The sequence below is a fragment of the Teleopsis dalmanni genome, chromosome 1 (assembly GCF_002237135.1).
Source record: "Teleopsis dalmanni isolate 2A chromosome 1, ASM223713v2, whole genome shotgun sequence".
NCBI lineage: Eukaryota > Metazoa > Arthropoda > Insecta > Diptera > Diopsidae > Teleopsis > Teleopsis dalmanni.
The window spans coordinates 111,426,992-111,499,080 of record NC_051846.1 but is presented as its reverse complement, the minus strand read 5'-3'; the positions used below and the strand labels follow the sequence as shown (position 1 = coordinate 111,499,080).

At 33.1% G+C, this 72,089-nt stretch overlaps 1 protein-coding gene across 2 annotated transcripts; it reads right to left on the bottom strand.

Annotated features, from left to right (window-relative positions):
• Positions 1-29,271: 29,271 nt before the first annotated feature.
• On the bottom strand, positions 29,272-46,294 carry LOC119676386 (protein TIS11-like). Of its 2 annotated transcripts, none has more exons than XM_038087626.1 (3): positions 45,555-46,294; positions 32,065-32,405; positions 29,272-30,676 (listed from the first exon to the last, which is right to left on the bottom strand). In XM_038087626.1, the coding sequence occupies exons 1-3, from the start codon at positions 45,621-45,623 to the stop codon at positions 29,854-29,856; spliced, it is 1,233 nt and encodes a 410-aa protein (XP_037943554.1). In that variant the 5' UTR covers positions 45,624-46,294; the 3' UTR covers positions 29,272-29,853. The 2 variants fall into 2 exon arrangements, with proteins under 2 accessions (XP_037943554.1, XP_037943561.1); XM_038087633.1 differs by lacking the exon at positions 45,555-46,294 and adding an exon at positions 44,478-44,545.
• Between the last annotated feature and the right edge of the window lie 25,795 nt (positions 46,295-72,089).

The window sequence follows — 72,089 nt, the reverse complement described above, 5'->3', positions numbered from 1 at the left end:
AACAATAGGTGACCAAAGAATACTATTGAAAGAATGGAAGCTCCGCCTGTCTTCTTTGCAACGAAGATAATATGCTACGGACAATGTCATGCACAGAACCATCGTCAAGGCAAATATGTAATTGCTTGTGGCAGCACCAAAAAATATAAATAAAAGAACTGTCAACAAGGCACAAAGGAGACAACAATAGCCGCAGTTCCCGCCAGTAGTAGTTTGGAAAAAGAAAAAGCAGCACGTGAATAAGACGTAAAAACATAAATCTTAACTTTAAGAATATTTTATAATAACTAAGTATAAGAAATAAATAAACTTATCCATTACCAATACGGAGTGTTAAATTAACTTATCCATTACCAATACGGAGTGTTAAATTCGAAATAAACCCCAACATAACAAACCACTACATGCTATTATTCTCAATATATATTAATAAATTGAGAATTACACATTCTTTTTAAATTTGGACACGGTAACAAAAGTATCTTCTCGTCACGTTGATCGAAATGACATAAGTTTTAAAATGGTTATAAAATTTAAAAAATTTAACTGTCTGTAGAATGCGAAAATCAGTAAAAGATACGAGCATGAAACACTTGATAAAATTATAGTCATATTTTAAAGCAATGTTTGTAAACTCTAGTAAAGTATCAGAAATTGAAAGCCTTCTTTACTCAGAAAATCGTGAACACAAAAGCATAATTAAGAGTTTTATCACGTGTTTCTGATAAGTTTTATTTAATGTACCTAAATATGTATGTATCATTATCATTTTCAATGATTAAATAGAAAGGGAGGTAGAAAACTTTCTAGAATTACCCTGTCAAATGAGCCTGCTCATACGTCGCATTCGGTTCCAAGAAGTGGTTTCTGAAATAAAGCGTACTAACAATAAAAAAAACACCAGGATCCGACAAAATCGATGGCCTTACTGTAAAGAGCCTTCCGTCAAAATATATTCAATATCTCACACTTGTTAGACTATTTTCTAACTCAATAGAAATGTGTAGAGGTAATAATTATACTAAAGGCAAGCAAACCGGCAATAGTACGTTTCCACTACGTACTTAGTACGCTTCATTTACTGAGTAAATTGCATTAAACATACGAAGAGCTTCCGTGCTATTTCATTTACTATAAAATATAGTAAACAAAATTCGACCAAAAATTATACCAAATATGACGAATGCAACATTGGAAATTATCGAAATTTGACATATTTGATACATGAAACAAAATGTAAATATAAACAATCAAAATTCAAAACAAACAACAGGTAAGAATTTTTTTTAAACATTTGTTTTTTTATAAATAAAATATATAATTAATACATAAAATAAGTTTATTTATCAAAAATTTATTTTTAATATAATTATAAAATTTCATATATTATTTAATAATAAATATTTATTTATAATTATATAAAATGTAATTATATGAAAAATATATAAGTATATATTTATTGTTGTTTTTATTTTTAATTTATATGTTATTAGTGTTATTATTAGCTATTAATGACACTAAAACTTACTGAAAATTTGAACTAAACATCGCGTTATTCCTTTTCTATTTGGATTGTGGTTATTTAGTGTTCAAACTTGTTTTGAAGCTCTCTGTTATCTTCTCAAAACCGACATACGGATTTTATTCTTATCTAAAATAGCAACTCAGTAAAATTTTATTTAATAATATTTACTGCCCGTACTTAGCATAGTCCAGCACTTCCTTTTTTTCTAGTAATCATTGCAGAAAGCACTATCATTTGTTGATTTTGAATTATTTGTAATTTTTTAAAAAGTAGTGTATGTTCTTTTGTACATGTTATGTGAACAACATTACAAACATTATACATCAAATTATTTAAATTTGCTGCGTTTTCTTCCATGCTGATTTATTTACTTTTAACAATACAACATTTAATATCATCTGTTTACAATTAAAATGTAAACACAGAAAAGCTCTAAAACTAGAACTTTTTGACACATAAAAGCTCTTTCCCGTTCTTTAGCTCATGATACTGTAAACGCACAAAGCTGTATGTTACTATATGACTTACTAAGTACGTAGTGGAAACGTAGTATAAATGAGCTCATATCGTACGGATCTATGCTATACAATTGTGGAGCACTGCTAGCGATTCGAATATAGAGATACTTTAACGTTACTAATCTAAAATATTGCCGTCCAACATCAACTCTTCATTTTACATTTCAAAAGCAAATTAACACAAGGATTTTAAAATTCCTTTAGTAAAAGATGATATACGCTTCATAAGTAAAAGATACATTTATAGATTTTACAACCACGTAAATAGTTTAGCCCTTAATCTTGCAGATAATAGTTCAACAATAAAAAGACTTAAAAGAGTCCATGCTCTTTAAATTAAATAATTTCAAATTTAGTTAATATTCTTAAATCTCTTAAAATTTTGTAACTTATTTTTAAATATATAGACAATTATAAAGTGAATTTAATATATTTATTTTATTTATGAACACAACAGTCAAATAAAATGTATTTTATTAAACTTTATATAAAAATATTTCTACCTATATAAGCCCAAATAAATTTAGCAATAATGAATGTGCGCACATGAGTCCCATTGACGAATTCTTCTCAGCTGACCACAAAAAAATGCAGGTGAATTTACAAAATGTAAATCCACTTCCACTAACGGATTTTTCAGTACTGTCCAATAAATATGGACCCGTAAATCAATAAAATGAATTATTTACCATTTGAGGAACACCGTATAAAAAAATGGTAGTAGCTTTGTTCTTTGATTTACGGTATTTAATGATATTATTTTAAAATTATTTTAGAAACAATGTATAATAGTGTTATAATTAATGAATGTATTAATAATTATATAAGGGTATAATTAACAATTTTAATTTTTTTTTTGTTTAGTAAAAAGCAATTCACAAAATTATCGTTCCCATAAAAATTTTGATATCAACATCATATGAATATAGCAATAATAATGAAATTTATTAAATGTGATAAAAATTAGCTTTAATCATATACATATTTCTGATTTTCATTTAACTGCAGTATAATAATCAAAGATTACAATACTACAACAACACTACCTCTTCTACACCGCAAATAAAAGAAAAACACAACAGTCGTGTCATTCACAGGCGATTGCAAACATGAGCATGTGTTTGACATGTGCCAAAGTCAACAGTTGTTGCTGTGTATAAAAAACTAAAATGTGATAAAAATAGTTGTAGTTTAGACGCATCCTCGGGGAAGTCTGAGCCTCCCAGATATGACTGATAGAAGAGAAATGAAATATCTCTCGCGGGCCACACTGGCCGGTGAAGGAATCATCGATTCTTAAAGACTATAAAGAAATAATCGAACTAGCTAAGCGAAATAAAACAGCGCGAAAAGTCACTTTGGTTCAGTATCAAATGGTCACAAGAGGATATAACGAATTAGAAATTTGAATATACTTATATGACGAAACAAGGTATTTGCAGACAAAGTGACAGAAACTAGGCAAGCCCGTTATATTAAGCAGCGAAAAAGTATGGTAAATGGCAACCATGTGGACACTACAGGAAACTTAATTCCATAACACTGTCAGATCGATACCCAATCCGTTACACACAGGAGTTCATCCACATATTACACAATAAAAAAGTGTTTCAACTGTCGACCTAGCAAAACCATATAATGAAATTCTAATCCTCGAAGAAATAGGCCTAAGACAGCAATAATAACCCCATTTGGTTTTGTAATGTATATGCGTTAGTTATATTGGCAATGCATACAATTAATATAATAATAACTGGTTCTATATTTAAATGCGCAGTGTATATAAAAATACACTAATTGTTTCCAAGCGCATTGCGTTGTTTACAAACAAATGCATAATTCCACACAAGGAATTTGATACCACACATATCGGCGGCACTTTGCCTTCGAGTTAACCATATTCTTGCCAGGCATTGACCACATATAAAACAACATCAACAGTAAGCGTACCCGATACAAGTGGAATCGAAGACGCTTACTTAGCAATAAATTATTAAATATTAAAGTACTTACGCTGCGTCGTTTTGTACATAAATAAAAATACATATTAATATAAATAATACTAAAATACATATATAATTGTTAAAATATTTAGTAAATAAGAAAGTACATACGCTGCGTCGTTATGTACCTAGGTTAAGTCGAAAGTGAAAAACTAAATAAAAACCAGAACTAGAAGTGCACTCATAAGAAGCGCACTAGGTTCCGAACAGCAAAACTTTCTTTGATTTTAAATAAATAAAAATTAATGTTAGCAAAAGGATCGCCAAACAATATCGGCGTTTAAATATCCTTTACAAAACTAAACATTATTGCAAAACTAAACATCAGTAATTTGCGATAATTACAGTTTATATGAATTTAACATGATGACTTTTTGTCTATGCAATGCCACACAAATGTTTCAAAGATAATTGAATTTCGTGTTTAAAAACCTAAATTATGTAGTAACGTACATAGACGACATATGCGTGTTATCAGTTTATAAGGAAGAGCATGAAATACACTCAAGAGAGGTGTTCAGGCGATTACGCGTTATTGACCTAAAAATAAATCTGGAAAAGTGTGCGTTTCATAAGAAAGAGATGACCTTCCTGGGGCACGTAGTAAAGGAGAAGAAATTAGTCTCACAGGCGATAAGATCAAAGCAATGAAAATGCTTAAAAAACCAACAGAAACACAAAAAATTAAAAAGCTGTATGGTTTCGTTAAACTTTTACAGCCATTTTTTTTCAAACGCCGTAAAAAATCAGGGTATCCTGTACGCGTTAATAAATGGTAATATTCGAGGAATTAGCCAAAATGTTGGGGTACAAAATGCAGCAGACTACTTCGTATCATCCCAAAAGCACGCTGAAAATTGCACTGAAATGTATACCCAATGTGGAATGAACGAAAGCTTTACCATTAGTGATAATGGAGTTAAGGTTGGCATATTAGAGGACCTGCGAGCAACACTGTTGTAGCTAATTTATGGTACAAACATATGCATACCGGAAGAAAAATTCGATGCAACAGGGAAACAATTACAGCAAACGGATGAACGAAACCGGTAAAAGCCTGGCGAGAAAACATACGGAAGAACGGAATAAGAGCGACTGCATTCAACATATACCGAAAGTAACCTGAACGGGAAAAATGGTGTGATTTGCAACTATCCCATTACAATACCATGCAACAGCACATAAACAAAGTATTTTTGATTCAAGTCTCTGTAATACTGTTATATTAAACAGTTTTAAAATAGCTTTATATAAAACTACTTTATTTTTCAGCGATAACTTTGCTTTTGGCAAAGAAGTCAGAAGTGTATTTTCAGACCCAGACCCAGTTGATCTTCATAAATATGTTGCGTTTTCAGATGAGACTCTGATCAAGAAGAACACTCAGATACTTCGCGTGATCGCATTGTGATAGTACGTTATTATTAAGTATAGCTAGTGGGCAGTAACCATGAAGAAAGGTTAATGGGGTTTGTGCAGATTTGAATTTGTTAGCTATAATGCACCATTTGTTTAGCCCCACTTGGATGTTGTCTAGATGTTATTTGCAACTGACTAGTAGTGACTGTTGGGTCTTTGTTTTTAGCAATGATCACTGTGTCATCAGCAAAGGTAAATTGTGGTAAGTTGATGGATTAATTGGTAAGTTAGCTATGAACAGTGTTTAGGGGGTAAGACGTAGTAAACTCTCTTGAGGTACTCTAGCTTTTATCGGGAAAATTTTCGTATTACAGTCTTAATTTTTAACGATGAAATATCAGTTATTGATATAAGACTTTAATACCCAATAGAAGCAGTATGGTAGATGCGATTTCAGTTTATAGAGCAGTCCGGTGTGCCACACCTTGTCGAATACTTACGTTATGTCTCTGAATACTGCAGTGCAGTACTTAATTCTTACGCTGTTCACCATACGTTCACCATACGCCTTCCAAAAAAGGCGTATGGTAAACCACACGCTGGATCCCATAATACTATAATGATGAAACAATGCAATATAAATGTTTGTCGTTAGGTAATGAAATAAAATGAGAGTAATCTCTCTGATATATATCATACTCTTCTAATTAACTTAAACTTGTGTTTTTTACTATGCATAATATTAATAAGCCTATTTTGATATTTAACTGCTGGTTGAGTTAGGCGGAATTTGATTGTTTTATATAGGGCTTACATTTGTTCTTGTTAAAAGTTCTGTCGTCAATTTTTTACTGTAAATTTATTATAATGTCGTGCCTAAAATGTCTAAGAAATCAGGAACTATTGCATATTATTGACAATTGAACCGAAGATGACACATTAGTGCCAAGTGACACTCCGCTACCTATTGAATAATAATGTTTGCCACCTGATAATGTTGCTGATGAATCGGACAATGAAATGATTGACTTCAGAAGTTGTATACGAATCAAATGCACAAGATTATGGTGGTCTTGTAGAAATGCCTGAGTCGCAACTATTCACATTGTAACTTGTAAAACCAACACGTTTCGGTTATAAGTTATGGACCCTTTCTTTGGATAGTGGGTATATCTTTCAGTATCTGCCATACTCCAGTGCAACTGATAAATACAACAAACAATTAGGAATCGGTGCATTTGTTGTAAAGGAATTATTAGGCCATTGTGAGTATCTATTGCACCATACTGTATGATTCCGTTGAACCCATATTAAATGTGCAACGCTATAGCAGAGAGTAAAAAAAAGGTTGGTCTCCCCTAGCCTTAAGTTATCAACAGCTACTACCGACACATGGGCGGCATCGATTTACATGACAATGGAGTTGCTAACTATTGTATCGGGAATAGAAGCAAAAAGGGGGGTGGCCATTATGGGTATAGTCTTTAGATAGTGCTAAAGACGATGCGTCAGTTAGACTTCAAGAATTTCATTGCCAGAAACCTTCTTGCATCAGTGAACTTAATTTTCATTACAAAAGCTACCGCTTACGATGATTTGAAAAAGGAAAGTCACAGTGGGGCAGAAGATGTTCACCTTCCGGGAAATTTACCACATGTAACCGGTATGCACGCTCCCATAAAAACTTAAAATCGCCACCACTGTATTGTTCGTACACAAAAGCTACAGTTTTTATATATGAAAAGTGCCATTTAAGTGGTCATGTAGAAAATTACTTTAAAATTTTCTTTGATCGTAGACAATGACGCAAGTAAACTTATTTCTTTTTACATAATATAATACATATGTAATAATTCAAACATATTTTTTGATTAATAAATATTTGAAAAGCATAAAACATAAAATTTTATACTTACACGTTTTTTATACAACTTAAAATGATACTTCACCATTAAAGTAACTAAATACCATATTTGCGAAGAAAACACACAAAAAAATGTTTGTACTATCGAAGAGAGAAAAATGTACTATGGGTCCCAACGTGTGGTTGACCACACGGCACTTTTCCGGAAAACTACTTTTCAAAAAAAAATTAAATTTGCAGGGAATATTTTTAACGTAAAATAAGACTTTTCTGAAAATTTTACCATAAAATTCCATGTTTGAACTTGCCTGGTACTTAATGGGTTAAAGAGCAACGTAGCACTCCGGTTTCTAAAAGGTCTTCACTACTCAGGGTAAAAGGATGCTATTAGAGATCGTATTTAAAACCAAAAGACAAGGTTTAAGTGTGATATTAAACAAAATATAAGTAATTGTCAGGTGATGGATGCTAAAAAATACTGTTTTTTGTTCCCTGCTAGAAATGTGGCTTTATCGTTAAATTTTAATTAGCAGTTGGCAGTGTGTCATTTTTTTTCATATCACGTAGCTAATTTAAAGAGTAAACTTAATCATAAGAATTTTTTCACTTTTGTTAACTTATTTGAAACATTTTTCCTATATAAAACATGTGTACTGGGTAAAAACCAAAATAACTTTATTTGTTTCTTTCAAGATTATGTATTGTGCTGAGTGGATGCGGCTAAAATTCATAGTGCTGACAGAACTAGTAATGATTATCTTTATGGATATAAAATATGCTTAGAAAAGGTGTACTCCCTAAAATTTCTTAACTTTGGCGCTAATATTGTGCCATATTCTTAAGTTAACAAATTTGACGGTTTCTTCATACCACGTTAATTAAATGGCACAAAATGGGATGTAGATTTTTCTAAACTGAAACAATTTTTTCATAACTTTGATAAACCCGTTTACGGCGTTGTTGTGAAGGTGTTGAATTTACATATGTAGAACCAAAATGGATCAACTATTATTGATTACTGTATCTGTTTATTACAGTTAATTAGACATATAAACATATATTCTTTTATGTTCTTTGCAAATCACACTCCGATCAAATATGTTACCGTTGGATATTGAGATATTTGAGCATTTCCCGTCAAGTGTAAAAGGTGGTTCGAATAACGTGCAAGTTCCGAAAAAATGCGTTGTTACTTTTTCTTTAATTTTATGTCTTCCTTAAGGAGATTGACATATTATTTTCTGTATTTTGTTTGCTTTTCGCAATTGCCGCAGAATATCTCATCTTACATACCACCTATATCGCCAAAGCTCCATGATGGTTGCGCAAAATTGTCCGTGTCTTCATTTACAGCTACTAAATTGTGTATAGGGTAAGCAGTTTTTTTCAAAAAACGATTGCCTATATTTAAAAGTGCAAAATGCCTATTATAAATTTTCAACTGTTTTTTATACATTTCCAAAGAATTATCACATTTTTCACACCAAATTTGTCCTAATATATTGTCACTTGAGGGAAATTGAAATTATTTTTCATTTCGATTCTTTCGACGACTCTGTATGCAGCACGGAATGGAACGGAAATACTTTTTATTATTTTAAATCAAAAATTCACAGAATATTTTTTATAAAACTTAATATTTTGGTGTGCTCTAATATAACATATATAGTTTGTTTTTGCATTGCTGCATTTATTTAAAACATGTCTTTTTCCATTTATAAATTTTAGAGAAAATTGATCTGTGTACAATTGAAATCCCAAATAGTAAAACACAAACAATCATTTTTTCATTTTGCTTGCCTAATGAAGCGACTATTAAAGTAACAACTATCAAATGCATATTCTGTTGTTGCTCGCTTTAACAGAAATGCAAAAGTTTCTGTTAATATTACACTAACAAAATCTATTGTGTTAGTTGACTGAGGCGAATTGTTGTTGCGAACCTCGAGACTGTCCACGTGACGAATGAGCGGTAGTGATCTGCTTTCTAAACCACATGTATATTACAAAGCTGTTAACAAGGCTTGAATCACATTTTTAATATAATATTTTATTATTAAAATATTTCCAAATTAAAAAATCGTTTTCTTGGCTTTCGGTGAATAAAAGTGTCGTTAAAGCTTTTGTTGTTACCCATTGTTCGAGCCGTAACTATTAAAAGAAGAAGAATTAACAAGTCGTTTTTTATTAAAACTGCTGATTAAAGGAGTCGTCGGTTGGCTGAACCGTAATTTTAAAACGGCTAAATCCCCATAACTTAGTACTATAGCCAGCCAGGGTGTTAACAACGAAACAACACCCGGGCAATGAAAGCGTAAGCTCCATTGGGAATTTAAATTGTACATCGACAAATGTTCCGCCATTCCGACAAAAGCAACCGCAAATTAGTTCGTGACGAAATTGAACACAGTCGTTGCTCAGATCGAGTCCAGCATCACGCCTTATATGACTAACACTTTACTGCACCCGCCACCGACAGGTTTATATTTCAATCTTGAGATTGTTGAACGGTACAGCAAACAGCATAATATACAACAGTTGCTTTTCGAAGTTGAGCAAGCGAGCAAACAATCAACCAAGTTACTGAGCGAGCTGTCCGTGTTAGCGCTAGATAAGGTAAGTGTTGTAACGAATCTTTTTCGCCGAGGTTTCCCTTGTCGGATTCCAGGTTCAGTCCTACAATAAAATTTATTTGGTAGAAACAGTTGAAAGTTTGCAATGTTATATTGTGGTCCTGACGTACGACGCAGAAAAATGTGGATTTGTTTATTTTCTAGTTCCAATTCACAATTCTAGTTGTTTGTTGTGCCATAAATGTGGATTTTTAACGCACTTGAAAATCGCTCTGTTGAAGAAATGTAGATTCTTCGCAGTATAATTGATTTTGTGTTAGAAATGTGGATTTCTAATGTACTTGAAAATCTTTCAGTTGAAGAAATGTAGATTCTTCGCAGTATCACTGATTTTGTTTTAGAAATGTGGATGTCTAATGCATTTGAAAATCGTTCTATTGTAAAAATGTAAATTTCTTCACAGCATAATTGAATTTGTGTTAGAAATGTGGATTACTAAAGCACTTGAAAATCACTTTGTTGAAGAAATGGCCAATCCACACTTTATAAATCTAAATAATAACATTAGTAAATGGAAAGAACATTTAGTTAACTGCGATTCTCAAAATGGCAAATTGTTGACAACCATTAAAGCACTATTTAACCCTCCTCGTCCCAACAACAAGGCGATATCATTTAATTTTCTGATCACAAGCATTGGTTCAGCAATTTTGCCGTCTTTTCGTGCCTAAAGCTTCTACCTCCCCTGATATACGCAGACACAAACGCGTTTTTGAAGCCACATTCCAACCACATCACACTGTTCTCCCCTAATAATGTTTTTAGTGTGATCAGACAAGCCAAAACCTTCAAGGTGCTTGGGCCTGATGGCATCTCGATATTCATGTTCAAAAACTTTGGGATCGTTGATATTTCAGTTCTGACACGTCTTGAACTCCCCTATCTGTTCCTACATCATCCCCAACCTATGGAAGACTGGCAAAACAATCTTTCTGTTGAAATCGGATAAACCGGTTGGCTTAAGAGAATAATATAGGCCGATATCCCTCCTACCTCCAGTAGACAAAATTCTGGAGTCTCTAGTTCTCAAACAGATATCCCCTCATATTCACCTAGCCCCTCATCAACACAGATTTTGCAAACGTCACAAAACCACCTCCACCTTTTGCGAGATCACATCTCAGGGTGCTTGGTGCCCTTAATCTCGCAAAAGCATCTGTCACAGTCTTCCATAATACTCTGCTAAATGACTTGACTGAAATATCTACCCTGACTCAACTAAGAGATGGCTCTGTAACTATCTTATATGCAGATCATCCTTTGTTGACTTTAGAGATAAAATGTCTAAAACCAGGAAATTTTAGCAAGGTGTCCGCCAAGGCAACGTTGTTTCACCGATTCGCTTCAAGTTATACATGTTGAAACTCCCAGACTCGTCTGAGGAAGTCAGAGTTATAACCTATGCAGATGACAGCACAATTCTAACTACGTCCCAGGACCCTTCTACACTGTACAATTAGTTAAGTGTATATTTACCGTCTTTGGCATTATTCCTGTATGATATAAATCTTCACCTATCACCAAATAAATCCTCAGCCGCCCTTTTTACTTCCTGAATTAAAGAGATATCAATAACTCCGCCCATAAATATCGACGAAATCACAATCTTAACCACCACCAAACCTTAAATACGGGGTGTTGTACTGGACAATATGCTGACCTTTCTGCACATACCTCTGCTATGTGTGGCCGGTTAAAGCCTTATAATAATGTGCGAAAAGCGCTCGCAGGTTGTTCTTGCGGTAAAGATAAAGAGACCTACTGAGCACAAGAAGATCACCTGAGTACGGGTAAAGTATCCTTTTCAAGACTTTGGTTGTCTGACAACAAGGTTCTCAATAGGCCTCCACCTAACATCCCTCTGGAAGAACGACATCTCCCCCGTGCAGCAAAAACTGTCCTAGTTCAATTCAAATCAGGACATAGCCGAGTGCTAAGCAGTTATTGACATTTGGACCTACCCCATTGAAGTGGCCACGTTTCTCCGGCTAGATCCAGGCTAATATTCAATTTCAGCCCACCCTTCCCCACTCCATCTCCCCTAACCACTACCTACCTACTTTCCTTGTCTTGTACATCTTTTCATGTTATCTGCTTATAGGTCCCAGCTGGTTACAACAACAACAGTAGTCGCTAGTCTTCTAGAAAACACAACTGATATCATTCACAGCACCAGAATGACCCTGCTCTATATTGGTAATGTTAGATTTGGTGCGAAGGCCAATTATTGTCGGCTGATGTGCAGTTACGCAGCAGGTGGGGTCCAGACAAAAAATAAAGGGCGCTCTCAATTTCGTCATGTCAGTTGGAAAGCAGCTCATCTGTAGCTCGACTTACGGTGCAAAATCCAGTGGCGTCAAATTTTACGCCTATTCTGAGTTTTTTCTGGGAATAAGTTTCTCACAAAATGCACATTTCCCTAGAATAGAATTCCCTTATTCTGAATTGTTTGGGAGACTACTGTTCCGAGAATAACAAAAAATTCGAATTTGTTTTGTTAAACTTTGCAGCATTTGCATTTTTTAATAGCGAAAAGTACCAAAATGTGATTACAGACTATTAAATGGAAAAAAATTGCACATCAGTTAATGTTGATTTAAAGTAAAATTTATGAGTTTCTAAAAATACATTCAATTGCAATAGAAACCAAATACTTTTAAGTAAATAATTAAAAACTTATATTTTATTAACTTTAATTATATATTTTATATTTTTAAATATTTACATAAATTATTTTTTCCTAAAAACCAAAAAAAAAGGAAATATTGAAATTATTAATGTTTTAATTGAGCTTTGAGTTCCTCTATTTCTAAAAGTCGACGATTTTTTCAATTTCGTTCTCAATTTTCAATAACTTTAATTTCTCCATAATTTTATTATTTTAAATATTTCAAACTAAGACTTAAATTTGTGGAAAAAACACGCGTGGATAAAATTTTTTTTTTTTTTTTTTTGCTTCCCTTTATTATACAACTGCCAAAATTTAGCATTTAGTATACATTTTTACATAATGGAACTTCAATTAATAATTCAAAAACAAGATTAAGAATTATATGAGTGAACTATTAATAGTGGATAAAAAGAAAACTTTTCTTTAAATTATATAAACTAAATATAAAATAAATAAAATTAATGGATAGATGATATAATAAATGAGACAATTAAATAGACTGCTATGAATTTACTATGAATATATTAGTTAGTTTGCTAGTTCTGATGGAAATAAGCGTTTCAATCTTCTGTTATGTGTAGCTTCGTCATTAGGTAGCTGCCTCATTGTTGGGTTAGGATGGAAAAGTAATCTGTCTGTGTGCTTTTTACTATTTTTTCGGATAACGTCTGCAACGAAGGGTATCTTTAAATCGCGATGAATGTCATAGTTTGAAATGTACCATTCAGCGTTGATGATAGTCCTAAGTATTTTTGATTATAGTCTTTGCAGTATTTGAATGTTGGATTTACATGCTGTGCCCCATATTTCGGCTCCATATTTCCATATTGGAGCGATTACTGTTTTATATACTAGAAGTTTATTTTCCACTGTTAGTTTTGATTTCGAGCAGAGTAGCCAGTATAATTGTCCAAAGCGACGTTTAATTTCATTGCTTTTAGCTTTAATATGGTCTTTCCAAGTTAATCTGCTATCTATAGTAATGCCAAGGTAATTTGCCTTTGTGTGTGTGAAGACTTCGTCATTGTTAATTTTTATACGTTTTAGGTCATATTTTTTATTCGTGTAGATAACATGAACTGTTTTGCTTGTATTTATTTGAACTCCCCATTTGTCGAACCATTCGAGCGTTGCGTTTAGGTAATTCTGCAAGTTGTCTGTGGATATGTTAAAATTTTTATTAGCTGCAATTAGGGCTGTATCGTCTGCAAAAGTTGCTATCAAACTTTGAGGATCAGAAGGTGTCGGGACATCAGCCGTGTATAGCAAGTAGAGTAATGGACCTAGTACGCTTCCTTGGGGCACACCAGCTTTCATTTGTTTAAGTTCGGAAATTGAGTCTTTATACTTCACATAAAAGTATCTATTTTGTAGATAGCTCTTAAGTAGGAGGTAAAAGTTTGTTGGAAGAAGCTCTGATAGTTTAGTTAGTAGACCTCCATGCCAAACGCTGTCAAAAGCCTTTGCGACATCTAGATATACCGCCGAGGAAAATTGTTTTGTGTCAATATCACTAGTTATTTTATTAACAACTCTGTGAACTTGTTGTATAGTCGAATACTTTTCCGAAAGCCGAATTGATGGTCAGGTATAAGTTTTTCTTTATGAAGAATCGGTTCTAGTCTTGATAAAATTATTTTTTCAAACAATTTTGACATAACTGGTAATAGGCTAATTGGTCTGTATGATTTTGTTACAGATATGTCCTTATTTGGTTTAGGTATAGTGATTACTTCTGCTACTTTCCAAACTTTTGGAAAATACTTAAGGCGAAAAGCGCAAATAAACAGATTTCTCATATATACAAGTGCTTGAAGAGGCAGCTCAGTCAGAATCTTTCCTGTGATACTATCGTATCCCGGTGATTTTTTAGCTTTAATTTTATTTTTAATAGTATTCTTAATCTCTGTTATTGAAACTTTCTTTATTGCAAGATTTTGAGTAGAACTGCTCCGTGTAACGTTGCTATCATGCTGTTTTGGGTTACTAAACGTAGTTTCGAAGTACGTGGCAAAAAGTTCAGCTTTTTCGGTGTTAGTTCTAGCCCAAGTTCCATTTGCTTTCCTTAGTGGTGGTTGATGCATTACTGAGTTGTTGATATTTTTAGTAACTTTCCATAAAGAATAGTTAGTGGTTTTGTCAGCTGTCAAGTACATTATGCGTTTTTGTAGGTTTTTATTTTTCTCGTTAAGTAGCATCATTTTAAGTTCTTTGGTTAGTTTGTTTAAGTCTTTTTTGAGTTCAGGGGACCGATTTATTTGCCATTGTTTTCTCAGTTTTCTTCTGTCCATTATCTTGCTTTTAACTGCCATCGAGATTTTATTTTGAGTGTCGTTTTGTTTAAGAACTGGGGTAGAATTTGTCACGGCAACAGCGATCATTTCGTTTAAGTATACAATCGCGCTTTCAATTTCATCTTCAGATTTTAAGGAAATATTTATTGTCAGGTCGGTATTAAGAATATGTCTGAACGTGTCCCAATATGTTTTGTTATTATATATTAATTTTGTCCTTGTGATGTTAAGTTTTGTGTCGCTTTCATATGATAGCATAATTGGTGAGTGATCAGATGATAAGTCAGGAAGTGTACTTACTGTAAGAAATCGTTTATTTATATTTTTGGTCACAAAGAAGTCAATCACGTCTGGTATTTTGTTCATATCGGTGGGCCAGTACGTAGGTTCACTTGTGCTTAGAATGTCTGCTTTTTTGTCAATGATAGCATTATGTAAATTTTTCCCTTTGCAGTTTGTAATTCTTGAGCCCCACAAAGTATTTTTTGCATTAAAGTCTCCACCAACAATGTACCGATTGCCGAGAGTGTTAAGGTAGCTCAGGTATACATCCTTCGAGTTATTGTGCTTCGGAGGGCAGTAAATAGCTGATACTGTTAACTCGCCTTTTGTATCTTGAATGTGGACACTTGTAGCTTGTATTTGTTCTGTTTGGTATATACTGGCTATTGAGCATTGCATACTTTGCTTAATAATTACTGCTGTTCTACCATGGGCTTTGTTGTCGGGATGATTTATGTGATATATCGAATAGTTAGGGATTTTGATGAAACTTTTATCTGTGAAGTGGGTCTCTGATACCAGTAGTATATCAATGGAATTGATATTTAAATATGTTCTCAGTTCTAGTAGTTGTTTGCTGAGACCGTTTGCATTCCAAGCTAAAATTTTTAATTTATTTCTGTCCATCGAGTTTGGTGATTAGGATGGTTAAAATGTGTATAACGTTGGCAACTTGCGTCATAAGTTGTTTCATCATTTGCTGGAGTTCGGCAAATTCGGAATTGTTAGGTTCATTGTTTATTGGAATGGGTTGAGTTGGATGCGATTTTATTATTTCGGCGTATGTTTTAGCTGGTAGGATTTGTTGGGTTTGTTGGGTGGTAGTTATTAGGTTCGTAACAGGTTTAGTTGGCAGAGATATTTTGTTATTTTGAGATGTGGTTGTTTGTTGTTTTGCGCGAAGAGCTGGGATTCGTTTGATTTGAAGAGTTTTATAAACTGTACAACCTTTGTAGTTTGCAGTGTGATTTTCTTTACAGAGAGCGCATTTAACGACGTTGTTCTTACCTTTCATGGGACAGTCAATTGTTTTATGTCCTTCGGAGCATTTAACACAGATTGGACTTCTTGTACAAAAATTTTTTGTGTGTCCATACTTTTGACAGTTGGTACATTGTGGTATTGTTCTTTTTGGATGGGGAGGTTCAAAATTTATTTTGTAGTGCAGTAGGTCTTTGATATTGTAAATTTCCTTGTTATTTACATCTTGTTTAATTTCGATTGTAAATAGGTTTAATGGAGATTTTGTGCGCGGATGTAATACGTTTTGTATATTGCATACTTCATGTCCTAGTTCAGCTAGCTCTAATATAATTTCATTTTTGTTAGCGGAGTGGTGCATACCGCGTATGAAGATCTTAAACCCCCTTTCTTCTTTTGGCTTATACGTGTAGTATTCTACGCTTTTTTCTTTAAGAAATTTTACTATGCTAGTGTAATCTGTTGATTCGTATGGCTGGATTTTTATTTCATTGTTTTGTAATACACGAATTTCATATTTAGATATTTGTAGTGCATCTAACGTTTTAATTAGGTTGTCTAGCAGCTGTACTTTTTGCACGTAAATGGGTGGTGGTTTTTTATTTTTAGCCGTTTGATTTTGTGTTGTTTTGCTATCTTTAGTGGGTTCTTTATCATTATCAGTTGCTAGAACAGCAAACCTATTTGTAGCTAATAAATACTCGTTTAATGTGTATTGTTTTTTGTTTTGTTTGTGCTTTTTGGCGCTTATTTCATTGATTTGCTTACCAGGGGAGCTACGAATTCTCTTATTCACTACTGGCGTGTTGAAGCCATTGTTTTTATTTGTGTTTGCATCTTCTGTTGTGTTTGCAGTTCTGGTGTTAATATCAGAGTTTTCCAAATTCTGAATGAGTTTTGATAGTGAATTGTGTTGATGATGGTTTGATTGTTGGAGTTTTAGGTGGTACTCCTGATGCATTTGTTGTTTCTCTACTTGCTGGTTCTGTTGTGGTTGTTTTTGTTGGGTTTGCAGTGATTTTTCTTGCAGTTGTAGCTGTTGATTTGATTGTAGAAGTGTTGTTTTATTATTATTATTGGATGCTTTTGAGCATAGGACAGCTTGTTGGTGTGTTTTATGCTGTTGTTGTTGTTCTTGTTGTGATTGTTGCTCGTGATTTGATTCGCGATTATCAAAATAGGATATGAAAATATAGTTTACTATTACGCACAGTTTGAGAAGAACTGATCTTGTGTTATAACACTTTTAAAATAAAGGTTTGTGTACACACTAATCAAAGAATAGGTTGTATATGCTGTCTCAGCTGAATATTTTAATTTTGTTTAATTATTATAAACAGCTTTTTCACTAATAAAAATAAAATATAATAATAATAGCTGTCTCTATCAGCACTTTTTGTTTTGTTCATATATACAAAAAACCGCACTGTTCTTTTGTTTGAATGCTTATTCACTTTTGATTATAAGCTTTTGAAATTAATCTGCTGTCTCTGTCAGCTGTTTGAATTTTTTTAATAAAGTTGTGCAAAAGAAAGAAAGTCAACAAAAATCGAAAAAAGCGCGCGCTATTTTCAAATTAATATTTTATGCACTTAAAAGTTTTACTAATTGTTTTTTGTCCAAAACTGATCTATTTTTGGGAATTTGTAATAATAACAAAAGTGATATTTATAAGAATACCTCTTATTTACTTGTTTTTATACTGTAATTTAAATTTCTTCGAGACCGGTTAAAAAAACACGTCCGCTCACTACGAAACTTTGACTACGTTCGGATGTGTGGATAAAATAAATAAATAAAAATTTAAACATATTCGAAAAACTGATGATTATTGGTTACATTGGTTACATACTTATTAAATTGAATTCTTAATTCTTTTTTAACTAATCTCCCACACAACTTGCTTAAGAATGGTATAATACGAAAATATTCAAAATAAGGGAAATGGGAACAGTGAAAAAAACTCCCCTTTAATTCAGAATAAGAGATATGAGGAAAGAGAAAAAACTCCCATTTCATTCAGAAGAAGAGGGGTATTGAGCGAGTTATTTGCGCCTTTTAAATAAGGTATCATTTAAGAATACTATATAGTAGAAATATTTAACATAATTTCTGTCATATAAAAGAATAAAAGAATGTGCAAAACAAAATTGCTGATTCAATAATTTGTTGACCTTGAGTTATTGTTTAGAAAATGTAACAGTATGTTGTAACAGTACGTTATTGAACATGCATTGATTTGCTAAAAAAAAATAGAAAATTACTTAGTCTTAAGATGAACGTGTTCAAATAAAGTGTTTCAATTTCAACACATAAGTAGCGAGTCCATTGCTCTTGGTTATGAAAAACGACTATGCATGCGGCGATTGCCGAATCTGACAAAAATGCATCTATACCCAATCCCTTTCTACCGAAATGGGATGATAATTCTTCATGAAAAGAGAATTTTTTCAAAGGTGGGTCAGAAGACCCTATCTATTTTGTTAAACTGTCTGAAATTTCACTTAGATATTTCTAGTTCATTTTTGTGTTTGGTTAGACCATTTGCGTTTCATAAAATAAGTTTTAAGCGATTAGTCATAGTCTAAAAACTGCATATTATACTCTAAAGCACCCAACCGCATATCGAATGCTTTGAACACCTCCTGTTGTTCTAGTTTTGACAAGATTTTCGAGAGTACGTCTATGTTTTGTGTGACATCATTTCGAATAGATGCTTTTGATACTTGTGCGTAGGTGGCTACTTTGGGCTTTGTAGGTGGCTCCACTGTAGCAGGCTTATTTTTGTTTGCAGTTGGTTGATAATCACTGAGAGTTTTAGATTTAGCATTAATTTTTTTAGATCTTATTTTTTGTAGTTCTTGCGCGACGAGGCAGATACGATAGTTTATAGGATGCGGTTCTTCGCAATTGCAGTATTTGGGTTTATCTGACACCGGCTTTTGGCACTCAGAAGTTAAGTGTTTGCCTGCGCATTTTACCACCTAGGAGGTTTACCACAGAAATTTTTTTGTATCCAAAAGATTGACACTTTTTGCACTGAGGTATTAAGTTTGATCATTTTACCGGTTCTATTTTTACAATTAAGTTCAAAATGTTTTTAATTTTATAAATTTTTTTTACATCCTCAGATGTTTTGAAAGCCAAAAGAAACATATCAAGTGGTTCCTTTGTCTTCCATTTGAGTTTGTTGGCCGAGCTGATTGCTTTCAGATCCTGATTATTCAGATTGCTTACAATTGATTCTGAGTCGCATGAATGATGAAGGTTTTTTACGATTACTTTAATTGGTCTGTTTTGTTTATCTTCATAGTTGAACCAGGGAAATTTTTCATTGTTCAGCAATTTTATTACAGATCGATAGTCGATAGAATCAAAAGCAGTAACTCTATATGATCCATTATTTATTATTCTCACGAAAAATTTGTTTTTTATGGTTGAGCATGTTGAGCATGCAATTTTTTAAAATCATTTATTCTGTTGATAAGGAGGAGGTCGTGCAATTTTATTATGGACAGCGCTACCTTTTGGGCAAGTATTTGTTTCAGCTCTAGGTCTACTTTGACTAGCTACTTCAGGGGAAGGTTCGGCCTTACGTTTTTTAGTTGCTATTTTCTTTTTGAGGATCCAGTCCGTCTCCCTAGTAAGTTCCTCCTCATCAGTTTCATATTTTGTAATGTTATGAGTTGTTTCCATGATTTCTGGTAAGTTTTTAAAAGTTTTTAATTTTTCATTTTCACTTCTCAGTGCAGTTAACTCATTGGATAATAATGAATATAAATTTTTTTATTTTATTCTGGAGTTCTATATTTTCCCTTTCAAGTTTAATCATTTTTTCTTTATTTTCACCATCCGGAGTTGGGGTATTAACATCAGTCATATTTATTTTAAATTAACACTTCGTTCAATAATGTGTGTGACTGACACATAGATGGCGGCACTAATACTAAATAAATATTTTTTTTCGAAAGTCGCAACCTTTTAAGGCTTATTGTCAAAATCATATGTTAATCCGACCATTTGTTTACAAGTTACAGTGCTTTAAGTGACGCCACTTTTGAGTTTTCAAAAAAAAATGAATTCAAAGCAATTCCGTGTGCTGATTCATCATTGTTTTTTAATGAAAAAAAAATACTGTTCAATGCCAGGAATGGCTTGAAAAACATTATTCGGACTCTGCTCCATCAAAAAGAAGCATTTGTTATTGGTATGCCGAATTCAAACATGGTCGTACAGACACCGATGACATTCCATCTACTGGACGGCCAAATAACGCTGTTATTCCGGAAAACGTTGAAAAAATACTGAAAATCATTATGTCCGACCGTATAGTGAAAGTGAGGGAGATTGCTGACATTCTACAGATATCAGCAGGCAGTGTACACACCATAATACACGAACATTTGGGTATCAAAAAGGTGTTTTTCAAATGGGTGCCACGTTTGCTCACACCGGAGCAAAAACAACAACGAATCGATGATTCAAAGAGCTGTTTGGACATGTTTACGCGCAATAAGTCGGAGTTTTTGCCTCGGTACATCACGATGGATGAAACATGGATCCACCATTTCACTCCAAAGTCAAATCGGCAGCCTGCTGAGTGGCATGCAGCCGGTAAAAGCCACCCAAAGCGACCAAAGACGCAGCAGTTGACTGGCAAGGTTATGGCGTCTGTATTTTGGGATGCGCATGGAATAATATTCATCGACTATCTCCAGAAGAGGAAGACCATCAACAGCGACTATTATATAGCGTTATTGGAGCGTTTGAAAGACGAAATCGCAAAGAAACTGCCTTATATGGCGAAGAAAACAGTTTTGTTCCACCAAGACAATGCACCGTGTCACAAGTCGATGAAAACGATGGCAAAATTGAACGAATTGAGCTACGAATTGCTGCCGCACCCACCGTATTCTCCGTGGTAAGAGATTTGGCTCAAATGATGAAATAAACACGAAACTAACGCCTATTTTGAAGGCAAAGAAAAATCATTTTAAAAGGCGTTATCGAAGGATTGCAAAAGCGTTGGAATAATTGTATCTCCCTAAAAGGGAGATATGTTGATGATATGTTGACTATGTTGATGAATAAAAACGAATTTTGGCAAAAAAATTTGTTTTAATTAGTTAGTCACACACATTATTGAACGAAGTGTTAATACTATTTTTCATTTATGTTTATATTAATAATATAAGTTTAAATTTTTACCTTAGGATTTATAAATGCTTTTAGCGTCCTTTCGCGTATTTATTTATTAGCATTTGTTAAATATTTAACTATATTATTACACAACTGTGGCAACACCACATTTATAATTTATTAATTTCGTTAAGAAAGCATATGCTGTCTGTATCAGCTATTTTTAACAAAACACAAATTTTTGTTTTTGTTTATTTTGCGAAATTAAAATTTTATTTGGTGAAACAAAAAGTGCTTAAATTCACACAAAATAAACCTAACCGCTCAAAATCAGACACCGCTTTTCAAAAGTTCACTTTATTAATTGTAATTCGTCCAGGCGTTCACAACTCCGAAATTAAAAATTCAATATTTCTAACTAAAAACAATAAAAATTAAGCAGTGATCACCGTTCGCGCGCGTTTTTTTGCGATATCTCAGAACTAATTTGTTAAAAGTGTAAAATAACATTAGTTTTAGAAATGCTAAACAGCATTCACTAAAACTATTAACAGGTTTATCCAACACGCACCATCGTCATCACAAGTATCAGAACAAAAAACCTTGGAACGACTAAAGTGGTGACTCCGTTAAAAAATCAAATAAAAACTCTATCAAGTAGTGTATCTTATGCAAGAATACACGCGCAAACTGCGTTCCAGACAAATACATAACAACATGGCGTTGAACGCGGAACAAACTACAAATACACAAGTAGACTCCACAGAAATAAACCTGAAACACAATGTGAGAGTCCCGAACTTTAACAAAGCCAATCCAACGGAATAGTTTGCACAATTGAAACGAGTTTTTCGTCTAAATAATATTCGAGGCGATATAGACAAATTCAATTGGGTTGCAGTAAATTTGGATGAAGATATCGTGATGGTTGGTGAAGATTTAATTACGAATCCTCCAACAAATAATAAATATGAAACACTTAAGACTTAAGACACGTTTGTTGGGAACATTTACAGAATCACCCGAATCTAAGTTGCGGCGCCTACTACAAGGTGGAGATACTACGGGTATGAAGCCGTCGGAAATACTTTCGCACAAGAGACGTCTGGCACCGGATCCCCATAACGAACAAATCATTCGCACGCTTTTCCTCATCGAAATGCCCAAATCGTCCGGTATTGGCAATTTGGAAAGAGGATGATCTGAACAAACTGGCCAAATTAGCTGATAAAATCCTGGAGGCGTCAACAACAAACGCAATGTATATGTGTGAGATATCGCCACACCCTATGCAAGCCGCTGCAACTGTGTGCAGCACGGCACTTAATGATTTGTACACAGCTGTTCAACAACTTACTGACCAAGTTAAAAAGCTGTAGGTTGAAGTTAAACAACTCATGAAAACAACCATGAGTCGCAACGGTTCTCGATCGCGCTCGCCCAAAACTATAAGCGCTGTCAACGGTCAACAGCGCCGTCATGACAATTTGTGTTACTACCACACCAAGTTTGCGGACAGTGCCACCAAGTACAAGCCAAGCTGCTCACGATAGGCATCTTTAAACTAAAAAAGCTGTCGTCCAGCACACTGGTTGACGGCAATAGCAAACAACTTGACAACCACTCATAAATAGTGAACGTCTTTTTGTCGTCGATCGCAGATGATGTATTCGTTTTTTGGTTGATTTGGGCTCAGTTCTATCAGTAGTGCCACGGCATTTGGTGAAATTCAAAACAACACAAGGAGAGCTCCAACTATACGCAGCGAACCAAACTCTCATTACCACGTTTGGCAACAACACAAAGGAATTAGACCTAGGTTTACGAAGATCATTTAGGTGGCAATTTATCATCGCAGATGTCGAAGTTGCTATTATTGGTGCTGATTTCCTAAATAATTTTCATTTATTAGTTGATCTAAACAACATGATGACGCAGCTTAACACACGAGGTGGTCTTTCAGCTTCTCCGCCATCAACCATATCTACAATAGACGAGACAGCCAAGTTCAGCAATCTGCTCATAGAATTCGTTGATATTACACGACCAGTGTTGAAACAGTCATTTCCCGACGCTCAAAAGAATGTGGTGAAACTTGCTGTGGCAAAAGCCAAAACCACTTTATTACTGGACCAATGTATTTGCCGTTTGTCAAAAAGTCCATGGGCAAGTCCTCTACACATGGTGACGAAAAATAATGGTGGCTGGCGTGCTTGTGGCGACTATCAAAAGTTGAACGCACTAACGATACCGGACAGGTATCCTATCGCTCACGTGCATGATTTTGCGAAAAAGTCACACAACAAAACCTTGTTTTCAGCACTCGAGTTGGTGAAAGTATATTACCAAATCCTAATGGCAGAGGACGACATTCAAAATATTGCTGTGAGCACACCTTTTGGCCTGATTGAGTTCCAATACATGCCGTTCGGATTGAAAAACGCGACGCAGACATTTTAACGGTTCATGGACCAAATTTTTCGCGGCCTTGATTTCGTGTATTGCTATATTGACGACATTCTTATAGCTTTAACGTCCATAGAGGAGCTTGAACATCATCTCTGAACAGTGTTTATTATTTTGCGCCAACATAGACTCAGGATAAATGTCAACAAAAGTCAATTTGGTAAATCGGAAATTCTCTTTCTGGGCTACACGTTCAACAAGAATGGCATTAAACCACCACAGGACCACATAGAAACAATAGTGAATTACAAACAACCTGACACAGTCAGTGAGCTAGCACGTTTTCTAGGTTTTCTGAATTACAACCGGCGTTGCATACCAAACTTATTGCAACATCAAGCACAGCTTAGTGATCTGGTACGAAACATTAAAAAGAATGGTAAACGAAAAATCTCTTGGACACCCGAAAGTCTCTGGTTTTTTTCGAGAAAACTATCACCAACTGAAAAAAATTACAGTGCATATAATATAGAATTATTAGCAATCTACAGCGCCATTCGTTTTTTTGAAACACCTCCTAGAGGCACGAATTTTCGTCTTTAAAACGGACCACAAACCGCTGATAAAAGCTTTCAAACAGAAACCAGTGATGGTGTCACCACGGCAGCTCCGCCATCTCGATTATATTTCCCAATTTTCAACAACCATTGTACACCCATCTGCGACTGACAATGCTGTGGCAAATGCTCTTTCACGTATTTCAGCTGTATTGCTGCCAACTGCTGTCAATTTACCAACCGTTGCAGAGGAACAACAAAACAATCAAGACTTAAAAACGCTGTTGCACGGGGAAACATCTTTAAAACTACAAGCAATTGTTTTCAACGACAATAATTCCTCGTTCTGCGATGGGTCTATAGGAATAATTCGACCATACGTGCCAATATATTTGCGGCATAAAATTTTCGCATCAATTTACGGCATGTCACAACCCCGTTGAAGATCCACCCTGCATCAGCTAAATCAAAAATACGTCTGGCCCTCCATGCGAACAGATATAATTGAATGGGCGCGAAATTGTTTACCCTGTCAACGAGCAAAAAAACACAGACACAACACTTTTCGGCCAATTAAAATCGACATGCCAGACAACCACTTCGACCATGTACATATCGACATCATTGTGATGCCAATGGATAAAAGGTATCGCTATTGTTTAACAATGATTGATCGTTTTTCAAGGTGGCCTGAAGCCATACCTTTGAAAGATATTACTGCAAACACCATAGTATCTGCCTGTTGGTTAAACTGGGTGGCGAGATTTAGATGCCCGCAAACCATAACAACGGATCTTGGCTTACAATTCGAATCGGCATTTTTCAAAGCCTTGACAAAAATGATAGCAACAAAACACGTCCACACCACGTCATACCACCCACAAGCAAATGGTATGATTGAACGCTGGCACCGTTCCTTTAAAGCAGCACTAATATGTCACGAAGCAGAATCTTGGATAGAATTACTGCCAACAGTCCTGCTAAGCCTACGAACGTGGTTCAAGGAAGATTTGCAAACTTCAGCTGCTGAGATGCAGTATGGTTCTCCGATTCGACCACCGAACGAGTTTTCTGAGGACGACCAACAATGCACCAGCCCGCAGATTTTCTTAGAGGAGTTTCGCAAACACATGCGATTAGTGCAATCGATCTCTGCAACACATCACCGGAATAATGTTTCATTTGTGTTGAAAAATCTTTACAACTGCTCACACGTCCTGTTTAGGACTGATTCTGTTCGTTGCCCGTTGGAGCCACCGTACACTGGACCTTTTAAGGTACTCAATAGACAAACTGAACGCACTTTCGTTATTGATATGCAGGGAAAGGAGACCACATTTTCAACAGAAAGGCTCAAACCTGCTTTCATTACTAAAGAAGTAGATGTGAAGGAAGTGACGAAAAACGTACGCACGCAGGTAAAAAAAAACCAGGTGAAGTTTTCACAATAGACAATACTGGAAGGGGGGTACTGTGGCAACATTACAACCAACATAGCAACCCGTAAAAATATTCGATTGTCCCTTTTGAAGAAAACAACACATCTGGCAATGCTAAACAAAAAGCATATTGAATTGTTAATTTTCTGTTAGAAAAGTAGTTTTGTATTTGTTATATAATCTTGTGTTCTAAATAAAATAGTCAATGAAAACGACTGAGAAAGCATTGTCACTTTCTTCCCGCAGTTCCCCGCTCACTGCATCAATGTTGAAGACACCCAAGGGTTTCTCACCCCTTCCAAACTCATCGACATGCTTCGGATCAAAACGCCTAAAAAATCACCTGGCACTCACTGCGTGTCTTTCTACGCCATTAGGCGTTTCTCACCATTCTTTTTTAAAAAATGCGCGATGCTCTTCAACTATGCGTACAACACTGGTTCGTCCCCCCAGCCATGGAGGAAGGACATAGTTTGTCCCATTGCCAAAAGTGGCAAACCCTGACCCCTTCAGCTATCGTCCTATTTCTCTTCTCAACTCTGTCAGTAAGCTCTATGAGACTTTCATAGCCAGCAAGCTGAAGTCCTTCTCCTCTGGGAATAATATTATTCCCCCTTTTCAGTTCGGCTTTAGGAGTCAAACCTCCACCGTTCATGCCCTTCATCATCTCCAAAATGAGATATACGTAGGTTTTTTAATAAGCAGCGCACTGTGGCACTAAGTCATGATATTGAAAAGGCCTTTAATACAGTCTGGTTTGAAGGCTTAATTCTTAAGCTTTATAAAGTAAATTTTATTAGAAATTGATTTTATTAAACGTAGATTAGTATAAGTCATATATTGAATTAATTAATGAAGATAATCTTATATTAAAATGGATTTTTATTTATATATTTAAACTAGTTATAAGTTATTTATAGAATAATACCTAAAAAAATATATTCTCTGAATTATAATAAAATGTAATATTTCATCTGCATAAAATTTACATTATATATTCAAGGTCACAAAAACATCAAACGTAAAAACTATTTCATTCATAAAATGAAAACGTGTCAAACGCAGCAGCAAACATTCACACGCACAGCCAGCACAAGTCAAGCTAAGCTCACGGCAGAGCCGTTGCCTCGCGAAGAAATGCATTATTTATTTACGCACACGAAATTACACTTGTGCGGTTGTGAGTACGAATTATAAAGTAAGAATAATTTCATATAAATAGGCGAGAATTCTGTATGAAAAATTACTTAGCGCTGGCACATCGAAGTGAGTAGAGGCCTACTCCAACGCTAAGTCTTTTAAAGCAAATAGTATTTTGATACTATAAGCTAAATAACTTGGTAGTGAATAGAGCTTTGTATAACGCCTCTGATGTTTTGATATCATTGGCTAGAATCTTGAGTAGAACTTTGTATAACGCCTCTGATGTTTTGATATCGTTGGCTAGAATCTTGAGTAGAACTTTGTATAACGCCTCTGATGTTTTGATATCGTTGGCCAGAATCTTGAGAAGAACTTTGTATAACGCCTCTGATGTTTTGATATCGTTGGCTAGAATCTTGAGTAGAACTTTGTATAACTTTGTATAATCAATATTTTCTGTAGCATAATAAGTAATAAGTTAGTTGTGAAGCTCTCTTAATTCAATAAAATTTGGAAAAAAAATTAAACGGTTTTAATTTTCCTCTCCTTGGTTTATCAGATTTCGAACTGCTCAATAAATAAATTTATTGCGACGACCTGGACCGCGACTGAGTGATACCTCAACAAAAATTAAACGACGAATCCGTGTCGTTACGGATTCACCAGTTCGGTTTCTCTCATACTCTCTTAGTTAGCCATTTGAGCGGGAACTTTTTTGCGATTGCACTAACTATAAGCCCAAGCCTAATGGCAAGCACTTCTCTATGTCAATGCCAAGATCACTAGTGTTGACGAGTATCTTCTGTCACTCGCCCGTAGGTATCTCATCCGGTTCCATGACCTCTCTCCCCCAACGTCTCTACTCCTTTCACCCTCCCAGAAGCCTAATGGAAAGCACTTCTCCATATCAACTATGGCAATGCCAAGATCACTAGTGTTGACGAGTATCTTCTATCACTCGCCTGTAGGTATCTCACCCGGCACCATGGCCCTCCCCCCAACGTCTCTACTCCTTTCACCCTCCCAGAAGACTTTGTTCTAGCATTGCTGTGGAAATCGTCTCCTTTCACTCCTCAGAAGTGATTTTAGTGTTTTCTGTCAACAAACAAATCTCCTGAGCGTCTTTGGACCTACGTCACTGTTCACAATTATAAGTTCAAAGTTGTGAAAGACTTTGTTTATTTAGAAACCAGCTTAAACATCAAAAATGACGTCAGCCTAGAGATTCAACGGGCTGAGTAAGCAATTGAGAAATAAAGCCCTCTCTCGACAAACAAAAATCACGCTCTACAAATCTCTTATCACGCCTGTCAGCAAGTATGGTGCAGAAGCTTGGACAATTACCAACAGTGATGAGGAGTTAGGAGCATTCGAGAGAAAAATTATTTGAAAGATCTATAATCCCTTACGTGTTGGCGACGAGTATTGAATTAGATGGAACGATGAGCTGTATGAACTATTCCGCGACATTGACATAGTTAAGCGCATAAAAATTCAGCGGCTACGCTGGCTTGGTCATGTCGTGCGAATGAAAGAAAGTGCTCTGGCTAGAAAAGTATTTGATTCGGTACCCGCAGGTGGAAAACGCGGTAGAGGACGTCCGCATCATCGGTGGAAGGACCAGGTGACCAGCGATTTGGGGGCGCACGGTACTATCAACTGGCGTCAGAAAGCAACTAATCGGGTTGACCGGCGGAGGCTACTCGACGCGGCCAAGGACGACCTACATCTGTAATGGCCAACTAAGTAAGTAAGTAAGCAAATTAAGCAGAGCATTGCACTTTATTAATGCATCATTTGAAGCGCGTCAAATAATGTGATGGAATCTTCATAAAAATGGGAAATTCAGCAAAAGTTTTTACAGTTCGGATGGACCTTCTTTTCTAGAACTGATACCTTTGAATTACCAATCCAAACCACCGTTAATATACAACTTTTAAAAAAAACAAAACCTATCGTCTATTTGAAGACTTCAAAATTAAATTGAAAATGAGTTTTTTGCAAGTATAAATAAGAACCTTTATCGGCGCCGAAAGATACTATCAGAAAAATGTATGAAACAAAATTGAGAATATATAATTTAACAAAATACATATACACTATAAGAATATGACCGTATTTTTCAGTAGTTTATACAATAAAAGTCGAACCCGTTTAATCAATATTTTTATTAACACTCTTCTAAGCATACATTTACTTATTTGTATATATATAAATGGAAGCATAATTTTGCGCAAAATTTCAAAATCTTTATTGTTTTATATAATAACGGAAGACAAATACGTACAAAATTCTTATATAATATTGTAAACCAATTTAATAAAAATAATTTAAAAATAAAAATATTCAAAATGTAAATCAATCCTACAAACTAAGTAAAATGTTTTTGTTTTTAATTGATGTAAGGCACTTGGAGAATTATTAATCGTATCGTATCAACTTTTTTTTTTATCAAATTTGTAAATAAATACATTTATCTCTTATATTTATTTGTAAAATAAAGTAACATTGTTATATATTTATATTATAACTGCACATAATTACTTTTTAAAGTTTGATGTCTTTTCACATTATTTTATTTTTTATATATATATGTATATCAAATACGAAAATAAACTATTCACTTCTACATCGGGAGGTATTTTATTCTTTCATTACATTTGTTCACTTTAAAAAATATTTTTAAGTTATAATTTTTTCTGAATAACATAAATTATATATATAAATGCAATAATAACAATGATTATATAAACTTTAATTTTTCTATAAATAACAATCCCGTCTTTTCCCATTTATTACTGATGAGATATTTAATAAATATAATGATTATCTAAAAATATATAAATATGTTTTTATAAATAAAAAATAATTAAATAATTTACGCATTCAGTTTTCTGTAATATAATAATATGTATATAATATAGCATGTCGTTAGCATGTGTATGTAATGTGCAACAAAGTTACTTTACATATGTATATGTAAATAGTACATATATAAATATCCATAAGTATACATTTGAGATTTGTTCAAATTTAGAGCTACAATATATTTGTAAAATTATCAATAGTTGCACTTAATTGATTGAAAACTGGAAGACGTGCATCATCAGTTACATTCACCGATGAAATGGAGCTTACTTCAGTTGGAGTTCCACATACATTTCTGATGATAGCAATAGGTGAGCTAGAACTTTTTTGCAAAAGTTGTTTTCCTTGAATAGTAACGGGTTTAATAAAATTCTGTTTTTGCATAACGTGAAATTCTGCTGCTTGAGTTTGTAATGAACCAATATTCACAAAGCATTTTGGCGAAGTATTTACTGGTGATATAGGAGCACTTGGACTATCCGGCGGCGTGTTAATATTAGAAAAAGTTGTTTGAAGCACTGAATTTGTTGAACTAATTTGTTCGTTAAAAGGAAAATTAGTTATGGAGCTGGTAGGACTTAGTGAAAGCGAACCCGTTGGTGATTCCCGGTCGGAACCTGTTGACATGCTCAATGGTGGACTTAGTGGGAGTGCAGCCGCTGAGTTGTTGGTGCCCAATTTCTGTTCTTGAGTAAAACTAGATGAGAAGCAGTTATTAAAACTGGAGGAGTTTGTTTGGTTTGATTGTTGAAATTGTTGTTTTTGCTGCTGTTGCTGCTGTAGTGCTCTGACTTCATCTGCATTATGTACAAAATGACATCGAGGACCATATGGGCAAAATCCAACGCTGTGAAATGTCCGACAATATTCTGTTTTATATTTTGGGTGACGTTGTAAATTTCGTAACTCATGATAACCATGAGCAAATTGACATTTTTCTCCGTATTTACATTCACCTGCTTCTTCAAATGGACGACATAATTCAGTTTTATACCTAAAAATACGATAAACATAAAATTTTTAGTTACAAATGTATATTCTATATGTTACTTCCAAAGTATTTTTTAAAATGTACGTTTCTTGAGAACACAAAATTACGATTAAGTTTAACGCCTACAAAAAATGTGTTATACGAGGCCTGTTTGATAAGTCAGTGATAAATGAAAGGAATTGAATTTGCTGCAATTGAATTTGAAATTTGTAATTTTGGAAAATAATACACGACTCTAAAAAAAATATAGTTACAAAGTTCAGTAATCCATTTTCTCCAATTTAGATGTAAATAATAATTTGATATATCCAAATCGAGTCGATGTCGATGTAGACTTTCAACTTATATAAGGTAGAAACGTACAACCTTATAAAATAACTTGTTAAATTTTGCTGTTGCAATTACTGATAAACGAACTGTCGCGCTGCAGTTTCTTCTTCATTTCAAGACAAATTGTCAAACAGTATTGGGTATATTGTCAGTAGTACACATTTTCCAAATAGTCAATAAGAATTATGACATGTATCTGAAAAGCAGAAGCTGTAATATTTTCCGAAGACGGCGTCCAGTCTTCGCTTATCTTGGAATATGATCACAACAGAATTTGCGTTTCTACAGTAGATGAGTGGTAATTCATTTATAAATGTAAGTAAAAATTTTTGGATTACGCTAAAAAAGTTGCAAACATCATTTGAAAAATGTACTTTTTTTATAAACAGTGAGTAAACTTGGCGTCAATTTTGCTCTTTCATCCCAAATGATCCTGCAGTTTTCATATTTCTTCTCAAATTATTTCTAAGAAGTGTTTTTTTATGAGAGGATTCTTATTTCCTGGACAACATATTTAGCTCAGTATTTTAGTATTCTTAGTATTTTTTTCGTGTTCCATATGTGGATAAATTTAGCAGATATCGGGTTGTAAATTTATACATATATATCTTAGAGTCATCGGGCATGTCTACTTGTTGTAATCATTGGTTGAACAGTCAATGTAAAAATAGTATAAACTAGTTGTCGTCGCTAAACATCTGGAATTTGAAAGCCGGACATCTGAAAAATGATGCTATATCAGCATGTGGTGGTAGTGAAAAAAATTATTTATTCTACTAAAAATTTCCAAAATTCTTGTCAAATCGCGTTCACAATCTCCAGCTTTTTTTCAAAAAAATTCTTTATTCTTTGTATTTGTTAAAAATAATTTGTTTGCTTGAATGTGCTAAACAGTTACCTAAACAAAAAAAAAACTTCCATATCGAAGAATTAATTTAAATATTGGTAAATTCAAAAAAAAAATTATTTTGTTTTAATGGAATTATCACCGACTTATTAAACAGATATCGAAGTTGGAACAACGTTACAATAAAAACTTCATTTTAAAATATATTTTTTACCTGGAAGCATTCACTTGTTGAGGCAATGGTTCTGACTGCGTTCTCTCGAGCTTACGGTGTAAATTTATTCCATCAAAGTTTTCAATTATTGAAGAAACAGCAGATTTAATGTTTTGTGCTTTATATGACAGAATATTTGTGTCAGGTTGTGGTTGTGGTTGTGAAATTGTGCGAGTTAATGGGTTGTGATAACGATATTGATCGTTTTCTTGAAAATTAATGAGCTCAAAATTATCCTTAAGATCTAATGCTTTATCAGTTTTTTTTTTATCAAAAAATTCCTGCATGTTAACAACATCCGCCGTTCTTGAGTAAATCTGGTTTTTATCACTTAATTTATTCTGAAATTATAAATTAATAAATTACATAAAAAATTAAATCTTTTTTGGTAATTACAGTTTTTTAATTATATCGAAAATATAAATATGCATTTCTTTTGATTGTAAAAATACTACATAGTGTTATTTTGTTTATTAAAGTAATAAAAAAATTATAATGTGTATTACCATAATTATATAAAATAAAATGTAACTTTATTAATATGATATTGGACGAGGCAATACTTTAGTCTCATTTAGTCTCATTTGAAATACGTCTTTATTCTCATGAATAGTTTAGAAACAGTTCAGTATCGTATGTGATTTACTTATATAGCATTAATTTCAATTAAATACTAAATTATCACCTAACATAAAAATTTGCAGATGCAATTAACTTTTTCAAAGTTATTAGACTTGATACACCAAAAACAAATATTATAGTAAAATCGATCGGTAGTGGTAAGCGGTACCCAAATTATGTTATGTAAGGCATAAATTATTTCTTACTATAAATATTCAATCAATTTTTGATTTTTGCTTGCTATGTTTTGAGTTACATGTTACAACAGGGTCGACTTAGCAATATGTAAACTATCTTATGTAATATGTTTAAGATCTGCCAAAGCAGATGTATCCATTTTAAAAATTGTTTAAAAGAGATGATTTTCGATGTTTCTTATTACTGATTAAATCATTATGTGTATATTTAATAATTTGAACGAAAAGATGTATTTGAAAAATAAAACAATGATATATTTACTGTCATTAATTTTTTCTCAATATTTGTATACCTTTGCGACCGTATAAGCTGAGAAAAATATAGTATAAAAACAAATAAAGCAATTAGGGTAAAATTAAAAATTATAAACTTATTAGAATAGCCCTAAATACAATAAATTTATTTTAGATGATTAATCTTAATGATTATTAGACATCGGAATTCTATATAAATTGCATATGTAAATTATACGCAAATGCACAAAATGACTTTTTAAAAAATGTGTTTTTACATAATTTTTTTACAAAATTCATATATTTGTATGGAATTGGTTTAGTGTAAAATATTTGAAACATATATTTTTTGAACCTTTAAACTGAAAATTATTTTTAAGAAAAATATATTTTAGCTTTTGGAATGGAAAATTTAGAATTTTGATCGAGATATGCACTGGGATAGTTTTAATAAACAAAAAAATAAAATAAATGCCTCTACACAAATTAAAAAAATATTGAATAAAAAATATATGAATATATTCCTAGGAAATTCAAATACCAATTAATTGTCCTACAGAAGTTCTAAAACAACAATTTATTTTAATTTCCTTTTACTGCGCACTCTAAATTTAATCACTCAATAAATCATATATTCCGGAAATTTCAACAATTTTTTTTAAGATCATGAAAGGATTTGATTCCTCACGAAATGTTATAAGACTATACCAGCAAACACAGTCGTTTATACTTTTTGCTTTTTTAACATAATTTAAATTTTACGACACAACAAGATCTATACATCAGGATAGTGATGTGCTCGGAAGCAGATAGCGATTAAATAAAGACCAACATATAAATAAATCAAGATTTTAATACGGTTGAGTTTTCCAAAAACTAAAACAAGGGGTTCATAAATATGTCCAATACATATTTATACCTAATATACAATATGTATAAAATATATTCTATTGTGCCAAAAATGTGGAACAACATGCCCAAATATGCAAAAAATATGCGGAAGATATGTCAAAATCCGAACATGCAATTTTATAGAATTCCGATGTCTACGGACTATATATGAGCTGTGCTCGGTTTTGTTTGCGTAAAGCCAGCGAATTAAAACGGATCGATCCATATCGAAGACTTATGGACATAACAAAATACAGATCTAAAAGTGTTACGGTGTTCGAAGGCACTGTTGAGGAAATTAATCTTTATGACGTTATGATATGATCATGATGCACTGAATAAGAAATAACTAATTTTTTTTTAGGATTATACAATTTTTTAAAATAAAACAAAAATTTATTGTGTTAGTTTTGGAATAAAATCAAATGCACATTTGAAAATGCAAATATGTTAAGAGATCAACTGAAAGAAAATTCTTTTGAAACTTAATCGATTGATGCAGACTCCTTTTTAAAAACTCTTTTAAAGGCAAAAGTTAAAAATTTTAAAAGATAAGTTTAAGCGCAAGTATAAAAAAGCCAAGAAAGAATTTATGCATGTAATGATTAAGATCAGTGCAATTATTTTATTTGCTAAAGACCACACTAGATGGAGTTCGTAGCTGAAAATGATTATACATGAACTGTGATTAATTGTTTTTGTAAAACAAATGTGCATGTATTTATTTAACATATATGTTAAGTGAGTCATTTATTAAGGACTCAAAGTATTTATATGTACAATGTAAAATCAATTGTTGTTTTGCGTTTAAGTAAAAAAATTTTCTTGGGCTTTAAAAGTTTCGCCCAGTTTACGGATTTATAAAACCCAACGAAACTTCAATGTATTGGTCTAAAAATATAACATTATTACATTGTTTCTAAATCAATGAATGTTCAACCGTATTTAATAAACTATTACATGAACGATATTTAAGATCTATAAAATTTTTGTGGTTGTGTCAATTTATACGAATTAAAATTCCACAGTATGTTAACAGATGATCTCACAAAAAGCAGATTCTAGTTATTTGAATGTCATCTATCATTATATCAATAATTAAATTGATAGGGTCTAGATTTAAGAAGCAAATTTAGTTAACACTAGTTGGCTTAAAAGTAGAATTTAATAGTAAAATTAATTAATATATATTTCTTTTTTAGGCACTGACAAATAAGCGCACATTTATAAATACACACATACATATAAAAATTAGTTTTTAAGAAATTACGAAATTCAATGTTCCCAAATATTTTGATTCACCTCTTTGTTTTGCATAGTTTATAAGTAATTAAGAGAAACAACAAAAAAATAAAACTTTTCATTTCAGACATTACTAAAAACTTCGTACGAATAACAAATATAGCAACTCTATATTATTTAACGAAGTATGCACGTTACCAGCACAGTTTTTTCAGCAATTTAAATATGCAATACTTATTTTTTCGTGTATGTATATAAAGCTATTTGATGCTGTAACATTATTATGCAACGACTCCATACAGCGTACTATACCGAACCAAGCCAATTATGTATAGAGCTCAAGTTCAAACTACAAAAATACTAAAAACACAAATACAAACAAATGAATACACAACCAGAGACGTTGGCTTTAGCGTTTCGATTCAAGCTTGAACATTACTTCACTACAGTGGCTTTAACTTCGTTCGTCTTCGTCTGGTAATGGTAATAAACACAAACGAAACAGTTTGGAAATAACAGTGGCACAAATGAACTAATATGTTTACTAAAATAAAATTAAATGCTTGAAATCTGTATCTGTATATATACGTATGTATATTAGTGCTTTTTAACTTTATAGAACAGAATACACCTAAGTTAATTGATAAATTTACCAATATTAAGGATGTTTTTTTCAAATTATAGAAAGAGAAAAACCGTCAAAATTTAATATTACTCACGCAATCATTGCATATGTTAAAACATTAATTATGTCAATAAACCTATGTAATTTTATTTAAATTAATGCCATTTATTGTTGAACTATTGTTGAACTATATTTGTTACAATCCAAGCACAGGAATATATTTTAAATTTTGTATTTATCACATTCCATGAGAATATTATTTTCAAAAAAATAAGCTGTGCAGTAAAGGATTGTTAATCGCTACCAGCTGGATTATAACTGGAATTGGGTTAATCCTAAATAGTTGCATTTAATTAAAACAAAATAGCAAATTCTGTTATAAACAATATTTAGAGAAATGAAATCCGTATGAAATCGCAACCGTTATCGGATATAACACAATTAATAAATAAACACAAAATTGCATATATTACCATTTTTTTTTAAATAGTACCTTACAATGATATTTTTAAATATATATATATATATATATACATATAAATATTTACATTGCAGTTTTTGGCCAAAAACTCCACCAATATCATCAACCAAGCACTGTACCCTCCAGATATGGCACCGTGTGACTTTTGCCTCTTCCCCCGACTCAAATTGCCATTGCGAGGAACGCGTTTTGAGACCATAGAGGCCATAAGGTAAAAATTGCCACACGAAATTTTTTGATTTTTTGTATAGATGCCAAACAAAAACTAATCGCACGATATACGTTAAACTTTGACAGAATGTCTATAATAATGTTACCAGCGTGAAAATAAAAAATATTTACCGATTGGATAAACACAGGAATTTAAAAAATTAAAATTCTCGTTATTTTTTGATCATATATATATATATATATAACAATATGATATAAAATATATATAGATAATAGATAGTATAATAGATATATAATATATATATAGATATATATAAGAATATATATACTAAATATAATATATGATATATATATACATTAATAAGATATATTATATGATAATATTAATATATATATATAGATATATATATGATAATATATAGATAATATATAGATAATTATAGAATATACTATATATAAGATATAATATAAATAATATAAATATATAAAGATATATATTAATAGATATATAATAGATATATAATATACGATATATATATAGATTAATATATAGATTAATATGAAGTTAACCATGTTAAAAAAAGAATACATACATACAGTTCCGTAGAGAGCAATCATAATATTTGAATTTCAAAAAAATACGATTTTATGTGGTAGTAAGAAAACATGTTATGCAGAAGTGCTGGCACGGCAAAATTCGCTTTTCGGACTGTGCCGAAAATAGATGTATGCAAGTGTCACATCAGTAACTATGTTTATACTTTTACTAGTCTCTGTAAACTTCTTCCTTTTAGCCTAAAATTTTAAAAGGAAATTAAATATTGCTCAACTTCAATTTCTCCCAAAATAACTAGCAAAGAAAAAACTAATAGGGGCGTTAAATTTAATTTAAAATATTATATTATATTATAAATAAGTGTTAACATTCTAGCCTCTTTAAAATCGGAAAGTGTAATAATTATATTATTAGCGATTTATAAAAAAGGTTGTGTTGCTTACTGCCATTTTTTCTCCCAAACGTATTAGAATTATAGTAATTCACTCCTAAGATGTGCAGATTTTGAAATTTATTACTAAACAACACTGTTTTGCCTTAATGCCGGGACACAAATACGCCGCCTACATGCCGGAGTTTGAACGTTTTTTCTCTCATTCGCAAAATTAAAATTTGAATTAAAAACAACAACAAATCATGCCGAGCACGAAACACTCTGCATAACACGACCCTAAGAGGAAATTTGATTTAAAAAACTGAACATTTTTAATTTTCAAAACAGTTGCCGATTTTGTAACTGACTTTGATTGACTGCAAGATTTTTATGTTTGAAAGTAAATATGTACGTATTATATTCAAATTTTGTCTGCGAACAAAAATTTGTATGAATCCGGTGAAAAAGTGTGAGTATAAACAAATATGTATCTGCGTTTACTTAGGTTAGACTTTAGCAAGATTTTTGCAAGTCTTATTTTTTCACTACACATACAAATTTCCTGTATACTCAACGATCTTTGGGTCATTTGTCAAAAAGGTTTAAAATCATTTGAAAATTGGTGACCGTAACTTTAGAAAATTATGAATAAAAACGTTGTTACGCCCAATGCAAAGATGCTACCGGAAAGTTTGTTGTAAAGAAATATAAGGAATTATAACGATATAATATATATAAATAAATTTTTTGTCAAATGAGACTGCACAGAAACTTTTTTATATACATAACTATATATGACTGGTCTTTTAAATATATGTAAATCCCAAAACTCTGTGATTTTAAATTTTATTTAAATTGCACAATGTACAATAATAATAACAATAATAAAATAAAAATTATTTATTACGCTCTTACGTTAAAGACAACTACAGTAAAGTAAAGTAAACACGTGGCTTATAAAATTTGTGTCGAAATTTTGGCACATATATTAACAAAATGACCCATTGTAAGCCAGTATGCCGATAAAAAAAACTCAAAAAATTAAAAATTGCGGCAGAAAATCAGATATCGCTCTCAATGATTTAAATTTGTACACTGAGAAGCAGATCTCACGTTACTGTTGTGATGTGCGATTGAAGTTTATTGTTACATATTATATACATACATTATATACATATTATTTTCGTTTGTTTCTTTTCAAATGGATAATAAATTTCCCTTTCATTTGAAAACTAGTTTATTCAAATTTCGTTTTTATTTTAATAACAAATACGTATTTTATATCCGTAAGAAAATTATCAGTTGGGGGATTGTAGTGCTACCAGCACACAGCACACAGCACACAGCCGGGCACACTTACAAAAAAAACAAGTTTTTCAACTTTTCAGTTTTAGGATTTCCTAACAAGACTAACATACAATTAATGCTGACTCGCAGTTTTTTCTTTTAGTATTTTGTTTTGCACTATTTTATAATTCGTCACGACTACTGAACAATGTAACAAGTTTTTGCCTTAATGGTGTTTCTTTCATGAGCAACTTTTAAAAAACCTCAAAACATTACTCCTCACTCTTATGACGACGACGACGACAACGACGGCGATGTTGCTAAACCGCATTTGTAAATCGTCGATAAGTTACTTCCACTGTTACGATGGATAAAAAGAATTTACCCTTCTCTTTTGCACCCATAAGAGTTACTACATATGTATAATTGAATACATACATATATTTATTTATATACACAGATATCAGATAATGCATACATACATAGAAAACAATCACATACATATGTATATAACGAGATAATTTAAGAAATAATTTTTAAACATGTTTGAATGGGCACGATTTTACAATATGCGATTATTATATTATATTATATGGAGTCTCGCTCTGTCAAAAGTTTTATGTAAATTGGCACTTAAATACAAATCCTTATTAAATTAAATTTAAAGTTTTTAGAATTATGAAAGTACTAAATCAATACATAACATTAGTTGATAAGCTAGAGTTTGTTGTATGCATAAATTCTTTCCTATTTTGTATGCTTTGATTTAAATAAAAACTAAGTGAAATAAATAATAAGCTAAACAAGCATCAAGCTTAAATGAAAAATCCGAATATAACATTTTAAAATTAATTTTATTACAAATTAATATATAAACTTATTTTTCCCCATATTACTTACATGATATATATAATGATATATGTATGTATATGTATATAAATTTTTTACTTTTTAAATCGTGAAATATTAAAATTCACAAATATTATACACATATGTATATATTATGAAACAAAATTTAAAAAAGGCAGTTATTGAAGCTGCCAAAACATTCTTTTGCGAGTTTTCAAGATTTTTTATATATTATATTTATTCTAAGTAGTTATTCTGTTTGGATTTATTTATAATATACTTTACATACACATGCAAACAACACTTGTTTTAGTTATAGAGATAAATAAACAGTAGCAAAGTAGTTGGAGAAGTCGTTATTATTGAGTTAAATCAATGCATTTTATTTTTTTTTAACAAGCTTAAATCATGCAAATGAATGCGACATGACAACAGAAATTTATTTAAAAGTAAATATTAACATCCGCTTCATTACGGACCAGATATTTATTTGAACAACTTACATATTTAACATGAGTTTACTATATAATATATAAATAATATATAAGCGATATATGTATATACATACAATATATATTTAAAAGGGATTAGTTTCAATTAAAAAAACTTGGCATTACACCACGTGGAACAAAGAACGGGTGCCAGTTATTGATGCAATATCTGTAGGAACATAGCGTTTGATAAAAAAAGTTATGTTTTTTACACATATGTAACTTCCACATAAAAGTGATGTGCATGCAATATATGATGCAATCTAATTAAATTCGCAGCGCTAAATTTAGATAAACCTAAAACACGATATTATTTTCTGCTTATTTTTAATAGTTTGTTAATCACAATTCTGCACAAAATCATTCATTCTGATGACTTTGAAAACTACCTACATACATGTTTATCTCAGGTAAGATAATTATTTCGATATTTAAACAAAGCATAGAAGCGTCTTATGTAGTTTAGGGAGTTTGAGATTTTGTACAGTTTAGGACTAAACCCACACGATTCTAATATTTTACCGTTGATGAGGATGATAAACAAAGATCTTGAATAAATAAACCACAAAATTGGAATGTGCTTAGTACACTTAAAGCAGGTTGACGTTTCTTAACCAATGTCATCACAACTACGGTACTTATTTATTAAATGAATAAATAAATACAGAGTAGTATTCTAGAAGTAAAACTTATTTTCCTATCACTAATATTTAAAAAAGCTTAACTGATTAAACCACTGTATAATCCTTCGGAACAAAAGATTCTAAAGAATAGTTTGCATATGCAGTCAATGATTTCTACTCCTGAGTATAGTAGAAATCACTCCATGTAGTCAATAATTTCTATTACTCTGTGCTTGGTATGCTCAACCAGTGTAAATGCTACTAACTTTTCTCTATGTTCAAAAACGGAAAAAGAAAAAATATTGATTTTAGTCGCAATCTTTTTAAAAAAAAATATAAACTAGTTTAGAATCAGCTGCATACGGTTTATTGGCCTGGAAATAACTTAACAATAGGATAAAATAAATAAAAAGCCAGTGAAAACACATTTTTTGATAATAGAATTTTGATGAAGTAGATTCATCATATTTACTTGTTAGTTTCATACCGTTCAATTTACTCATTTTATTTTAAAATTATAAACATGAAATTTGATCAAGGTACAAAATTGCCTCAAAAGATTGGGGCTAAAGATGTATATTTCTGAATGTGAAAGCAACAAACCCTGTTTTATTTGGGTCAAGTTTTTAGCTACAATTCTTGACTCATTTACCCTTTAGATTAAAAGCGTATTGGAAAAATTAAAAACTTTAAAACATAATATAAAAAATCATAAAGCAGTATAAAAACAAACGCAGGACTATTATTTCAAAGAAATGTCATAATAGTTTAATGGAATTGGTGAAAAAAGTTTTTGCTTTATAGTATTAAAAGTATTAAAACAAAATTTTGTTATATCATTCTTTTAATGCATTAAAGCACAATTTATTTAATTGACAATAGTGTGTGTTCACCAAATGTTTAATATATTACATTGCATTAAGCACATATTTTATATACTAAATTAGGTAATAAAACGAGATAGTCCTGTTTTCATACTGAACTCTCATCAAAATAAAAATGCCTTTTAATAAAAGCAATTATTGATACCTCTTCCACACATCAATTTTAATATATAGTTTGTCTTTGAAGTTTTATTGAAAACAATAACAATGAGAGACATACAAAACAACACGAGAGAAAAATGCTACCATCATACTTACCATGTTAAAAATTTATACTCAACTGATATTATTTAGATAATACCCCATTATTAAGGTCTAGGTCGACGCTTAAGTTTTGTTTTGTGTTGCGCATGAGTTCCGTAAGTGTGTGTTGCCAAATTATTTATTTAAACATTTTCGAAGTTTTACTGCATTTCAATACAAAAATATTTGAAAACTTAAATAAATTAGAGTCTTTCATATAATTTAAATGATTTCTGTTTGCTTTTGGTTCAAAAAGACTTCAATAAAAATCGTAATAATTATGTAACTCAAAAGTTGTGTTTCGACTGTGATTAAACCTTATTTAAACAACTATTTAATAAACTTCAATATTTTAATACCCAACATTTAAACTATCCAAAGTATTTCTTTGTGATATTATTCATTTATACCATCGTTATTTAAGAAAGACTGAAAAGAAAAGATTTTTCGATCGTTTTAAGTCGTCTGATCTTACTCAACGATTTCAACTGTACATATTATTGAAATAAAAAAAATTATAGAATGTCGTATCTAACATAAAGAACAGTGTGGTAGCGAAACTACATTGATCCCATGTTTTGAAACAAACTGTTGGATAAGCAATCTGTTATGCTTATCGTCATAAGATAACGTATATGAAGTATCGTATATAATTCTTTTAATTGACTTCATGACTAGTCGTTAATTATGAATAAGCTTTAAAGAAGTTGAAAACTGTCCCATGAGTTGGGATAGCCATCGTTACTAATTTTTGGACTGAAAAAGCGTCTTCCCAATTGACTGCCGTAAAAAACAGGGTGCAGAATAGCTTAGAGCATCCCATATAGCATTACTACTTTAACTAAAGACCAAAGTAACCAAAAAAACGTCCGTAGAATGATTTGTGTTTTACTAAGACAATGCAATGTTTAAAGTTTTGTAGTAATGATTTCTAAATTTCGAAATAGTTAATCGAACATTAACTAATATTACGAATCCGGCATCTAATATTTTAAAAATCATCTGAATTAACAAATGATATTTTAAACGTTTATTACATCTCTATAATATATATTTAAGCAGTATTTAGTTTGCAATTCAGCCAGTTTTTATTCGATTGCCTAATATTCTTCTATTTAACATAATTTAATAATTTGTGAAGTATTTTAATCCTGATTTTCTTTCCTTTATCTATGTATTTGAATCTGTCAAAAACTTTAAACTCAGTGGACCTGCTATATTTCAAAGTAAGTTCGAACCTAAGCTTGCAAATTTAAATTTTATAACTTTTCAGCCTAAAATTAATAAAAATATTTACTTGAGTTCAATCAGTCGAATTCATATGTATTTAATAAGTTAAGTTGTTAATTATTATTTAAAATAAAACACTATATATTACATGTATGAAATAGTGAGTGCAGTAATGCGGTTATATAACACAATAACATCAATATTTTTCAATAGATGCTTTTATACTGGCGTTTAAATATATCTTATATCTTGCCGTTCTCTATTTATAAAGTTCAGTGCCTAAGTTTGAAAAATATCTTCCTTATTTTTATTTACTTTTTTGAAAAAAAAAATGCTGGTATAGTACCTTCGCCGGTAGACAAATACATATTTATTAATCAATAATAGTCCAGTTAATTCAGAACACACTTTCAGAGCATATAGTCTTCGATAAGCGCCTTAATTGTGTAAGTATTTATTGGCAAAAATATTTTATCTTTTTAAAAAATTTTTAGAAAATGCATGATTCCTAAAAATTGAACTTCAAAAAAGTTCATTTTTTTTTAATCATTTCTCAACCTTTATAGTTTTGGAAATAGCTTGGAAAGGTTTTTTGTGATTTCATAAACCAAAATGAACCTCACAGACTTTAACAGATAGAATATATTATAATACTTTAAAAAAAAAAAAATTTAATAAGTGATACATTTTGTGACTGCCCAATTGTAAAACTTATGTTCAATTTTACTGTATTTTAATGAACGTAGTGGTGATTACAAATTGAATTTGGTGTAAATATGGCACCTTCAAGAAAGTTTTTTTAAAATGTATATATGTAGCTATCTCCACCTGCCATTTACCAACCTTTTTAGTGATATAACAAAGTAAAGAGACAAAAATAAAATATTAATAACAAAACCCACAAAAAAAAAACACGAACTATTTAATTTGAAAATACGGCCCTTGTTCCATTAAAGCAAAAACAAAGGAAGTCCCCTAAATTTTCTGTCATGATGAACTTTTCTAAGAATATCTGTTTCTAATGGTCAGGTCACTAAAGTCGTCAATTATTTAAAAGTTACAGTTTTAACACAACTTTCATAATCATAATTTTTATATAAATTTGTTGATTTCAAATAAATTTTCTCGAACTATAACTTTTTAAATAATGTTAAAGTACACAATTGTCTTCTTGACATACCAGCAAAATTTACTTTCTTATTAAAATTGTTTTGTAGTGTGTAGAGCACGTGCTGCGTCATGTGTATTACTTCTCTATGTATCCAATTCTATAAATTAAGTCCTATAAAATATTAAACATCGAATATAAGTGGAAATCTACTAAGAACATCATTACTCAACCTGGTAAACACATTTAAAAAAAAATGATTGCACTGACTTATTGGATACTTTACAAAAACAACAAAACTCTATACCTGCATAGAAATTCAAATAGCAGCGACACGCTACTTCTAAGTTCGACTCTGAGCACGTATAAAAGAAAATACTCAAAATTAACTTCGATTGAACAGAACAATGAGGTGGCAGAAGAAAAAAAAAAACAAACTGCTCTGAAACTCACCAACACACAAATTTCATAAATAGAAAAAGAGGGATAGCTGGTGGTAGTTGTGGGCTCTAAGCGAATTTAATTTCGATATGTCTGTCGCGTTCATGTAATTATTGCTGCAAGCGTAGTCGTTAACGTTAACATCCTCATAAACACGATTGCCACTTCATACAATTCTCTTGCTTTTATTATATTTTCTTTAGCGTTATTTGACAACTCAAAACATTTTACTTGTTATCGCTGAACAGGAAATAGAATTTATATAAATTGTATATGTGTTGATATTTCGAACAGTCATAAACTCGCACAGCTCTTTTATTGTCCCATATTTATTCATTAATAAAATGAAGCCTTCGTATTTTCGTTATTGCGTTTAAATTACAATTGTTAAATATGAATTATAGGGATTTAAATGCAAATAAGCGCATTGATATTAAGTTTGAGAAGTGTCATCTCCTTTCGCTTACCTACAATTTACCAAATTTTAAAGTAGCTTATGACTCGACGAATCAAAACAAAACCCGGAACTAAACCGATGCTTTAGAAACTTGTTTACGATAAGAATAAGAGAAAACAAGAAGACCAAACTGAAACTTATTCATATATATTTATGATCACATATATTGAAATATATATAAATTGAAATTATTTTATTATAACATATGTGATTATAATTTATTTGTGCGATAAAAAAAATCAAAAAATTAAAATACAATATAAAAACGCATAAAACAAACAATAACTAAATGTTCAAATTTTTAGAAAAACAACTTTAATAACAACCATTTAATATCAATAAAATTTATATGTTACTTTATAAATGGTGATTGGCGATTATTGTTATATGAAATTTGTTTCAGCATTTTTGTAATATCCCACAACCAAATTCATATATATTAAATGCTTGATTATAAAAATGAACTTCATTGATAAATAAACTTACCGATTCATATATACCAGAATTCTTCAAATATATTGAAGCAGTTTTTTTTTGAGCAATGGCTGCCGACATTTTGTCTTAATTATTTAAATCTGCTTAAAGTTATTACATATAAAAAAGCACAATTAAATGTTAAAATATTTAACATAAATTTTGATCACAAACTAACGATACATCAAAATAATTACGTTAATACATTTTTAAACCTTTTTATCCAAATTTAAGGAAATGTCAGGTTTGCTTGCATTAAATGTTATTCCTATTTTTTATATTGAATAACAGTGTGTATTATCCTTTTGTCTTATATATCGGCGGCTCTGCTTTCTTATCGCTGATGTTTATCGACTATTGTTTTTGTTTTTTTTAAGTATGTATGCGCTGCCTATAGTTGTTTCACCAGAAATGTAGTGGTTTCATGCAAACAAACAAGCTCCATGTTTTTATGTGAAAATATTAAATTTATTATATATTAACTACTTTTAGTTTATATTTTCTTCCTTATTCTATTAAAATGAATTAATTTTCACATTCAATAGTATAAACACTAAGGCTGCTGAGTAAGTATAATGTGCTAAAAAATTGTATTTTTCTCCGCTGCGCACTTAGTAACAATTTCATTGATTACATTAATCAATACTTTTAAAACAAAAAAAAAACCAAAACGCTACACAATCCGAACCCCTGAAACCAACACAGCGTTCGCGCAACTACAATCACCAATCGAATGAGCACAGACAAATGAGAAAACTCGAAAAGTCAGATATTTACAAAGAAATATACCATATTAAAAATCTCAATTTTTATACAAATACTCAAAAGAGACATGGCGCCAACAATGCTACCAATTCACAGTTTCTAAAAGGCAATATATGCAAAACTGAAACTTTCTTCATTAAATGAGAGGACGACTCTCTTTTTCAAGAAAACAAATTTTTACTTTTATACACAAAATATTTCATCTGGTTTCCAATCTCTGTTATATATCAAAATTTTAACATTCCCATTAGGTACATAATAAAACATTAGTTTGACTTTAATTAAGAACTTTGGGGAATAGTACATTCACATATTCGAATTATACATATGTATATATCTAAGAAAAATAAATTATAATATTAAGACTAAATAATTTTGTTAAAATATACTCCAAATTTAAATCGATTTTCAGGTGTGTAAATTATACACTATGAATTCTTATATAAGATGAACTATTAAAATTGTATATCTTATGTCAATAAAAACATTTAACCATTTTAAATAAAATTCATTTTACACATATTTTTAAGATTTGGTCGTTTACATAAGCCGTAATTTTGTCGTTCAGAGTTATTAAAACAGCATATTTCGTTGTACATATTTTAGCTACCAATAGGCCTTTTCGGTGGCTCGCAAGTATGGCAAAAAATGCAAGCTGGTCTATATTTGCTACGCGAAGCATTGGCATCACTGTTGCAATCTGTCAAGTGTTATATTTTGGTATATTACATTTTGTATAAAAATAAATAATGAACATAAATTAAAAATTAAAATGAACACAAAATTAAAAGAAATGGTAAAAATGTTGAAAATTTCAAAACAAAACGGTGAAATTTTTCTTTTTTTCCAATTCTCAAATTATTGAAATTTTTGAATTTTTGTTTACATATGATTTTTGACATATGATTGCAATATTCGTTGGAATTTCCAATAAAGATTTACACTAGTTCACAGTATACAACTACTGCAGGCCGATTCCACTAATCGCTATCGCTAAAACTCCAAAATTCTTTAAATGCATTTTAGCGACTTTTGCGATTCTGCTAACTCGTTACGCTTCATTTCTATTCGCTAACTTTCTCAACTTTCAAAAACAGCTGATTTCTCCGGATAAATCGCTAAATCTCCAAATTTCGTACTCTGCTAAATTGGCAATCGCTAAATATCGTTAAAAACGACCAAAATTTCTCCTAATTTGATTATTTTTGGCGGTTAGGTTTTTACTGTCGCTAAAAATGAAAATATTATTTTTTAAAAAAATTTAGCAATTAATTTGTACGTTATTTAGTATAATATTCATATTTATTTATTAATTAATTTATTGCGATAGAAATAAACTTGCATTTAAAGTTAAAATGTAAAAAAAAATAACTATTAATATTACAAAAATTTTGTGGCAGTAATATAGTGAGAGTGTGTTTGGTATTCAGCAAGTGTAAACAAATGTATTTTTTTTTTCATATTTCATCTATAATTTTTGAAATTGTACCAAAAATAAATGAATTGCATATTAAACAGTGAAAAAAATAAATAATTATGTACCTATTTACACATATATTATTTAATATATTTTATTTATTATTTAATTTTCAAATATTTATAATGGAATTCGTAGACTTATACGGCGTTTACATTGGCCGAAAATGGCTCATTTTGGTCAAAAATCGAAAATGAGTATCGAATGGCTCATTCTTGCATATAAAATTTCAAGCACAAAAATGAGCAATTTTCTCACATTCTGTATGAATGACGTTCGAATGCATTCTACATACGTTCCAAATGCAAAGGAATCCATTGAACATACCCTAAATGAAAGCTCTTCATGGCATTTTGACAGTTTGAAAAAGCTGTTTTTAACATATTTACAAAAAAAGGCAAACAAATGTTTGGTGGTTGCATTTTCTTGAAAACGATGCACTGTTTTTTAGAACTTTTACTTCCCAAAAAGTAATTAATCGAAGTTTAAAATATATTTTAAGTTTCTAATGTAAGGTTTGAAGGCATATTTAACCTTCATGCAACATTTTTTTGGCACAGACCAAAACTCAAATCAACATGCAAGTTGAAAAATCAGCTGTTGAAATGAGAACAAATGAAATAGAACGAATGTAAACACTTTCAAATGGCTCATTCAAAATGAGCCATTTTCGGCCAATATAAACGCCGTATTAAATACAAAACCAAGAAACATTTAATAAAAAGCTTTGGCCCACAGAACGCTGATAACATCCTATAAATTAAAACAATGGATTCACTTTTTTTGCAGTGACGACGCGTGCCCTATCTGGAAGGGTGTGCGGCCCTTCTTTAATGTTGTTTTTACATGTACCACTTAAATTAAAATATATGAGATCTTTTATTAATAATAACCATATTATATTAGGCAACAATATATTCGCAATATTATATTAACAATTCATTAACCAAATAACATATTAAACAAATTAAATTAATAATTTATATATAAGTTTAATATTATATCAATATGGAAGAAACAAAATTTTTCAAATAATTCTCGTAACATCAAACCAACTTTTTTCAAACAAAACAGTTTGTACTTGGAAACATACATGTTTATGCAGTGATCAAACAAGATCGAACCCACTCGCAACGTATAAATTTGCGGACAAGTACCCCGCACAGTAAGCTACAGAAATTCGTGGGTGATACTGTTAAAAGGGGAGAGACGAAATGTGATAGAAATGTATGGTGATATGAGCTGCAAACTTCAGCCGCTCATGCAACCACTTTGGTAAATCATCATGTTGGATTCGTATGCGTGCAGTTGATATTCGAGTAGAACAGAAAATTACTCTCATACAATTCCCACTATATAAATCTCTATTTCTGATTTTATGAACGGGAGTACACGCACATTATTTTGTTCATATGCAACGTATGAATGTGCGGCCAACTTCTTTGCACACAAAGGGGAGAGACGAAATAAAATAGAAATGTTCTGTGATTTGAGCTGCAAATATATGAGCACAACTAACAAGTATAGCGGCTAACAGAAGCAAATTGATTGAGTTTTCATAGACAATTATATTTAATTGTTTTTGCTAAAACTTTAAAAATATATATGTATATGGAAATGTTGTAAATAATAATAATTGTTGATGTGAAGATACTTAATAAATTTATATACTTATGTTATTTGACATTTTGCAAATTATGTTAGGGTGTTCATCGCACACCTCCGCACCTTAGAGCAATCGTCACTGTTTTTTTGCAATTATTTAACATCATCTTACCTTGAACAAAAAAGCGTAAAGCAACAAGTACACGTATGTCCCTCGAAATTCCATCTGATCGACTTCTCGGTACTATGTACGAAGTTATTTCCGCCAAGAAAAGCTCACATAAATATTTTGAAAATGAAATATTTCAATAAAACGCTCATCAAATATAGCGAAGGGGTCTATAGAATTTCGCAAACATTTTCTTTTGAAACGTAAATGATTCCGTGAATCTTTAATATCACCAGGTAAAAAAATCTCTTTCTTATTAAATAATCCATTATTTAATTAATCCACACACCAATGTCATATTAATTTAATTTCAATTTAAATTTCACAATGGCTAAATACTTTTTTGCTGTAGTATCTGCTTTTAAATTTCAAATTTAAATTATAATTTCAACAGCTGATATTTGTTTACAATTTTTGTTTTTATTTTGACATTTCAATGCATTTCAGCATTATCCACATCGCCGGATAAATTCAGCGAAGAGATTGTTTTAGCAGAATCGCACGACCGCTTATTCTCCTAAAATAAACGCATTGCTTATTTAAGAATCTTAGCGAAGAGATTGGAGTTTTAGCGATAGGGATTAGAGGATCGGCCTGCTGGTGTAGATGGAGAAAATAGTGTAGTTGTTTTGCGTACATTTGCGTATAGATCAGCAACTTACTGTTTTTTGCCATATTTGCGAGACACCGAAAAGGCCTAATGTAAATAGTTTATTAAATAAAAATAAATAAATAGTTTAAATAAATAGTTTATTTATAATACAAATAAAATAAATAACTTCAGACTTAACAGTTATATTTAAACTGTGGAAGACCTAATGGGTATTTAATTAAAACATATATATGATTAATAAATATTTAATGGGTTGTTGTGTTGACTTTATAATAAAATAAAACTCCGTTGCTTTTGAGTTACTTGTCGATACTGACTTTATTTATATCTTCTATTCTTAAACTTACTTGGACGATAGTGTGCACATAGCGAGACTTGCAAGCTCAGCATTTATGCCTCGCGCAAGACGGTCAAGGTTTCTTAAGTTAAAAAACAAGATATCGTATTCTTTTTGCATAAATTTTTACAATTTAGCATGAGAATGGAAAATATTAACAAATAGCGCGGTCAGCAAATAAGCCAAAGCATATACACACTACAGATTAATACAATTAATACAAATTAACACAAAATTAAATCTCGCGCTTTAATTGCTAGAAAGAAAACAGCTGCTTTTGAACAAATTATCACAGACGAGCTACCTAGCATAGTCATTAACTTTTGGTATTGCAAGTGTAAAGGTATTGGGAATGCGTTTTCAATGTTTTTTTTTTGTAACACATTAATTTCGTATTCGCAACGACGCGGCAAGATTGTGAATTTTCTATTATGAAAAATAATTCTTTTCGAATGGAAAACCAGGAAAATTTAAAAGATATACATAATGTGTGTGAAATAGTGAATAATAAGAACAAAACAATACTTGAGTTCCAAAAATGTCGTTCCATAGACTAAAAAAGGTGTTTGAAATTCAGAAAAAAACAAATAATAGATGCACCTTTCAAGCGTGGCTAAAAACCATAGTTCGGAATGTGGTGCACATTCGCACACCGCACTGTGCGAGTGGAAGTTCTTTTTAAAATATGCACACGCACATTTGTGGTGTTAAGAAAAAAATTGCACGCACACAGATTTTATGTACTATTTTAAATTTCACATCGCACAGCGCGGTGATTGTGCACACAGCTTCGTGTACACACATTTGTGCACAATCAGATGTGCCCTACCCCTGCGGGATAGGGGTTAGAATATTCTCGCGGTAAGGCATGCCTGTCGTAAGAGGCGACTAAAATCCAGCTAGGCGTCGGAGGGTGTGGCTTAAAAGGTCACAGAAACCCTGAGAAGCCCCTAAGCTGAGCCGAGTAGACGCCGGCTCTAACTAAGCGTCCACCATCCCGGGATGGCATCGAGGGACACGTAAGCGCACAATGTCTGCTTCCAATGTGAGAGCAATTGATGCGCCAACGAGGGAGTCGGAAATGCGCAGCGTCTGTATATCATGTTAGGGACGACTGTCGCATCACAATTCACATATGAGAAATGATAATGGAGGAAGCCTATAAGAAAAGGCATCAGGATCGATACCAGTAAGATTCTGATTACGGCATACTGGACAACAGCAAACGATTGGACATGATGAGATGATAATGGAGAAAGCCTATAAGAAAAGGCATCAGGATCGATACCAGTAAGATTCTGATTATGGTATACTGGAGCAAACGATGGGATATGATGACTTGGGCTGGTGGATGATGTATTCTGTTACCAATATGGGCTAGAGTGAAATCTGGTCCAGACGGCTTTCAGGCTAATGCTTCATCTGTCTCCGTCCCGTTAAAACCTGGCAAGCCTTAAAGAACGATCTTGGATTCGTCCTGTTAAGTTGGGGTGTAGGGGCAGTTAAGAATATCTTCTGCTTAGCTCCCGGTTTGGCTCTGAACACATGCGCTCATAAGGCTATGTGTCAACCCTCGCATGACCTCCCTGCATTGCAAAGATAATCATGGAACCATAATAAGGGTAACTACACAACGAAACCAAGATAACGGCTTTAAGTTGGGACCCAATTGCAAAGAAAAATGTTCACAACCACAAAAACCACAAAAACACCAATACACTCTGGCGTTAATACTCCAGCCGGCACCGAAAGTGCAAAGGAGTCACGGATAGTCAGTCCCAGCCAAAACCCCTTTATGAGGGCGCCGAGACTAACACACTCACCTGTGCTATCACAAGAGAGGCAAAATAACGAGAGAGCTCGCTCATCCCCTCCGGAGCTTAATGGGAACAGTGTTCCAAAAGTGAAAAGGGAAGCGTTCGTTAAACTCGGGGACAAAATATCCGAGCTAAATGAGATGATGGGTGGAGGAAGAAGGTCCATCCACCAAGCAATGCGTGATCTTGTTGCATTGATATCATCGCTCTATAAAAGAACTACCGAAGAGACACCAAATAAAACTATCACTGCTAAAACCAACGATAGAGGTACCCAAACAATTCAGCCGCAGCAAACACCAGTTATATCTAAACGGTTAAGAGAAGAAATCGAAAAAAGTAGGAAGACACCGCCTAAGAAGACGAAAACAAATCGACCCGTGGGGGCAAATAATAATAAGTCTAAGGAGCCAAGGAAAGCATTGGAAAGCAACTTAGATACGGTGGCCGGGACGAACGGCAATGCTGATGTACCTCAAGCACCAATTGAAGACAACAACAAACGACACGCTTGGGTTGTACAAACAAAAAAACGCGTGAAACCACCTCGACCGGATGTAGTGATCATTAAACCGTCTGAGAAACTTTCCTTTGCGGACATACTCCGGAAAGTAAAAGGAGCTCCAGAGCTTAAAGCAGTCGGTAATGATGTTCACTCTATCAGGAAAACACAAAAAGGGGAACTTCTGCTTGAATTCAAAAGATCAGCAGAAACAATAACAAGTGTCCACCAAGACCACATCAAAAGTATACTACCTGAGGAAATAGAGGTCAAAACGCTAACGGAGGAAGCTACCTTTGAACTACGATACCTTGACGAAATAACCACAGAAGAGGAAATAATTGATGCATGGAAAAACCAAATAGGCGAAATACATCCCTCGGCGATCAAAACAATAAGAAATGCCCCTGGAGGTACCAGAACGGCTATAATTGTAATACCAAAGAAGCAGGCCGGTAAAGCTGAGGAGGTGGGCAAACTACGAGTTGGATGGACCGTGTGCCGATTACTCCAAAAAGTTACCCCCAGGAGATGTTACAAATGCTTCGGTTTTGGACATGTGGCAAGGAACTGTCAGAGCTCCAAAGACTGGTCAAAACACTGCTACAAGTGTGGTGGAGAGGACCACCTTGCTAAAGCGTGTCAAGGTGCCCCTCACTGCCTACTTTGTAGAACTGACACAAATATTGACGCTAACCATATTACGGGAGGACCTAAATGTCCCCACTACTTGACTGCCCGTCGGAGGATACTAAATAAAAAAAGATGAAAGTTTTACAGCTGAACTTAAACCACTGTGAAGCGGCACAGGATCTGTTAAAGCAGACTGTACGCGAATTAAAAATAGATCTAGCTATAATGAGCGAACATTATAGTACACTAGACAATCACTGCTGGGCTACCAGCAAGTGCAACAAGGCATCGATATGGACGTGTGGTAAATTCCCACTAGAGAAGGTCTTTGACGGAGGGGAAGCATACGTAAAAAGTACAGTGAATGGAATAACGTTTTTCAGCTGTTATTTACCCCCCAGTCTATCAATCGAAGAATACAAACAAAGACTGGACAATATTGTTAGCGACGCTAAAAATATGAAGCCGATAGTGATTGCCGGTGACTTCAATGCCTGGGCCATTGAATGGGGCTCAACATTGACAAACCCCAGGGGAGAGTGCCTACTAGAAGCATTGGCCACACTGGATGTAGTATTACTGAACTGCGGCCAAAAGGATACATTCACAAGGAACGGTAGAAGCTCTAAGATTGATTTGACATTTATCAGCGATCCACTAGCTAATTCAACTGAGTGGCAAGTGTCAGATATCTACACACATAGTGACCACCAAGCTATCATATTCGAAATACATGACCGCTCAGCAAGAACCATTCCTGCGGTAGCCACTCCAAATCCGCTATGGAAGGAGTTAACTTTGGACAAAGAAGCCTTTAAGCTCTCAATGGACGACATCCACCTAACTGGCAGTGCGAATGATAAAGCAATACAACTGATGCGCTGCATAACAAATTCATGTAACGCATCTATGGCAAAGAAAGGCCGGCAGAATGGCAGACAACATGTGTATTGGTGGACTGACCAAATTTCCGATCTGAGAAGAAAATGCAAACACGCGCGACGACTATGTCAAAGAGCAAGGGGTCGCGAAAATTTTATAGCGCACCAAGAAGCCTATAAAACATCGAGAACTGAACTAAAAAAGGCGATATCGAATAGCAAGGCAAGATGCTTCAAGGAAATGTGTGAGGAGGTCGATAATAACCCCTGGGGACTAGGATATAAAGTCGTTATGAAAAAATTATATAGCTACCGTCCACCAGTTACAACAGACGCAGTTAAGCTACAAGCAATAGTTGAAGGTCTCTTCCCGCAGAGAGCTGATATAACCTATACAGTACAAGATAGTGAGCCACAGAATGAAATACCTGAGGTTAGCAGGCAAGAATTGGAAGTAGTATGCAAAGGTTTGAAACTAACCAAAGCACCTGGAGTAGATGGAATACCAAATCTGGCACTAAAGATGGCCACAGAAATCAACGTTGATTCATTCAGGGAAGTGTTCAACGCATGTATAAAGGAGAGAACATTCCCCCAGATATGGAAAATACAAAGGTTGGTGCTTATACCAAAGGGCAATAACGTACAAGATGCATCAGGCTACCGCCCGCTATGTATGATTGATACGGCCGGTAAACTTTTGGAAAAGATAATTAGCCGAAGACTAGAAGAAGCCCTGAATGGCAATGGTTTATCAGATAGACAATTTGGTTTTCGGAAGGCACGCTCCACAATAGAGGCCGTGGAAGCAGTCATAGCCATAGCAAAAGATGCCATTAAAGGAGACCGTTGGCTCGAAGGAGACAAAGAATACTGTGTCATCATTACATTAGACGTTAAAAACGCATTTAACTCAGCGGACTGGGACACTGTTCTAGCAGCACTTCAAGTGAAAGACGTTCCAAAGTACCTAGTAGAATTAATCGTTGACTATTTTAAAGAGAGAGTGCTTTTGTATTACACAGACAGAGGCACAAAGTCATACCAAGTAACAGCAGGGGTACCACAGGGCTCGGTACTGGGTCCAATATTGTGGAACATTATGTATGACGATGTGCTGAGACTTGAGCTCCCAGAAGGCGCAGAAATAATTGGATTTGCTGATGACATCGCGCTGGTGGTTAAAGGGAAACATATAGAAAAGATACAATAAACATGCAACGATGCGGTCGCTATGGTAAGAAGCTGGATCACAAGTGTAGGGCTCAAACTTGCTGATCATAAAACTGAAGTCCTTCTTGTAAGCAGCAGGAAAAAGATTGAGTACATTACAATAACTGTTGGCAATGAGCGAGTCACATCAAAACAAGCAATCAAGTATCTTGGAGTAATGATCGACAATAGACTCACCTTCAAAGAGCGTCTACGATATGTTGCTGCAAAATGTGCGAAAACAACGTGTGCACTATCGCGAATAATGCCCAATATAGGTGGACCTAGACAACAGAAGAAGCAGTTACTCACAAATGTAGTTAAGTCTATTGCTATATATGCGGCTCCCATATGGGCAGAAGCAATGAATAAAAAGACGTACAGATCAGGAGTAGACGCAGCCTACAGAAGATGCGCTCTCAGAGTTGTTTCCGCATTCCGTACAGTATCTACTGACGCGGCCATGGTTATTGCCGGAATGATGCCATTACAGCAGGAAGCAGAAATTGAAAAGGAAAAGCATGTAGCAAAAAGAATTGGGGTTACAAACTTCAATCAGCTCAATGAAGAAGCATTGAATAAGTGGCAACAGAGTTGGGATATATCCACAAAAGGAAGATGGACGCATAGGCTCATTCCGAAGATAAGTGATTGGACCAACAGAAAGCATGGGCAGGTGAACTACTACCTAACCCAGATGTTAACTGGACACGGCTGCTTCAGAGCATATCTTTTTAAGTTCAAACATGACGAAGACGACGCGTGCCCAGCATGTCCATATACAAAAGAAACGGTGGAACATGTGTTCTTTGATTGCCCGAGATATGAGAGCCACCGCAGCTCCTTGGCAAGAGCAACCAGAGAGCAGGTCACACCTGATAACATCATCCAACTGATGTTAAAGTCAACAGAAATCTGGAACCTGGTGTGTATTTTTGCGAAAGAAATCACAGAAGAACAGAGAGCAGCAGAGAGAACTAGAAGAGCAGTAAGAGATGACAGCAATCGCTGAATCACCACCCTCCGAAGTAATGCTTAAAAGTGGTTCCGGAGGGATTTATGGTTAGAAGAGACACGGTGTTAGGATGAGGTTTAGTACGTAGGCGCAAATACCAAGCAAAAGAGTAAGTCTTGGTTGCGAATCGTGCATGCTGGTAGTACGGGCTACCAGTATCTTTTGAAGATTCCACATCCCTTAGCTCGTATAGCTTAAAAAAAAAAAAAAAAACATTTGTGCTGTGCGACTGAATTTAATACTGGCACCTCACTTTGCGAAATAAAATTCTCTTCGCACATCGCACTGTGCGACAAAAAATTCTCTGTGCACACGAGTGTGCTTTTCTAATGTTACGATTGGTTTAAAGTGGGTGGCGTAGATATACAATCTAGCCCCCAACTTACGTATCTTGGTGTTACCGTTGATAGTAGGTTGAATTTCAAAACTCACCTAAAGCAATCGGGAGACAAAGACTCACGTGTTTGCAAAACATTGGCCCGGTTAATGCCAAATATAGGAGGCCCCAAGGACACAGCTAGAGTTCTTTTAGCATCCGTTTCCAAGTCGGTGATGCTATATGCTGCTCCTGTGTGGACGCATGCTACAACCATAAAGTCGTATTCACGCGTAATGAAAAGCGCACATAGATTGGCAAACCTACGCATCTGCCGTGCTTACCGTACAGTATCGGATGATGCTGCGGGAGTATTGGCAGGACGTATGTCAATAGACCTTGAAGCGCTCTTGGCCAAAGACAGCTTCTTCCTGCGTTCTCGTCTACGAATGAATGAAACTCAGCAATCTCTGTCACATACTTATCTAGAAATAAAAGACAAATATCTTAATGAATGGTAACATAGGTGGGACCATTCCCAAAAATCAAGATGGACGCATTCGTTAATTCCAAATATAAAAGTTTGTATTAACCGAGAATTTGGAGACTTGGGATTTCAATTAACGCAGTTTCTTACGGGGCATGGTTGCTTCCGTGAATACTTATACTGGTTCAGGCTTGCAATTAATCCATACTGCCAGTTTTGTCCAAATAAAATTGAGAGCCCCGACCATATAATTAGAGATTGTATAAGATTCGTAGATACTAGACAAAATCTAGAGACTATAATTGAGGAAGCCAGCCCTCCTACTGTACTAATGCAGATGTTGGCAAGCATTGAAGACTGGAGCCTCTACAAGAGCATCATATCTAGAACAATTAACACTGTTAGAGTGGACGAAATACTTAGTACACAATCAGAGTGAAAGCACACTAAGTGCTCTTCTAACCTGCCCTGTGAAGGAATACTTTAATTGGTCGTACTGCAGGGATTTACAGGAGTTTGAGCTAAGAATTCAGGGGACTTTTTAGTCCGTAGGCATGTATGACTCAATTGGGTTATGCATGAATCGGGCATGCAAATAGTACGGGCCATTTGTATCTTTGGAAGATTTTTCCCCCAGGTTCGATAGCCAAAACAAAAAAATATTACGATTGCACACAAATAACTTAAATTTCACAATTTTGTTTGAAATGGTAAATATTATTTTGCTGCAACTTTTAAGAGGATTGATATTTACGTTCGTTGGAATCGTAACGTATATTATAAATTGCATGAATTAACATGTACTATTTAAAATAATTAGTTTTTTAAGTATTTATAATGTAAACGTATTTCGATGTAACATTTTTAAATGCAAATTTTGAAAGTGATCTTAAAGTATTTGTTTGGTGAGTTTTGCTAGGGCCATAAAATAGATATAGAATTAATAAAAAAATAAATAATTAAAATAAAATATTTTTTGATAAGAAATTGAGATATTAATTTATTTTAAGAATTTTGTTAAATTTAAGCTGTAATTAAACTCAAATCGAATAAAAAAATAAATTGATGTTGCTATAATAAATATTTTATTTTTTAAATTAAATTAAAAATTTTTTCAGCTATCAGACAAACCACAATTAAACGCTTTTATTTAGAAATTTGAAGCAGATATTTCGTCCTTTATTTTAGAACATCCTCAGTGCTGTAATAATTATACAAAAAAAAAATTACAAAAAATTTTTTTTAAATTACACATAATGCACAATAATTATTTTTATTTTTAACATCACATATGTTAAGTGATCAGACAATAATAAAACTTAGAAACAAAAGTAAGAAAATGGAAAAATATAATCTATTTTGTTATGTCAAAAGAACTTTAGTACAACTTGCATAGTTGTCATAGTTTTATAAATTTAATGTTCACTCAACCTTTTTGATAATTTTTGTTTTGTCATTCCTATATAAGATTTATTGCAATCATTGCAATTAATCTTATATATTAGATTTGATAAATTTTCTTTTTTCTCTGGATCTTTCAGCTTAGAGAAAAAGACATTGGTTGTTTTAAAATTATATAATATAACGTCAATTATTTGTTCTTCTTTGAACAGTTTCGTATTGTTGTGTTTCTAACTAATTGTGTATGTTTATTTGAAAATAATATTTTGTCAATGAAATATTTGGCGTAGTTATTATTGTTCAGTATTTTTTTAATTTGTTTAATATTATCTTCCGTAAATATTTCATCACTCAAAGCTTTGACTCTGCTTAATTTAAAAAATAATACGAAAACAGATGATATCAAAAAAAACAAACATAAATATTTTTGTCGCATTTAATAGTTAATATTTTGTCAGTACTTATAATTATTTAAGAAACAATTAGATTTAAATTCTGAATTAACCTTACTATGTACAGAATTTTATTTCCATATACATATATAACTTTCTGTTAAATAAAATTTTTTGAAGTAGTCCAAAATTGATATTTCTTAATTTTTTCACTAAACTGCTGAGAAATGTAACAGTATTACTGAATTTGGAAACTTTCAATTAATATCTTTATTTTCAATAATGAACAACATTTTTAAAGAATAACACTAAACAAATTCAATTGATAATTATCAATTATATTTCAAAGCAATTTTTATTGATTTGGTGGATTTACCTGATAGCTTTTTTTTATAGCGTTTCGATCAAATAAGTGTTACTTGTGAACAACTTTTCCTTAGGAAATAGCATTCTACCTCTTTTCTAAATTTTAATTAATTGAAAGCATATCATTATGCTTCATTTATTAAAAAAAAACATCAAGAAAATTAATAAAATAGTAGAATAGTAAATTTTACTTATTGAAGTACTTTTGTTTCATTAAAAAATAATGTTCTTTGAAAATTTCTTTAAGGTTAAATATTAATATAAATGTTTTTGTTTTTATTGGAAACATAATTATTTATTTTACTTATTTTTTTGTGGTTTTTTTATTTTATTTTTAAATTTCTGATTTCTTAAGTTTCGCAAAACTGATCTTGTTTAGAATTAAATCTTATTTTGTTTGTTAAAATGTTAATATTATAATAACACTTTGTTCAATAATGTGTGTGACTGACACATAGATGGCGGCACTTATACTAAATAAATATTTTTTTTCGAAAGTGGCAACCTTTTTAGGCTTACTGTCAAAATCATATGTTAATCCGACCATTTGTTTACAAGTTATAGTGCTTTAAGTGACGCTACTTCCAAGTTTTCAAAAAAAAAATGAATTCAAAGCAATTCCGCGTGCAGATTTATCATTGTTTTTTAATGAAAAAAAATACTGTTCAATGCCAGGAATGGCTTGAAAAACATTATTCGGACTCTGCTCCATCAAAAGGAAGCATTTGTTATTGGTATGTCGAATTCAAACGTGGTCGTACAGACACCGATGACATTCCATCTACTGGACGGCCAAATGACGCTGTTATTCCGGAAAACGTTGAAAAAACACTGAAAATCATTATGTCCGACCGTAAAGTGAAAGAGAGGGAGATTGCTGACATTCTACAGATATCAGCAGGCAGTGTACACACCATAATACACGAACATTTGGGTATGAAAAAGGTGTTTTCCAAATGGGTGCCACGTTTGCTCACACCGGAGCAAAAACAAACAACGAATCGATGATTCAAAGAGCTGTTTGGACATGTTTACGCGCAATAAGTCGGAGTTTTTGCCTCGGTACATCACGATGGATGAAACATGGATCCACCATTTCACTCCAGAGTCAAATCGGCAGTCTGCTGAGTGGCATGCAGCCGGTGAAAGCCGCCCAAAGCGACCAAAGACGCAGCAGTTGGCTGGCAAGGTTATGGCGTCTGTATTTTGGGATGCACATGGAATAATATTCATCGACTATCTCCAGAAGGGGAAGACCATCAACAGCGACTATTATATAGCGTTATTGGAGCGTTTGAAAGACGAAATCGCAAAGAAATCTCATATGGCGAAGAAAACAGATTTGTTCCACCAAGACAATGCACCGTGTCACAAGTTGATGAAAACGATGGCAAAATTGAACGAATTGAGCTACGAATTGAGCTACGAATTGCTGCCGCACCCACCGTATTCTCCAGATCTGGCCCCAGCGACTATTGGCTGTTCGCATACCTCAAAAAGATGCTCCGTGGTAAGAGATTTGGCTCAAATGATGAAGTAATCGGAGAAACTAACGCCTATTTTGAAGGCAAAGAAAAATCGTTTTACAAAGGCGGTATCGAAAGATTGCAAAAGCGTTGGAATGATTGTATCTCCCTAAAAGGGGACTATGTTGATGAATAAAAACGAATTTTGGCAAAAAAATGTGTTTTAATTAGTTAGTCACACACATTAGTGAACGAAGTGTTACTCTGGCAACCACACGTTGAAACTACTATGTATTTTCTGTTTGTTAGTTAGTTGGGTAACATCTATGATTGCGTGCGGTTGTCGGAGGTGTAGAAATGGAAGTAATTAATTTTGTATGAACAAATAAATAAACAAAACGGTTGTACGATTTAATTTAGATGTTTGGCGTGTTATTTTTTATTTAGAATTTTGATCATTTTGGTATCCCTTGCGGAGAGCAATATTAATTTCAACTTTTGCGTTCAATTGCTGAAATTTGTTACTACTTACGAGCGCTGCGCTCTCTATCGTGAATTAGGTGATATAGTTTGCCACGTCAGCAGCTCGAAATCACGTGATTTGCTGCTGTAATAATTTCAAAAGTATCCGCTGTAAAAGTACATACCGTATTGTCGCTGCTGTGCGCAATTGTTTACTTCAATATTATTGATATGGTTTTGCTTAAATCGCGCAAGTTGATAATTTGTCTCGCACATAAAAAATGGAAAAATTAACCCACCATCAAACCGTTATAAAGAAGTTGTCGGCAAATACGAAAAAAACAGCTAAAATTAAACAAATTAAAGGCAACTTTGCTGGCCGAAAGACACTATTAGATAGCTATTGGGAAAAGTATAATGAAGCACGAGAGGTTTTACTTGCAAATATCAATGACGCATAGTTGAAAACTAAAACAAGTGAGGCAATTCTATCTTTAGTCAGTGAGGAATCGTTTATGGACATGGAAGCGATATATTGTGAAACCATCGGAGAGTTGAATGATTCAGTATCAAACTCTGCTTTAAAAAACGTATCCAGTGACAAGGATCCTGTTAGCAAAACATCGACGAATTTGGAATTAACTGCCAATCTGCCACGGATCAAAGTCCCCTCGTTCGATGGAAGTTACTTAAGTTTGTATTCATTTAAAGATTTATTCACGTCCGTCATCATCAATAACTCTGCGCTTTCCAATACACAAAAACTTCAGTATTTAAAAGATGCTTTGGTGATGAGCGCTCAACAAGCTTTAGATAATATAACTACCACGGATGCACATTTTGCAGTAGCGTGGGAGTTACTTGTCAGGAAGTACGAAATTAAAAGAATAATCATAAATTCTCATCTTAAAGAAATTGTCAATGTAAAAACGCTTCTCGACGATTCTCCACAAAGTTTGCGCTTACTTTGTGGTATATTACTTCCGCCGTACGTGCGTTGGAACACCTTGGTTGACCTGTACAACACTGGGATGATTGGTTAGTGTTAACCATATTAAATAAATTAGATCCTAAATCTCGAGCGGCTTGTGAGTTATAAACATCCAGTTCGAAGCAAATCCCGAAATTTGAAGAGCTGATAAAATATTTAGAGAACCGAGTGCAGTCATTGGAAATTGTGAATAGTATGACCGATAATCCTAACCATGTTAAGAGGACTACCGCATTTAATAAAGTTAAAAATTTGAAAAGTTACCATACAACTACTCAGCAATGCTTTCACTGTCAAGGTAAACATTTGTTGCCATATTGCTATGATTTTCGACTTATGCTTGAGCAATATAGACGTGACGTAGTCAAATTGGGAAACTTATGCTTCAAGTGTTTAAGAACGGGGTATCACAATTGTCCGTCCAAATATCGCTGCTTGCGATGCAATGCAAAGCACCACACTCATCAAACAAATAACAAATCGTCAAAGTACACAAATAGAGAGCGCAAGGTAACACCACAAGCTAACAATTACATCAAACAACACTTGTGTTGCGGTTGCAAATGAAGTTGCTCGAACATTGCCATCCGTGTTAAAATGATTGTACTTGCTCTTTTAGATAGTGCTTCAGAGGCGATATTTATCAGTGAATTTATCGCCCAACGATTAAAACTCAATAGAACTCATGTGAAAGTGCCTATAAATGGGGCCAATGGTGAAAATGTTGCCTACGCTAAAGGATTGGTCTCATTTACAATTCACTCTACGAAATTAAATTTTCAGATGAAATGCACTGCATTAACACTGCCTCGAGTGGGTAGCATTTTCCCAAATACTGCAATACCAAAAGAAAATTTTGAAGATTTTTTGAATTTAGACTCAGCTGATCCACAGTTATATGTTCCAGGTCCGATAGACATCATTATGAGCGCTTCAGATTACGCTGTCGTTGTACTTGATGAAGTGAAACATAATTCAACAAACAACATCATTGCTCATCACACTCAATTAGGCTGGGTTATCTTTGGTGGATTTTCTGAACCTAAACATACATCGTGTAAAAGCCGAACTAAGTGCTATCATACCCAAATTTCCTTAGACGATATTTTGTGAAAGTTTTGGGAATTAGAAGAAGTGACAAATCATATTGCGTTGACAAATAATGAAATATTTTGTGAAAACTTTTTTGAAAGTACGCAACGACACTGGTCGATATGTTGTCAGACTTCCGCTGAAGAAGAATGCGGATTTACAAAAACTTAAGTCTAGTGAGAACGATGCGCTGGCATTACTAGACAGCACACAACGACGGCTCTCTCGAAATCCGGCATTGAATAAACTGTATCATGACTTTATGCATGAATACCATGCATGAATCGAGTCTATAAGGCAGCAAGTTCTACCACGAAACTACGCGTCGTTTTTAATGCACCAAAAAAATGTGCTAGTGGGATATCGCTTAATATTTGCCTCCATATAGGACCGAAGCTGCAGAATGATTTGTCGAATATCACACTGCAATGACGAATGTACCCAGTAGTGTTTACAGGTGATATTTAGAAAATGTACTGTCAAATTCTCGTTCATACCAAAGACGCAGTTTACAGCGTATCATATGGCGTACTTACCTTGAAAAGGTGCCAACAACGTTCCGGTTACGCACTGCAACAATAGGCACATTTACCTCATCTTCAAATACCTCGTTGGATAAAAACAAATTCAAATTGTACAATAGAATTGCACGCTTTTGGCGATGCATCAAACCGAGCATATGCTGCTGCTGTCTATGTGAAAACAACCTTCAACTCAAGTGCGTTTGTCATCCTGCTCATCAGTAAAACTAAAGTGGCTCCATTAAAAGAAAATTTTTTACAACGGTTGGAATTATGCGCAGCTTTGTTGGCTGCAAAACTCTTATGCAAGGTTAAAGAAACACTCAATCATCTGCCGTCACAGTGTATTTGTTGGACCGAAAACACCACAACACTTTGGTGGATTCGAACTGATCCTGGTAAGTTGAAACAATTTGTGGCGAACAGGGTGTCGCAAATCCAATCAATGACTACAATTGGCGACTGGAGGTACATTGCATCAAATGATAATCCAGTAGACTGCGCTTCACGAGGAAGTACAGTTATACACTTAAAGAAGAATATCACGTGGTGGTACGGACCATCCTGAATTCGTTTAGATGAACACTTGAGGCCGCAATATAATATCAAGCAGGCTGCGGAATATTTGTCTGAGAAAAAAGAAGTCAACGTCTTAGCTACCCAATTACCAGCAGATATATGGAACATTTTTGAAAGATACGCTAGTCTTGACAAACTGCTTGGAGTAGTGGGTCTATGTCTCCATTTTACTGATGCATGTCAACGAAAACCACATAAATCCGAGAATTTCTGCACTTAGCCTGAACGGTATGCCGCACTCAAAAAATTGGTTGCAATTGTACAAAAAACTGAATTTTCTAATGAATACATTGCTTTACTGAATAAGAAGCCAATCAGCAAATCAAGTAAACTTATCTAATTGAATCCTGTAATTAATTTTGAAGGCACCATGCACCTTAGTGGCCGCCTACAAAATGCAAACATTCCTGTAAACGAAAGGTGCTCAATGATCTTACCGAAGCATCATCCATTTACATCCATTTATTCAAGCTCACCATCGTACATTACATGGAGGAACACAAGCTACATGTACGAAGGCAATTTTGGGTTGTTGGTGGGAGATTAGCTGTAAAGAGCGTAATTCATAAGCGCATCCCATGTTTCAGTCAAACTTGCCTCTGATCACATTCTCGGACACTTATATTGATGTAGACCCGAAATAATATTTCCTTTTAAGTATTTTGTCGGTTATTTTTAACTTTTTTTTTTGTTGCTGTAGATATTAATTTTTAATCTCCACTTCGATACTGTCAGCTGAACTGCGGAACAGCGGACTTGAGCGTATACGACTGGTTGCGCTCCTGGACACTTTTGCTAAAATAAAGTATTTCTTCCAAAATAAAGTATTTCTTTTACAAAGTACTTTTATTAAATTATTTTTGGTGTGAAATTTGAGGAATTGGTCTCTTTATTCGGTGGTTAATTTGAGCTGTAAGTGAAACTGAAAACCAGTGGCGTTACCGCCTGCGGATTCTAAGCACTTAATAAATATTTTGAACAATTTGGTTTCATAATGGCATTAACCATATTCGAAATATTTATATAGTTATAATAACATTACAAATCATTCAAAAGAAAATGCGATCGCTTATGTTCAGGTATAATTCTTTATTAAATTGTTTTGCTTACTTTACCTTAAAACTAGCAAATACATAATTGTGTTAGTACGCCGGCAAGCACTAACACAGCAGAGGAGCATGTTTATGTTTTATTATTTCACATTAGTGAGGTTTCATATTGAAGCAGTCTGGCTGCTTGGATATGGCTTAAGTCAATGATGGGAATGTGCTGCATAGGCACATTCACAACACTGAACGTTAACCATTTAATGCTATTTTATATGCACCTTAATATGCATTTATAGAATTATATGTATACAAAGCAGTGACGACGCGTGCCCTATCTGGAAGGGTGTGCGGTCCTTCTTTAATGTTGTTTTTACATGTACCACTTAAATTAAAATATATGAGATGTTTTATTAATAATAACTGTATTATATTAGGCAACAATATATTCGCAATATTATATTAACAATTCATTAACAAAATAACATATTAAACAAATTAAATTAATAATTTATATATAAGTTTAATATTATATCAATATGGAATAAATAAAACTTTTCACATACATATGTATATCTTATAACATCAAACCAACTTTTTTCAAACAAAAGAGTTTGTACTTGGAAACATACATGTTTATGCAGTGATCAAACACAATCGAACACACTTGCAACGCATAAATGTGCTACCTGGTACTCCGCACACAAAGCGGTTATTATTCGCTGGAGCAACAGCTAAAAGGGGAGAGGCGAAATTTGAAAGAAATGTATGGTGATGTGACCGGTAACTCTACAGTTACTATCTACGCAGATGGTTCAACGATGGAAGGCGGTACGTGAGCAGGTATCTTCTCGAAAGATATGCAGATAAGACAGTGCTACCGAATCCCTGCTACTTACAGCGTCCTTCACAACGAGATATATGCTATCGAAAAAGAGGTCGACATTAGACAACAAAGTACAATTCGATATTTGTAGATAGGCCGCACTGAAAGCAATTGAATCTAAATTCCAAGATAGTATTAAAATGTCGCCATTCACTGATGAGCATCAAACCTCATAAGGTCTCTCTTTGCTGGACATAGTACATTTCGAATACTTGGACATAGCAATATTGAAGAGAATGAACTAGCAGATGAGATGGCCAGAAGAGGTTCTGAACTGCATACTGGAGAGGCCGACCTCTCAATACATACACCGATATGTAAACTGTATAGGATAATAGAGGAAATCAATACAATGACTAACAATTTATAAACTAATCGCGAAGACTGTAAGGTCGCTAGAATTGTATGGCCTAAGTTGGACAAAAATAAAACGAAAAGTCATTGCGCCGATGCTCCAACGGTGGCGAGTTCCAACAAGTGGATTATGCAGGAGTTGCTAAGATGAAGAGGAGGTGAAATCTATCAACCACTTCCTGCGTCTCTGTCAAGGACTTCAAACAAGGCTACTTTAACTCCTTGGGGATCCTTATTTTACTGGCTTGGAAGAGATAACGAAAGCTAACTTATCGGATCTCCTCAACATCATCTGGAAAACCAAATGGTTTAACAAGGATAACAAAGGTTAGCAACTCGCAGCTCCTGGTACAATTTTTTGATGGCATCCCAATGGGCAATATATGTCTCCGAGTAGAAGTGCTGACAACTGTCAGCACGTGCCTTCCGAACATAACCTAACCTATTGTCGGTTAAAATTTTCACACATATGCTCACCATAAAAATGTATATATCTCGTACAAATCATCCGAGTTATATGTAAATTGATCTCTTAAAATATACATTTTTAGTAAGTACATGATTTTCGCCATCCATCGAGAATCTTAGATGGCACCTGGGCGCCACAGGTAACCAGGTAACTACTACAAAATACAAAAACCTACAAAAACTACAAAAACCTTGCATTTGTCAAGGGCGGAACGTAAACTAGGAGTGATAAATTAAATCGTTCTGTCTGCGTTATCCCAATATTGTTGAACTGTGACTAAAGATTCAGCTTCCATTTTCAGACAATTTCTTCATCGAATTCATTTCAATTAAAATCAATGAAATTTTTAGCCGCTCTTGCTTCGTTTGCTAAAAGGATATTAACTTCAGTCATACTCCCTGTACGACCATTTTCTCTTTGCTTGCGAAAAAATTCTTGTTTTGACTACATTTTTAATTCTACTTAAATATCTATATAAAATATTAAGTAGAAATGTATTATTTTTATTTTTTATTTATGTTTCTTCCGTTTCTTGTAAATATTTGGGATTGCATTGTGCATGCCAGCTAAAAGGTATGAAATAGAAAACAGAGCACAGTCGCTCAACTAATTATTGTGTTTTGCGCATAATTTTTAACCGATTTTGCTCATCAGTATCTTATTAAAAATATATTTTAATTATCTATCAAATGAGTATATATTAATAACTGTTGAAACAAGTAACAAAGATAAAAAATGACCTTGAATTGAAAAATTTCTGTTTTTTGTACTGAAAACCAAACTTTGCTCGAGTGGCGCAACGTCATTTTTAATCCTATTGTTCCAAAACTTTGGGAATATCATTTTTTTGGTCAATGGCATATTCCTAGGGGGTGCGCTCATTCAAAACTTCATTTTGTGAGATAATGTTATATCTCCCTTTTTTTTTTGAATGAATTTATTTATATAAATTTATTCATTACATTTATTTTTATTAATATTTACATATTACATATTTACATATTTACTATTTACTATAAAACATAAATATAAAAAAAAATTAATTACTGTATAAAATGATTATTTTAGTATTTATTAATTTAAATACATTTAATTACAAAAAAATAAATTTTAGTTTAAAACTTTGTTCACATATTATTTATTTATTGTCTTTTTTTTATTCTATCCATGTGCACTGCCCATGTTTTTGCATTATCTGTAATTATTATATTATTTTTATTATCTTTATTAACTATCCTATACGGTCCGTTATACCTATTGCCTGACTTATGCCCAGCTGGATTATTAATATATACTAAATCTCCTATATCTATCTATATTTTATTAGAAGTCCTATCGTAAATTATCTTATTTCTATTCTTATGCCTATCTATTAAAATACGCGCTTTTTTAAGTGCCATCTGTAATTTATACTTGACTTCTTTATCATTGGCATCTATATTGTAGACAGGGTCTACCTGGCCTTCTTTTAGAAAGTCATAGATGATTGGCACCTTACCGAATATTAATTCGTAAGGGCAGTAATCATGTACTGTTGTGGGTGTGGTTATGTAACAGTACGTGTAATACCTAAGCCACTTGTCCCAATCATCTCGTTCGCTCGAAGTGTAATTTCTCACATATTCGTTAAACGTTCTGTGGTTTCGCTCCACAGTTCCCAGCGTTTGGTGGTGATACGCTGTAGAAGTTGTTGATTTTATATTCAGGAGTTTTAATAGTTTTCTGAATAGTTGGTTACTATACTCAGTACCCATATCAGTAATTACTGTTTTCATGGGTCCATAGATGAGTATACAATTTTCGAATATTGCCCTTGCAACTCCAAAAATTGGATAGTCATGAAACTTTTCGAGTATTTAAAGTTTCTCGTTGTCGTCTATTATTTTTTCTAAACATGGTAGAAGGGCAATTTCTATTTGATTTCTTTTGTTTGCTATGTCTTTAATTTGATTGCGTTTACCAGATTATCATCTAGTGATAATTGGAATCGTTTTATTTTATTACTGCTAGCTATATTTTCAAGCTTTAAAGATAATTGATCTAAATCAATTTTTCCATTAACAGTAATTTCTTTTTGTTTATAGTGCTTATTACTTTTTTTCCCTTTTTGATTAGGATTTTATTGAATTGTGAAACAATTCGTGCACTGTTTTTTATCCATTTAGGCGCCTCGTAGACATAGACTTTTTCTGTAGACGACATTCGCTCTTGTTGAATTCCAACTGCTGTTTCCAACTTATTCGCTTTTTTGCTTTGAAGCCTTGTTGTTTCTTCGAAGATACTTTTCCTTTTTTCATTCTTTATCATTTTTATATCTACAAATTCTATGCGGGAGAGTGCATCCTGTTGTGAATTAAATATTTATTTTATTTAATTTCACGGGTTTTGGCAGTTTTTCTGTATGGTAGTGTGTACGATCTTAGGTGCATTTTTTCGTACATTTTCCCTAAAAATAGGCAAGGTTATTTGCATCTGGGCAGTTGTTGACTAGAACCAAAGCATCAGACCGTCAGTTCGATGATAAGAAATGCTGAGTTTTGGTATTTGGTTAATAATTGGTGTTACGATGTAAGTGACTTTGAAATTGTAAATACGGAAGAATTGCAAAAATATGTAGAGCATTCTTATTAATAATAAAAACTTTGCAAATTTAGCAAAGTAAATTATGAAACTATGGAAAAACCCAATTAGGTAACTAGGGTAATTTGAAGGTCATATATTGGATTTTTGCATCAAGTTTAGGTATATAAGATAGATTTAAAACCACGAAAGTTGGAGTCAAAGTTGAAGTTAGAGTTAGAGTTGAGGAGTTAAAGTTGTGAGTTAGATATAAAAAGTGGTTAAGAGAAGAAGTGCTTTGAAGCATAATATACATTTAGACCAACATAAAATGATCAAGCGTAGTAGCGCTGACGAATAAATTTGAAACAAATAAGTCGTGTGTGTCTAAAATTAAAAAAACAAAAATATATTTGTAACAATTTAAAGGAAAATAAATAATTTCAATAAATAAAAATATTGTGAAACTAAACTTAAGTGCTAAGTGTTTCATTAATAGCTAAGGACATTATAAAATAGCTACAGACATTTATGTTTAAAAAATTGTAAAAGGATGCAACTGAAGTTAAATAAAAAATAACATTTAGTCCAAACTGTTGAAGTCACGTTTTCCATGAGAACCACAACAATCCACTGCATAGTTATCTTTTCCCCGTAGGTACTCAACAATAAAATCGTATTCCTCTAGATCTAATCTCATTCTTGTTTGTTTAGATGATGGATTTTTCATAGCAAAGAGGTACGATAATGGACGATGGTCGCTTCTAACTAAGAATTTTGTACCATAGAAGTATGGGCGGAAGTATGTTATCGCCCAATGGATAGCGGCTAGTTCTTGAGCCTCGTTAAAACGCTAAGTTGGGAACGAATCGTCTGTAGTAGTTGCAGAATGCAAAGAATCGTTTAATAGCATCTGTATTTGTTGGTGTCGGATAATCTAAGATAGTTTAAAATTTACTATCATCCGGCAAAATGCCTTTGTCTGTACATTTATGCCCAAGGTAAGTCACTTCGTGACCGAAAAATGAGCTTTTATCTGAGTGTAATTTTAAGTTATATTTTCGACATATTTCAAATACGTCAGTTAAATTTTTTAACATATGTTTTTTTGAACACCCGAGGACTACCAAATTGTCCTTGTACAGAAATGCTTGTTCGTGAGTTCAACCTGAGAATGCTATTGTCATCATTCGTTGGAATGAGTTTGGAGCAACTTTAAACCCATATGGTAGACGTTTAAAATGGAATGATCCTTTATCCGTAGAAAATGACGTAATGTCCCGTGAATTTTCATCTAGTTCAATTTGATGAAAACCAAGAGAAATATTTTGCTCTGCCTAATTGGTCAAGAATATCATCTATTCTTGGCAAAGGAAATTTATCTGCAATTAATTTTTTATTAATCCCCCTATAATCTACAACTAATCTCCATCTCTTGTCAGATTGTTCATTTAATGACTTCTGTGGTACTAACAGTACAGGGCTGTTATACTCAGAAGCTGATGGTTCTATGATATTACCTTTAATTAATTTATTTACTTGCTTGGTTATTTCATCTTTTTGGGTATATGGTATTCTGTAATTTTTCTGATATGTTGGCTGTTTAGTTTTTAAGCGCAACTTTTGTTTGTAAAAGTTATTAACTGAGATAGATTCTGATTAAAGTGCAAATATATCTACATATTTTTTGCACAAGTTTTCTAATTTTGTTTTTACAAAAGCGGGGAATTTTTTCGATAATTTTTCCAACTTTATTTTATCATTGGTTATTAGTGGTTTTGATATCACACTGTAATCGTTAAGATCTTCTGTAATAATTTTAAGATTTGGTATGAAGGCGTGTTGATTGGTAGTGTTAATTATACGTACATACGTACGTTTAGGGTTTGGTTAGATTCGGAAGGCGCGTGCTGCCAATTGTCAGCACTTCCACTCAGAGGCATATATTGCCCATTGTGATGCCATCAAAAAATTTTGCCGGGAGAGGCGAGTTGCTAACTTTTATAATCCTTGTTAAACCATTTGGTTTTCCAGATGAAGTTGAGGAGATCCGATAAGTTTACTTTCGTTATCTCATCCAAGCCAGTGAAAAAGCGATATCCGAGACATTGAAGTCGCCTTGTCTGAAGTCCTG

Coding starts and splice junctions, on each gene's coding strand:
- LOC119676386 (XM_038087626.1), bottom strand. CDS start 45,623: ATGTCGGCAGCCATTGCTCAAAAAAAAACTGCTTCAATATATTTGAAG. Junction 32,406..45,554: donor ATTCTGGTATATATGAATCG/GTAAGTTTATTT, acceptor TTATAATTTCAG/AATAAATTAAGTGATAAAAA. Junction 30,677..32,064: donor CAACAAGTGAATGCTTCCAG/GTAAAAAATATA, acceptor TCGTATTTTTAG/GTATAAAACTGAATTATGTC.